The 70,779-nt window shown below is 47.7% G+C and overlaps 11 protein-coding genes across 11 annotated transcripts; 4 read left to right on the top strand and 7 right to left on the bottom strand.

The window, feature by feature from the left end:
- Nucleotides 1–11,948: 11,948 nt before the first annotated feature.
- On the top strand, nt 11,949–14,466 carry N7446_012012 (uncharacterized protein; the record flags this gene model as incomplete). The annotated part of the gene is made up of 4 exons (XM_058520754.1): nt 11,949–12,340; nt 12,396–12,507; nt 12,632–13,308; nt 13,374–14,466. 4 exons carry the CDS (start codon nt 11,949–11,951, stop codon nt 14,464–14,466), a joined length of 2,274 nt encoding a protein of 757 aa, XP_058367040.1.
- A 3,637-nt stretch (nt 14,467–18,103) lies between these two features.
- N7446_012011 (DUF2841 domain-containing protein) lies at nt 18,104–19,181 on the top strand (the record flags this gene model as incomplete). The annotated part of the gene is made up of 3 exons (XM_058520753.1): nt 18,104–18,274; nt 18,438–18,837; nt 18,940–19,181. Coding segments are annotated over 3 exons (813 nt in total), but the record flags the coding sequence as incomplete, so codon positions are not given.
- A 3,973-nt stretch (nt 19,182–23,154) lies between these two features.
- Nucleotides 23,155–23,943, bottom strand: N7446_012010 (uncharacterized protein; the record flags this gene model as incomplete). The annotated part of the gene is made up of 3 exons (XM_058520752.1): nt 23,155–23,284; nt 23,338–23,821; nt 23,868–23,943. 3 exons carry the CDS (start codon nt 23,941–23,943, stop codon nt 23,155–23,157), a joined length of 690 nt encoding a protein of 229 aa, XP_058367038.1.
- A 1,155-nt stretch (nt 23,944–25,098) lies between these two features.
- On the bottom strand, nt 25,099–26,055 carry N7446_012009 (uncharacterized protein; the record flags this gene model as incomplete). The annotated part of the gene is made up of 1 exon (XM_058520751.1): nt 25,099–26,055. One exon carries the CDS (start codon nt 26,053–26,055, stop codon nt 25,099–25,101), a length of 957 nt encoding a protein of 318 aa, XP_058367037.1.
- Nucleotides 26,056–36,332: 10,277 nt separating this feature from the next.
- Nucleotides 36,333–37,265, top strand: N7446_012008 (nucleic acid/nucleotide deaminase domain-containing protein; the record flags this gene model as incomplete). The annotated part of the gene is made up of 1 exon (XM_058520750.1): nt 36,333–37,265. The coding sequence occupies one exon, from the start codon at nt 36,333–36,335 to the stop codon at nt 37,263–37,265; it is 933 nt and encodes a 310-aa protein (XP_058367036.1).
- A 1,792-nt stretch (nt 37,266–39,057) lies between these two features.
- Nucleotides 39,058–39,698, bottom strand: N7446_012007 (uncharacterized protein; the record flags this gene model as incomplete). Its single annotated transcript, XM_058520749.1, has 2 exons — nt 39,058–39,460; nt 39,490–39,698. The coding sequence occupies 2 exons, from the start codon at nt 39,696–39,698 to the stop codon at nt 39,058–39,060; spliced, it is 612 nt and encodes a 203-aa protein (XP_058367035.1).
- An 87-nt stretch (nt 39,699–39,785) lies between these two features.
- On the bottom strand, nt 39,786–40,121 carry N7446_012006 (uncharacterized protein; the record flags this gene model as incomplete). The annotated part of the gene is made up of 1 exon (XM_058520748.1): nt 39,786–40,121. One exon carries the CDS (start codon nt 40,119–40,121, stop codon nt 39,786–39,788), a length of 336 nt encoding a protein of 111 aa, XP_058367034.1.
- A 628-nt stretch (nt 40,122–40,749) lies between these two features.
- Nucleotides 40,750–42,831, bottom strand: N7446_012005 (ATP-dependent helicase dcl2; the record flags this gene model as incomplete). Its single annotated transcript, XM_058520747.1, has 4 exons — nt 40,750–41,482; nt 41,522–41,967; nt 42,018–42,618; nt 42,671–42,831. 4 exons carry the CDS (start codon nt 42,829–42,831, stop codon nt 40,750–40,752), a joined length of 1,941 nt encoding a protein of 646 aa, XP_058367033.1.
- Nucleotides 42,832–42,840: 9 nt separating this feature from the next.
- On the bottom strand, nt 42,841–43,193 carry N7446_012004 (ATP-dependent helicase dcl2; the record flags this gene model as incomplete). Its single annotated transcript, XM_058520746.1, has 2 exons — nt 42,841–43,104; nt 43,161–43,193. The coding sequence occupies 2 exons, from the start codon at nt 43,191–43,193 to the stop codon at nt 42,841–42,843; spliced, it is 297 nt and encodes a 98-aa protein (XP_058367032.1).
- A 1,084-nt stretch (nt 43,194–44,277) lies between these two features.
- On the top strand, nt 44,278–44,481 carry N7446_012003 (uncharacterized protein; the record flags this gene model as incomplete). Its single annotated transcript, XM_058520745.1, has 1 exon — nt 44,278–44,481. The coding sequence occupies one exon, from the start codon at nt 44,278–44,280 to the stop codon at nt 44,479–44,481; it is 204 nt and encodes a 67-aa protein (XP_058367031.1).
- Nucleotides 44,482–49,468: 4,987 nt separating this feature from the next.
- Nucleotides 49,469–51,713, bottom strand: N7446_012002 (uncharacterized protein; the record flags this gene model as incomplete). Its single annotated transcript, XM_058520744.1, has 2 exons — nt 49,469–49,505; nt 49,996–51,713. 2 exons carry the CDS (start codon nt 51,711–51,713, stop codon nt 49,469–49,471), a joined length of 1,755 nt encoding a protein of 584 aa, XP_058367030.1.
- Between the last annotated feature and the right edge of the window lie 19,066 nt (nt 51,714–70,779).

The following is a 70,779-nucleotide window of genomic DNA, read 5'->3' as shown; positions in this document are numbered from 1 at the left end:
TTTTTATTCACGCGAATAAACGCATTATTCATATTCGCATTCATATTATTCATATTGTGAATTTTATCCGCATTAATACTTTGTCCGGTACAACGGTTCTTGTATTACCGAAATACGTTAGGGGTTAATTTCTGTCAGGATGAGGAATTAATGTACTGGCTAGTACTGCACATGTCCAATAGAATCTGATGATTGATTGAAGGTGTGTAGATCGGTTCAGCGATCTCTGGAGTCTACTGTCCGTGCTCTGGCGTGTTATGACACCGTATCCGAATTTAGTCCGAATACCATACAAATACTAGGGGAAATTGGGTGAACGATGAACAAGCCTATCCCAAAAGGCCATAGCGGTATTTGACCGCTCCTTTAGTTTGTCACACCCCCCAGCGTTCGCACAATTCCAACCTCTTCTTGTTAATCTAGCAGATTTCCAATATCCTCAATGCCCATCATTTGAACGAATTCTGCATGCTTCTGACGTGGCAATAGCTTGGTGAGTCCGTCCGCAGCCATACCCTTCGTCTCAGTCCATTTGATGAGAATCCTGCCTGCCTGGACCTCCTGACGAAGCCAGAGGTGGTGTATATCAACATGACGTAGCTTCGTCCGCAGCTGAGGAGCTTCCTTGGTGAGAAGCCGAATTGTCTGTTGATTATCACATCGGATAGCAAGCTCGTGCTTTGGATCAAAGCGAACAGCCTCAAAGAGGCGTTTCCACATGCTCATAGTCCTCGCAGCCTCAGAGATCGCTAGCAGCTCCGCTTCGGTTGTGCTAGTAGTCACCGTGCGCTGTTTGCCAGCTCTCCAGTCAACAGGTCCTCCAAAGATCTTGCAGATATATCCCTCCGAGCTCTTCCGGTCAGGGTTATCGGCGAACGAGGCATCACTAAAGAGAGTAACGGCTTCATCCTCCTCGGATTGGCGTGGGCGATAAGTGAGGGCGTGGAAGCGTGTGTGATAGAGGTATGATATCACGCGGTTGATGGCTTCTAGATGGTCCGGACCCGGATTCGTGAGGAATTGAGCTAATGTGGAGGTTGCTTTGGCTGCATCTGGCCGTGTGATGGTGGTTGCATATTGAGCGGAGCCGACCTTCTCCTGATACTCCTTAATCCGTTCACTTGTGGCTTGCCCAGTATACGGCTTTAATGTAGCTGGCGCAAGGGGTGTATCAAAGCGACGATGGGTGGTAAGGTGATATCTGCTTGCCATAGAGGAGATGTATGAGTCCTGACAGAGCCAGAGGGCCATCTGCTGTCTATCACGGACTATACGAATCCCAAGGAACCATGAAGCTTCACCCATGTGTCTCAATTCCCATGCGGTGTTAAGCTTTTCTCTGATCTCAGCCGCGCGCTGGCGCTGAGATGGGTGATTGACGACAATTATGTCGTCTACATAGAAGAACACAATGATACCGTCTGCTGCGAAGAGACAGAGGTCTTCTTGAACGACTTTGAGACCTAGTTGGGTCAAGATCCTTGAGGCCTCGCGCTGCCAGAGCCTCGGAGATTTCCGTAGGCCATAGAGAGCTCTCAGTAGCTTCCAGCAATAGCCAGACTGCCTAAAACCCTCGGGCATCTCTGTTATCACCGTTTCGTCTAGCAAGCTATTTAGGAAGGCGTTGACAGCATCAAATTGATGTGTATCAAGGTCAAACGCAGGGACCAAGGCGAGGACGGCGCGGGCCGTCCGTGCGGCGAGTGTAGCTGAATACTTCTCTTCTGTAGAGAGTTTCTGGAGGTCTCCTCGCACACAGATTCTCGCCTTTAATTTCACGAGATATCCGTCACTATCGAATTTATAGTTGAAGACCCACTTCAATGGGAGGACCTGCACGCCACGGTCGTTCGGACGCCGTATAACCTCAAAAGTGCCCTTCCGTTCGATGGTTTTGACCTCAAGTCCAGCAGCTGCTAGGAAGCCTTCGTTAAACGGGTGATTCAACATCTCTCTCCAAGATTGAGGCTCTGGGGGTAGATCATCGCGGTGTGTTCTCGTGTGTGAGTAGGATCCGTTGAGGCCAGTTGCGAAGGCAGCGAGTACACCCTCTTCGTCGTCGTCCACTGAGAAGGCTAGATTACTAGTGTCTCTGGAACTTCGCCTGCGTGAGCCAGACACAATGTTGCGAGATGAGATATCTCCCACGATGTCTCTAGGTGCCGTACGAGGCTCTGAGGCTTGCGCTGGCTGAACGGGAGGCGTGGGTGACGGTGACATCATTTGTTGAGTCTCCACTAGTTGCGAAGTAGCTTCTTTCTCCTGGGAAGGCGTATCCAAGCTCTGTGGCTCCGTCACCTGCGAGCCCGCGTTGACTGGTTGAGGAATATCCAGGTTTATTCCGGAGGCAAAGGTGCCGTGGTCGATATCCTCATTTTCTTCAACAACCCATGGCATAGACTCTAGGATGTCACTGATAGACTCCTTCTCTAGCTCTCGAGCGTTGAAGAACACATTTTCATCAAAGACAACATCTCGTACTGATCGTACGGATCCTCTACGTGGAAACCATACCCTCCAGATATTCGATGCTTCATAGCCGACGAGGTAGCCTATCTCGGCACGTGGCTCCATCTTCGCGGCGTTCGGAATACCTTGCTTCCGCACATACGCTCGGCAACCGAAGATCCTTAGATTCGCGAGATTCACACGCTGTTGTGGTTGATTAAGGAAAGCCTCTTGATAAGGGACTATCCACTGGCCGTTTGGTAGCTTTGTGGGCGATCTGTTGATGATCCATACAGCGGCTTTGACAGCTTCAGGCCAAAGACTCTTCGGGAGGCCTGCATCGGCTATAAGAGCGCGAGCCATGGTGATTATCACCCCCCAGATCGCTCTGCGAAGCCGTTCTGCTCTGGAGTGCCCACAACACTATGTTCAATGATGAATCCTTCATTCAACAGAAAGTCCTCTACTGTGCGACCAGCAGATCGTTCGTTATCATATCGGAATGCACGTATGGGAAGATTCCACTGCTTCTTAGCTAGTGCAACAAACTGACTAACCGCGTCTTGGCAGCCATTCTTCTTCTCATGTGTATAGGCCGCGTGGAGACGAACACCTTCAAGGTAAAAGTGCGTCAACCAGCGGTCTCCGTTGTAGCCTGGGTCGATTTGAACAAGGTCGAAGTGGATACGTCCGTATTTTCCATACGGCGTGCCTGTTGCCCGCCGAGAGATCTGACGCTTAGCCTTGGTCAATTGACAGACCTCGCATCTCTCAGGGTTATCGTGTTGATTATCCTCGCATATTCCGTCGATTTTGACCCCATCAACCATCTCCGGTAGCTTCTCTAACTTTTGATCAAAGGCGTGGCCCAACCGACGATGCCAGCGCCTCGCTGAAGCCACTGAGAGGTGAGGCTTCTCCGAATGCCGTCCGGCAAAAGCTGATTGGCGGTTCGGGCTGTAGATGACTGTGTAGAGGCCGTGATATCTCTCGACCTCAAGAACAGCTTCATTGCCTTTGAAGACTGCTTTTTCATCAGATTTGAAGCAGAAGCCCTTGTCCTCGATTACAGAGAGTGAGATCAAGTTTGTATGGAAGCCGGGTGAGTACCACACGTCATCTAGGATGACAGGCACCGCAGCACCTGTATGAGGGTGTCTTCCGGTGATTCTGACTTGCCCATAGCCTATCATCGGTGTCTCGGTTTTACCCGTCTTAACAGTGCTTTTTCGCGGCGCATATGTCAAGAATTGCTCGCGATCGTTGCAGATGTGAACAGTGGATCCAGAATCCAGAATCCAGCTATCTTTGAGAAGGTCTTCGTCCATCGCTGATGATGCGATAGCTTGAGTATCATTGGCGAAGAACACTAGGGGCTGACCCTCTTGTGGAGCCGTACCGGCTAGGTGAGCTGATTCGGCCTTCTTCTGCTGTATTTTCACGATTTTCTCTTGATCTTGAGGACTCATCTGCTTGATGTTTTCAGATATCCGTTCAATAGTGCCCTCTTTCGGTTTCCATCCTTCTGGTCGAATAGATTCATTAAGATAGAAGCACTTAGAGAAGTGATGTTGGGGATGAGTGTTACCACACGGACATTTCTTCCGGTAGGTCTTCTCCACAGGCTTAGCCTCAGGTTCACCGTTCAAAGAAGCAAGAGCTATCTTTGGCTGCTTCCGTCCGCTAGAGATCGCTAGATCCCCCGGCGGCTACGGTAGCTAGCAATAACCTCATGAAACGTGACAGATTTCTCTTGATCTGCGAGCCTTTCGCGCCAGGCTGTGCACCAAGTGTCATCAACTGATTGAATGGCGTCCAAGAAATCTCGAATCGCGAAGTGATCTCCGTTGGAGCAGTCGGGTATGCCTGCGATCTTGCCCTCTTCAAATAGGCTAACCCACTGAGTTAACCAGTGGTTAGTGTCGCCTTGAGGCTTCTGTCTAATCATTTCTCTCCAAGCTCGGCGAAGTTGTTGCTGGCGGCTTTGAGGCTTTGGTTTAAACGTTTCAGATAACTTTATTAGCTTCTTCCGCGGTGAGTCCTCTCCCACAACAAGATAGTGGTGTTCCGTAGCTAACGAGCGGGTGATGAGGTTATTCAACCGTGACATAGTCTTCAATAGCCTCTGCCGGCGCTGGTCGCGGCGATCATACGCTTGAACGGCGAACGTATATCTCTTGAGTTCGGCATCATCTAGCTCCATGATATCTCTCTCCCGTTGGCGGTTATCCCGTGGTATCGAGGGCTCTTCCTGAGCCTTAGGCACCTGCAGGACCTCGTCATCCGCCTTCTCCGGATCAAGGTAGTCCCATACATCTTCTGCAACAGCCGCTGACTTGATATGGCCTATCCAGACCCTCCACTGCGCTTCTGATTGAAGCTTTTGGTCAAGCGGGACCTGCATCAGATCTTCCCTCGTGATATCGGATATCTTCGCACAAGATGTAGCTCAGATACTCAGATTCTCCTCTTATGTCGATTCCAAAGGCGGCTTTTCTTTGGTGCGGATCTTCGTGCGCTGAACGTAAGAGCTCACAAGAGGTGACTGTCGTTCAGGGGTATCCGACCGAGCGCTTCAGGGGGTTCGTAGACTGCAAGATACAGTGCAAGGTCGTCTAATATCTCTCAGACAGTCTGGCAACCGGGCTCATAACTGTCAGGATGAGGAATTAATGTACTGGCTAGTACTGCACATGTCCAATAGAATCTGATGATTGATTGAAGGTGTGTAGATCGGTTCAGCGATCTCTGGAGTCTACTGTCCGTGCTCTGGCGTGTTATGACACCGTATCCGAATTTAGTCCGAATACCATACAAATACTAGGGGAAATTGGGTGAACGATGAACAAGCCTATCCCAAAAGGCCATAGCGGTATTTGACCGCTCCTTTAGTTTGTCAGGACATACCAACACCAATCAGTTGCGGGGCCGCAACTTACTGATGGGCCACCGAGAGCCAAACAATCTATCTAGACCTCGCCAAACGCGGGTTTGGGGCGGGTTGTCGCTTTCTCCTACCCGCCCACGGGTAACCCGCGCGGGTTTTGGCCTTCATGAACCCGCCCGTGGGTTCTTGGCGGGTACCCGTGGGTTACCCATATAACCCACCAAAATGCATAATAAGTGAACAAAAGTGTATTAGTCAGTAGTGGTAATATTGGTAATTTAATTTTGTCACAACTTTATATGGGAGATACCGTCTCATGAAATGTCTCACCACCTCAATAATATATATATTATATATGTACAGGCAATTGTCCAGCCAGAGCGCGCTCTCCGAACACTTTTGCATCCCAGCGTTGGCACTAAGAACATCCATCGACCCTTATTGATATCAAGCCTCTCGAGGACACTTTAAGCTATAATATCCAGAAAAATGATTGACCAGCCAGTGAAGAAGCATCCTCGCCATCGTTTTACTGTCGCACGAGTTTTGGGTACCCGTGGGTTTAGGGTACCCGCGGGTTGACGCGACCCACTATCTCATACAAAAAACCACCGCGACGCGTTGGGAAAAAAAATCACTCTGATCCCACGAAAATTCCAATTCTTGGAACTCCAACGAGCTTGAGCTATGAGCATCGAATCTCCAAAAGCCATGTCCTCGCGGTCAATTCATCGGTCTTTGAGCCCCTTGCTCTCCATTGAGCCATCATCAGATGTTTCCATGGACTCGGACTTCCAGTCCTCGGTACGATACTCTCAAAATCGCAGATTAATTCAACAACTCAGAGACGCAAGCACATACTAACCAGTTAGCCTTTCACTGGCTCCCGACGTAGCGTCGATAGTCCCGCTCAACAACCTCCAACGATACTTCGACGCGTCGGACCGGACCGCAGAAAGAACTGGATATTGTACGAGCCTGAACATTCCAGCAGTTTTTTGACTTGGTGGCAAAAAACAGAATATGGTCAAGTGCTGAATGGCGACGGACGGTCTAAAATAAAGTGGTCGATGGAGTCACATTACGCTGAAGTTTGGAAGCATTTCGACCAAGTTGCGGGCATTGAAACTGGCATTCCCAAAGTGATCTGTAGGGCTTGCTTGACCCTACTTGATCATCCACAGCACAAAAAGCACGGCACAAGCGCAATGGGAAAGCACCAGAGATCCAAGTCCTGTCGAAAGGGCCAGAAAAGAACATGCCATCAAGCTCTCGTGTCAAACTCAATCCAGAAAGCCTTCTTGGGAGTACCATCCGGTCCGAACAAGTTCACCACATCGCAGTTCGAGGAGCGGCTGCTGAGGACCATTGCTTGTCTTCGTCTGCCCTTCCAGACCGTTGAAAACCCTGAATTTCAAGCACTCCTCAAGTTCATCCACCTCGGACCGGGAGAGCTAGAAATGCCTTCAGCAAAAACCTTGCGACGACGCCTGCGTGACGCTGTAAGAGGACAACAGGAATCACAGTTGCGAGATCTACCCGAAGACGCCAAAGTTTCACTTGCATTAGATTGTTGGACTAGTCCCTTCCAGCAAGCATTCATGGCAATTACAGTCTACTTCATCGATAGAGATTGGAACTACCGCGAGCTGCTTCTTGGGTTTGAGCCTTTGCATGGACCTCACACAGGAGTCAATTTGAGCGACGTGCTCCTCCAGCTGCTCAGAGAAAGACAGCTATTGGGTCGTATCTTCAGCGTTACCACGGATAATGCAACAAATAATGAAACCCTCATCCGAGCGCTGCAAGAATCACTCATTTCTAGTGGCGCCATCGGCTCGAGAGAATCCATTGTCCGTGTTCCATGCATGGCCCATGTGATTCAGCTTTGCCTCAAGCAGCTGTTGGGGCATATCAGAGCTGCTCCCAAGAATAAAGAAGTGAGAAGTTTTTGGTCCAATTCACAAGCTCTTTGTCTCAGGGACTCAGTGGACCATGGTGAGGTGGCGCATACTCTAGCAAAGGCGAGTCCGTTGATTTCGGACCCGTCATATTTGGACATTGCTGACGGTGCCTCTTCCACAGATTCGGTCCTTTGCAGTTTTTGTCAACGCCAGCCCCCAGCGGCGAGATGCATTCCTGTGCCTCCAATCTGGTGGAATGCGACTTTTCCCGTTGCATGATGTTCAGACCCGCTGGAATTCCACCTTCTTGATGCTTCGACGAGCGCGCCGACTAAGGAATACCATCGACAAATACTGCCGAGACCATGACTATTCACAATTTAAAATCACTGACATTGAATGGCGGCAAATTGACTATCTTGTTCACTTGACGAAGCCGTTCTTTCAGTTCACCATGGCCCTGATGAAGACAAAAGACGTGACAATTCACAGCGTCTTCCTCGTGTACAGGAAGCTACTGGAACACATTGAACGCTCAAATCGAAAATTGAGAAAAAAGACGACCCCCTGGAAGAAGGACATGTATGGAGCGCTGCTTGTCGCGAAGCAGAAGCTGAGAGAATACTACGAAAAGACGTATCGTGATCACGGCTTCCTCTATGGCACGGGGACCCTACTTGCTCCTCAATACAAGCTTTGCGCTTTTGACGACGCAGAGTACTCGCAGTGCCACAGTGAAACTTCCAAAAAATACTGTGAATACCTCAGGACATGTTTCTCGCAATATCAGCAACGGAATCCTGAGATGCTCTTCCGTACCGTGCATCGCCCTTCCTTGCAAGCCTCGGAGTTAGATCGGCTTCTTGGGCCGTCACAAGACGCACAAGTCAACGAAGGGTTCGAGCATGACGAGGTCGATCGATATCTTCGCGAGGGTAAGTATTATCGGGCCGCTGAAGCTTGATGACAGACTAATTCCTCATAGCAACTGTCTCAATTCCTCCCCGCGCATATTGGAAGGAGAACGAGCGTAAATTTCCAGTCCTGTCGCGACTGGCTCGCGATTTGCTCTCGGTCCCTGCTACGGGCGCAGGAGTTGAAAGGCTATTCAACAGCGCACGGGATATCTGCCATTACCGCCGCGGATCCCTCAACGAGACAACCATTCAAGACTTGATGATGTACATGTGCTCGGAAAGATTCACTTTGGAGAGCCGGCAATTGAGTCTTCTGGAAAGTCCAGCGGTTGAGAGGGAGGGCCAGGAAGCCCTCGAAGAAGATGAGGCGTTAAAGGAGACTGAAGACGATATTGCTCCTATCAGCGATGTCGAGGAGAACGATCCCATTGAGGATTCCGAAACAGGTCTCGCCGTCGAAGGGGTAAGTGGAGTAGAAAGCACAGCCTCAGAGGAACTTCCAGCCCATGATCAAGTGCAAGATGCGGCGATGGCTGAAGTGGCCGAAGATGAGGACGACGATGGAGATTTGCTCCCACCTCCGGTCACACGCCTCGGCGATAGGTCTCACAAGAGATCATCCGGTAGGGTAACAGTACCTTCAAGCCGGCTGCAGGGTTACGAGCTGTATTAGTCTATGAATTAAGCTTAATCTGTTTTATTCCTCAAATTTATGTACTCCAAAACTTTAGACCATACTTATACCAGAGCCATACCTTGATATAAATCAAAGATACGGCATTATTTTATGCTAGCTGACAAATCACTCTTTTTTGGCTATCGCGGGTTATATGGGTACCCATTTGGGTCGCGGGTCGGGTTCTCAAAATGAAGACCCGCCCACGGGTCTGCTGACTAAGACCCGACCCAACCCGTGGGGCGGGTTTTCGTGGGCGGGTTTGGGTTGTGGGCGGGTTTTGGCGAGGTCTAAATCTATCTGTCATGGGATCACGTGATTTCAGCCTGAGCGCTCAGGGTGATCAATCAGTCAAGACAGGCGCCAGTTTCGGCTCCTCTTCTACCGTCGACCCAAGATTACACCACAACGCTAGGTGACGGTAAGGCCACTTCCGGCATGCGCCTCGCCATCTCATTGTATACCGAAGTACTGGTCTGGTCATAGTGTTGTCAAGTTATAACGTTAATCAAGGGTTACCAAGGTTTCTGAACAGTAGACACAAGTAACAATGTACGATTGAACACGAAGAACTAAACTAAGTACATGAATGGGTCTCCTTATATATCCTGAGTTCTTCCATAGTAGAACAGTAGAAGGCAGAAGAGTAGAACTGTTCTACTTGTCGACTGTCGACCTTTCTACTACCTGCATGATCACGTGGTTGCCATCTCATTGGTATTTGCGGTATAGATCCGTTCGGCGCTCTACATGGCATCGCTCCTCGATACCCTCAAAAGGACTTAGCCCGTATAAGGCCTGTTAGGCACCGGTACGGTTGAGAGACAGATCGTTGACGTTGGAAGCAGAGAAAGCATTAGGCAAGTATAACCCGGAACCTTCTAACTTAGCGACGACCCGATAGTCTTGCGTAACAGAGACCCACGTGCCCTCGTGAGAGCTCCTCCGTCACGAAGTCCCTGAACGATAGTCGTAGCGCTGTTCCTTCGGTTGGAAGTCTAGAGCCTGTCTGAAAGTGCTGTTCACCAGTAAGCACCTGACCATCAGATATCTTGCCCCAGAACGGACCGTACCTGTGCTTCTATCACTTCAGTCGCCCGAAACTCCTCCACACCATGTTGACATTTAACAGCTCGACATTCATTTCCACATCTACCATTGAAAGCGTCACTTCTGGTGGTTCTAGTGAACAGACTGGAAGTCAAATGTCTCGTTCATGAGACGTGACGTTAAAAATGTGCAGTTCTTTTAGCTCGTGCTGTGTACACCACCTCATAAATACCGCTATAAGGTTCAGCTAAAGACAAGGAAATTATCATGAGGCCCGAAAAGATCACGGTCACTACATTAATGGATAAGTTGACTCACCAAATGATCACTCAGTTTACAACCTTTAATTTGATGTTACGGGCCCTCAGTTCACCGGTTACTTTTGTTCTTGGATTTCAAAAGACAGTCTCTTTATGGAGGTCGCAAAATGTAGGCAGAGGTGGCATTGGGTGCGAGGCGAATGCCTAAGTTGCCTGGGTAACTCGCCTCCAAGTACTATTAACAAGATCAACACACACAAACAGAATACCAAGGTGTACTTGCTTATACGGAACAGTTCACAGCTTAGCAAAATCGGATCTAGTATTAAGCTAACTATACCACTGGAACGAGTTTGCTTTGCAATAATCTCCTTAAGGTATGTGAGGGACGGAGTGACCGCGCAACTACCTGGATCCTATATAGTAAAAAGAAAAGGTCGGGAAGTATTTCGACATTGATTATGTTTACAGGTACAAATAGCGGTTCTTGCGTCGTATTCTCATTTTGCGAGCTGCGCTTACTAATTATCATCCCCTAGGTAACTTATTTTACGAGGGGATTGGAAGAGTTAGTTCCGCCTAGGCCTTGACAAACCGCACTAAAAGAAGAGTTAGGTAATGAAAGTACCGAAATAGGTAAGGTCGCCGCACCACTACACCGGAACCAAAAGAAATTTAATGCAGCTCCACTTGCCAAGGCCTAGGTCTGCCTTGGCAAGTGATACCTCTGCCTAAGCAAGTGATATCAGATCTACTAGTGTTGTTCAACAACTTTCACATTGTGGGGCCTTGGCGGGAGCCACGTTGGGGAATGTAATTATAGCTCATTGGTCCGAGCCAATAGCCGGGACACTTCCGCCGGCGCATGGGCCGCGGTTGCATTCCCCGGCCAATAGCAATAATCTATATATTGATACAGCTCTCACCCTAAGCAGCAGTACGTATCAGGCAGGAGACTAGAACGATAGAGCATGAAAACAAAATAGGAGACTTAACAAATTAACGGCGTTCATCTCATCTCCGCGGACCCCAGCTTGAGTGCATATTGAAACTGCTGGTAGAATCCCAGTTCCGCTGTTAGATTTATTGGGAGGGTCAAGTTGGCCAGCCACTTGAGGAGTAAGGTGTCAGTAGGTAGTTCGAGAAAACCGGTCTTATTCGCTTTTGATTTCAGTCCCAAATGAGATGGGTTCTAGATGTAAGGTTTTCGCCTGTTGGTTGCACCTGTCTCCTAGATTCCACTGAACCGTTCTCGTGCAGCCTGGTTCCAGATGACGCTCAACATGGTGTCAGTCCTTAGAACGGGGACTGAAACGTTGCTGTTACGGCCCCTACAACCACACACTACCCTTGGGCAGTAACACACAACAGCGTAGCAATACCGTATCATCATCGGCGTGTAAGCGCGTTCTGCATTGCAAATCCCGACAAAGTCCCTTCCTGCATGGTATACTTTATTAAACGACAATGCTATGGGTCAGTGGGACTCTTTTCCCCGGTTGAATAGTCAAAGTGCTGAAATGCAAGGTGATGAACATCACTGGCGCGAACGGATGATGGGTTGGTGTGAAGTGTTGAAGAGATTGGTGTTATATTCTTTTAATTCTTGTATTTTGCATTTCTCAGATCATTTGTGGAATGAGAATTGTTTCATGCAAGGAATAGCTTGAAGGAGAGAATGGCAACTAAGGATCTGCAAATTTTCAAAAGTATAAAAAGGTCATCGAACGGACTGCTTTTCACATCTCCAAATAGCTCCAATTGGTCAAGTCTTCCAGCGAGGAAGCAGGATAAACAGAAGCTGGGATGTCTGGGTGCACTAACTCCCATCTAGTGCCGTTCCCCGAACGGCCTCCCTCATCCAAAGATTTCGTTCTACGTGACCACCAATTAGCAGAGCCTTTTCAGTCAATTGATCCTCCCGACCATCCTTTCTTGGACCACCCTTTCAGCAACCCTGAAGATTCATTAAGGAGAATCGTTCTCCGCTCTAGTCATGAGGGACCGAACCCCAAAGTTCCTATCCCTCGGACATCTACTCCAGTAAGCTGGAAAAAAGGGGCCCGAGTCAGTCAAGCATGCGAAGGTTGCCGTGGGCCGAAGATCAAATGCAGCGGTCATCGGCCAGCCTGTCATAGATGTGTGGAGATTGGTATCGCCTGCCACTACGACTATCGAAAGGGAGAGAAGATGGACAAGTGCGTGGAAAAAAGTACTTTGCGCAGCAAACCAACTGCTAACGGAGATTATTAGGCAGCTCAGCAATCTAAACGTACAGATTGGCATGTTAGAGGATCTGTTGCGTGATCTCTATCCAAGACTCGACGTCCAATCTGCCCAGCATGTTGACCGAACCTTGGGTAAAGTGAGCTCAGCCCCAGCAGCAGCCCCAAACACCCCCTCCTCCTTTTTCCCCCCAGGCCTAACGTGGCAAGCTAAATTAGCTCATCTTCAAAACGATTCTCTTCACATTGTCTGACGATGCCTAGATTTCGAGCCATGATCGGACCCCGCCGACTGCCCCTGGTCTACCAAAAACCCGCAATGCAACAGAATATCCATTAGTCACCGTTGACTACACGAAAGAAGATTTCAACAGCCTTGGAGAAATGCAGGCGCTGGGGTTTGTTGGTGAACACACAGAGATGGTATGGTTGTGCAGGCTCAAATACGCACTCGAACAAAGCTCTGTCACGCCATCCACATCCCAGGAGAACTTTATTCGACCGTCCGTCACGTCTATGAACTACTACAACAATGACTGGGACATGGGGATACGAGATGAAGTGGATCTGTTAGAACGGCCTTCGCAGGGCATGGCCGACCACCTTGTCGGCACGTATTTCCAAATCATTCATCCTTCATTCCCGATCATTGGGAAAATGACGTTTGAAGCTCAATACCGATCGTATTATTCGGATCCAACCGCACGACCCGGGAAGCGATGGTTGGCTGTGTTGAATTTCATGTTTGCCACTGCGGCAATGCACCTATCGCGCGTGAAGAAGCTAACTGAGTGCAATGAATATCCGCATTTATCGTACTTTTCACGGGCGTGGATACTTAGCATGGACAAGGCGTCTATGTGGAATCATCCTAATTTGCAGCAGGTGCAGGTCGAGGGCTTAGCAGCCTTTTACCTTCTTGAACGTGGCCAAGTCAACAGGTGCTAAATTCTTGCTCCCGTATTGACCTTCCCTACGAGATTTACTAATGGCGTTTCTGCTTTAGGTCATGGAAGTGTTGTGGTATTGCGATCCGCTCTGCTCTGATTATGGGGCTCCATCTCCGTAGTGAGAGTCAGAGTGTTTCCCCATTATCGAAAGAGATTAGATATCGGATGTGGTGGGCTTTATATATGTTGGATACTTCGCTTTCTCTGATGACTGGGCGTCCTCCGAGCATTAGTGGGGTATTCTGCACAACACCGCTTCCTATACCTTTTGAGGAGAGGAATCTTCAGAGCGACCATGTCTTGAGGTACATTATAGACAAAGGTGCTCGCGGCTGCCTTATGGCAACGTTGCTTTCCAATAGGGGTGGAAATATGTCGAAGGATAGCTTGACCGAAAGTGTACCGTTAAGTTATCCAGCATCAAGCAAGCGATCACTCAAGGGAAAGTCTGCACTAGTTGTAGCGGAGCCGCTACGACCAAACGACTCGTTGTGCTTTCTTTACGCTGCGAGACTCACGATCATAACGCGCGAGGCAATTGATATCCTTTACGCACCAAGTGCGGCCCATAAGTCATGGGTCGAGATAGAGGTCGCAATTTCCTCATTGAACGACCATGCGGATAATTGGCTTAGTTCGCTCCCAGCCCTTTACGATTTCAAAGTCATAAGCAAAGCTGGGCCCCTAAAGCGTCAATGTGCCAGCCTCGCTTTCCACTTCTATTCGACAAAACTTTTTATCACGCAAACCTCTCTTCGCCGGCTCATTTACAGATCACCAGGAATGTCGAACGTTCCTGTCGATGCCTCTGATTCCATGACGGCCATTTGCATTCAGGCTGCGGGTCAACTACTCGAACTACTACCTGATAAGCCAGACTTGACTTGGCTGTATGGTGTTTGTCCATGGTGGTGTGCTCTCCACTATTTCATGCAATCTATTACCATGATTTTTACAGAGTCCCTTATCCGTACCAGGTTAGGCACAATTGGCACAATCAGCGTCATGCCGAAGCTGGGAAAGGCTATAGCTTGGCTGAAGGAGATGTCCGAAAGAAATGTTTCTGCACGGAAAGCTTGGCTTGTTTGCTTGGATTTCATCTCACGTCATGGGTCGAAACTTGGTCTAGGTGTCGACGACAGTCTCTAGAAAGTACATCTGTCATGGGCTTCTTTGTTCCGTTAATCCTCGGGTTTGCGTTGACCATTGTATGTCCAGTCGATGAGAACTGGGCTTTTGTGGGGAACCAACCCCGGTTTAAACATTCAATATTAAGCGGCCTCCATTGGGTTCTGACAGCCATCCCAGTGATTGCTGATTGTTTAATGGGATAGAAATGGATGAATAAAGCCAATAGGGTGGTAAATATGTAAGAAATTATAGAGTATATCAAATAGCCGGGCGCATCTGAAAGGCCAGCTCTCCTAGGTTGCTTTTCTTGGCATTAGGGTTCGAGAGTAAATCGATGAATGTAGGGGTGACACCGGTTTCCGAAAGTTCTGAAAGAGGACCTCTTGCGTGGTTGAAGAACACACTGAGTTGCTCATATTGATCGAGATACAAACTTGTTGTGGTTGTATACCGAGGGAGAAGTAACGGGGAACCGATGATGGACCCACTACTGGGGGTTCCCGAGCCCCTCTTATAAAAACCCAAGGAACGGCAAACAGCATCTCGGTCGAAGATTTCCAGCCCGTAGCGCCTAGCAGCCTAACTCCTCTTCTGGAAAAAAGACCGCGGAATAGTGAGTCCTACATACCCGGAGAGGGCACTGGGCGAGTCACTAACCAGGAAAGTTCGACGACAAATCGACAACCTTAAGGATCCTATCACCCACCAAACCACGGTCGTCGAGTCCACCAAAGCGGAGCTCCTGGAGGTCAAACACGACCAGAAAGTGCACAAAGCCCAGAATGATGAGCTACGTGAAGAAGTACAAGGGCTCCGAGCGCAGATCGAAACCCTCTCGAGAACGTCTCCGACCATATCATATGCTGCGGTAGCAGCCAGCACGAGCAGTGGCCACAGAGATGAACGGAAGTGAAGTTGTAGCGAGCCGGAATTGTTGTCAGTCGGCGGTCGACCGGGTTAAGAATCTGAGCAATTTGAACGGAGTGTTGCATCGAGCATTGTCCTTTGTTCGTCCAGCAGTCGACCAGGCTCTGTGACCGAACCTGCAGCAACAGGGGCCAAGGAATCGAACTTGGAGGAAAGTCGTATGGAGCACAGTCAATTGTTTGTCCAGCAGTTGATCCGGTCAAGAGCACGAACAACTTGTACTGAGGGTCGCATCCAGCACGGTCCCATATTTGCCCAGCGATTGACCGCGTTCCGTGACCCAACCTGTAGCAACTGGGTCAAGAACTCGAACTACTCGAACGGAGTGTCCCATGGAGCACGGGCCCTTGTTTAGCCTAGATCTGGCTCTGTGACCTGACGTGCAGCAGCAGGGGTATCAACTCGAACAATTTGAACGGAGACGCATAGCGCGAACGGAAGCGAGTCGATCCCAGCGGGGGCCCTGTTTTGTCGTGGGGCCTCAGTTTGCCAGCCACTTTTGTTTATGGAATTTTAAAAGACAGTCTCTTTATTAAGGCTACAAAATGTAACAGATGCGGTATTGGTACGAGGCGAACGCCTAAGGTACCTGGGTAGCCCACTTCAAAGTTCTAATAGCACAACACACACGCGGAGAGAATACCCTGCCAATACGGAACAGTTCACAGCTTGTCAAAATCGGACCTAATATTTAGTTAACTATACCTCTGGAACGAGTTTGCTTTGCAATGAACTTGCACGCTTTCGGGTGCTCGATCATTGAACAGTTTGCCAATAGGAAGATCCAGGAGGACGGCCCCTATCAGATTGCTTTGTGTACGTTGCTAGTTCAGCTGCAAGATTCAGGACAGTGTGTACTTTTGCTTCAAAGCAGGACCATTCTGACCTAGGGTTACCACCGTAATTCGCCATCACTATCAGTGCGCCACATCACATGTCCTCGTGTCTTAACATGGCAGGTCCCATTGCCAATCGCGCGAACTTTTGATCGAGTGGTCCAAACCGATTGCTGGCGTGCGTGAGCCGTGCGCGCGGGCCGTCACCCTGCGCGCTACGAGCGCCCGCATTTATGTGGAGCCCCTGTAGCTGGTCGGTTCATCCTTGGAACTGTACCTTTTTGCCTTGTGCAGAAAGGCTTGCGCGTTGAAATTACCTAATTTAGAAGCAACTCCGGATTGGTTGCTCAATTTAGGGCGCCTTCTTATTGCCCGCGTACATACATATACGATAAGCCATAGGCGCCATCTGCGTGGTTGACATTTTCTGCCGACCAGAAATCCTTCAATGATAAGCCAAATGTCTCAACCAAATTAAGATTTTATCCCCCCGGCGAGATAGAGGGAGAGTATGTGCACAAGCGCAATCGCTTCCACGAAATAAGAGAACGTATTCCCCGTCTCTATCCGTAGGAGTCACGAGGAAACAGTCACTTGAGCGAGCCTCCTTAGACACTACGTGCCATCTATTCCAAATCGCTAGTGGCACATGGTCGACAGCCCGATCAACCTTGTTGGCCTTAATACTTTCTATGGGACTAGCCGGCCCATAGCACCGTGCTAAACCTAATATAGGAAGTTTAGCAGGAGGTTCTTGCCGGAAATCAAGGCCTTACCTAGTCAATCCAGAGACACACGGACCATTGGAGCCGTTTAATGTCAGTGTCGATCAGGACGTAAGGATCACTATCATCAGCCGTAAACAATTCCATGGAACCCTATTTTTTGGCGCAATTCTCGCCAAATCCTGAAATTTAGTTTCATGTATGCACATACAGGGGTGATTGACCCTGATCGACACTGATCGACACTTGGGAAGTTTTCCCGGCTAATGAGAGATGCGACCTTGACATTACCCCGGAAATATCCCGACCGCGGAAACTTGGACACATAGAGAGGTCCCAAACTTTATCTTGTGGCTGTCCTGAAAATTCTCTCAAGAACCCCTCGTGATATAATGTATTCCTAGACCAGAGACAAGAAGAGATGTAGCAGTCCGTTAAGGACAGCTCGAGCTAGATCTATTCTATGGGAAGGTCCCGGGCTCATCAGATTTCTTCTAGTAATGATCCACTGATTTCATCATCCTAGCAGTGTCAAGCACAGCATACGTGTAGCGTTCATCCCGTGTGTGGGTTGACGCTAGGAGGTTTGGTCTGCTACGAACGCCTACGAACGCCTTGCGGCTGATCCGCATTCTAGGTTTGTTACATCCGGCACTGTGGTAATTTTTCGTATGACAACATATACTTCTATGAAGGCAATCTTTCTGGTGACAGGCATGAAAGAGGCAATGATGTAGACAACCATTTCGGGCCCTATGCATACGTGGAGCGGTCTAGAGTAGCCAGTGCTTTGTAGATAGCTCCAAAATAACCAAGATATTGTAACCTATTAAAGAATTAAAGTTTGCCGCACTGTTCACACGTTTGACAGATTTTGCAGTGCCGGTTAGCTTGCCACACCTGGCAAGAACTGGTGACTGTCATTCAAGGTATAAATATTTAGGGGGGATCCCTAGCAGTAGATAGACTTACCTCCCTCGCAGCTGTTCAATAAGAATGGACTCTGACTGTGTGAGTTTTATGGTTAACTTCCACCCGGTCGAAGCATCTGACCGAGACAGCTATCCAACCAGTCCTTGATGTTAAAGATAAATCTATAGACCCGTGCTTCATGGTATATTATTTACTTAGTTGACAGCTGAGTCTAAATGAACTGACGGCAATCAGGCGCAGGCAACAATTCCGGCAGACACACGTCTTGACAAATTGACTTACACCTACTTTGTGCTCATATATATCGACGCAGATGGCATAGTTCGTCTACAAGTCTCAGAGTCAATCGCAAATAATTGGCCAGCGGTACAATCCGTTAGGTTGATTGATGAATTTCTGAGAGCCGTGAGTATGTCAAGCGAGGCCTGCATTTCGAAATATCAAGGTGAATATTACGTTGGCCCCAGAACTGTGTTGAATTGATGACCAATGTTAGTGAAACACGGCATGTTAGCGTCGCCCAAGCGAGCAATGACAAAGATTGCCAACCCTTTTTCACTCATTGCAGGTGGCTCAGGCACCCTGCACTGGGACGAATCTTGGGATTAAGGGCCGAAATCCGGTCGCAGTAGCCACTTCCTTTCAGCGTACAGTGTGGCCTATCTACAACCAGTCTAAATTCCGCTTGCCTACTGAACTTCCCTCACTTAACTTGAAGGATGATTGCAACAATAATTTTAATATGAATAACGACAAGAGAGCCGTGATATCCGTCAACAACCGAGATCACTTGACCTTGTATTATACAGAGGCCTTCGAGAGTCTACAACAGACAAATTGCCGAATCCTTGCGAAAGCCTATATCAAGCTTGTGGAGCCTCGCAAGCAGGTGAACTATCCATACAATGGACGAAAGATTGTTTCAGGGACTACAAGGCAGTGTGATCCCCAGGTACTAAACCACCGTGGTGGCCTTCTGGAGTAAGCTATCGGGAGCCAGATCACCTCCCCAAAGTTGGCAGGAGTCCTATTGTTTTGCAAATGTACAGCATGTTCCTGACCACAAATAGAACGCATCCGACTTCTGGTTCATATTCTTCGCGAGCTGCGCATCAGCCACGGGATTTCCGTCGCAAAACTTCAAGAAGCTGATCAGCCAATCCGCTCTCAGATTTTTCCACCCGAGCGATTACAGATCCTGGATGAGCTGTACCAAGTCAGGCAACAAGAAGAGCAGATCTTAATGGGAACAAACGGTAGGCGTTCCCACAGAAGGCTTGGTCGTTACGAGGCTTATATCCCTTTCCTGTAGATGAACAAACCATAGCTTGGAACTCTAGTGCAAATCTTCCGAAATCAGCAGGAACAGATGCTAGCACTACAGACGGCAGCGGAGATAGCAGCCCAATTAATCCAGCCACCATTCGAGAACCCAAGCCTTTTATAGGCTGCCCGAGATTCGCCTCTACTGTGGATGCACCCGACATAGAGTTCTCCACAGATTCATCGTTGAGCCATAATGCCCGCCCCAGTCAAATCGCAGATATCAAGCCCCAACACCAAATACTCGAGCATCAATCAAATTTTGACTCTCTGTGTGTCTCTCCATATGTTCTGAAGAGGAAACGTGACTTCTTTGAGACCTACCCGGTTAATACAAGACCTACCCGCCTTGCACATGATTCTCCACCTACTCCAAGTGCTAGTCAGCCAGTTTACGGCACTCCTTACTACCTTCAGTACCCAGAAGCCTTTCTAAGTGGGTCTTTATTCACGGATCTGTCGCCAGATAGCACAGTGAGAGGTTATGATTCTTTCGACCATTTTGGCTATTGTACGTGAGAGGCCAAGACTTTAGAGCCCTTTAATACTACGCCTCATTGTCTATAACCTCTCTAGCTTTATTTTATAGTCTAAGGATAATTCAGGTACATCCTCAACTGCAGAGAGTCAGGTTTTCCATGTATTATCTCACAACTATCCCGAACTGCTTTCCCACCAAAAATACCTTAACATTCCTTGAAACGGCATTAAGGAATCATTATCTAGCCGAAGTTGGAACAAGATTGTTTCACAAAGTAAAAGGAACTCTCAACATGGCTTCACGAAAAGAATGACTTCAAGGAGGAGCAAGAGAACATGTTCAAATGCGCGGATGACGGCTGCCATGCGAAGGTTGACACTTTTTTTGGTGGCATTAGGGTTCAGTAAAAGCAAAGTAATTTGGTATACCTATTTTCGGGAATATATCTTACGTTTCTAGGGATGCGGCTCCTCAATTTAGCGTGTATATCGGGGAAAGTCGCTTTATAGGCGACCCCTCATTACCAGTTCCTATTTGTTCCCCTCAAACCGTCAAGGGAAATGCTGTAATGGGCAACAAAGCGTCTGAATTATTCGGAAAATCACAAATGTTCTTCTTTATGCTGGGGCATTCGAGGATGGTTTGTAAAGAAGTGGCGCTAACGTGTGTGGTCCTGAAGGCAGCCTGAAGGCAGTTTCTCCCAGTTTGTGAATACCAATGAGGTATATAGTTGTATTAGTGATCGCATAGAAAGTGAGAATTGATAGAGTTAGGTAGGTAGGTAGGTAGGTAGGTAGGTAGGTAGGTAGGTAGGTAGGTAGGTAGGTAGGTAGGTAGGTAGGTAGGTAGGTAGGTAGGTAGGTAGGTAGGTAGGTAGGTATGTAGATTTCATTTACCCTGACCCCTCGGTGGTATCCCAGGCCAACAGACGCGGTGAAGATCCCCGTGATGTAGACCTTGACGTGCATCCATAGCTGTTTCCACACTAGCATCGGCAAGCCGTCTTCACCAGGTGCGGTATATCCTTTTGCAGCATTGAGAGATCGTTGAATCTCAAGCTCAGTCCCCCCGGGTGTAAGAGCCCGATGCCTCAGCTGCTGTGGTGACACCCAACCAGCGATCGTCAGTAGGGCTCCGAAAGGAATATGATTATTTGTGAATAATCATGAATATCTGCGAATATGAATTAAATGAATTGAATAATATGAATATGAATAAGCCGTCTATTCATATTCGCATTAATCATGAATAAATGAATAATTCATATTTATCCCAAATACGCAGATCCCATACATTACCATTCATTTCATTACATCCCAATACATCAATAGGGTTCATCATTTTGTTCTTACGCAGCGTAATAATGCGAGGCTTTGAACTTTGAATTACCAGAAATTTATGCTTGATACCGTTCTCTCAGTAGCATCAACCATCGCATAGTCTCTGCATTTAGGCAGTGTCTTCGGAGACCCAACATATCTCTGGCATTACTGAATTCACGTTCAATACCGACCTCTGCTGAGGGGATCGATAGGTAATCGCGAGCGGCTTTTGCCATTAGAGGGAAATTAAATTCGTTGGCCCTCCACCATTTCAGGACCCATTCTTCGTCCGCATCGCCGATCATATGGTGGGACCAGCTGACCGGTGGTGAGTCCAAATATTTATCGATATCAGATGAAAGTTTTCCTTGGGCAGGCTGAACTTTGCGCAGAGTTTTCCACATGGTTTCCGACATCCCTGGCGGACGTGAGTTCTCAGATTCATGCAAGGTAAAGGCCTCCGGAGGATATTCTTTCTTTAGAAACTCGCGCACTTGAGAAATGATGAGCCCTGCATCCTGGTCACTCATCTGCGATACAATCAAGGACGACTTGATACGCGGAACCAACACGGAAGCAACGTAGTAAAGAAGGTTGTCGTCCATTTTCATGGCAAACTTGTTCATCTTCCGAATCCCTCTTTCCACTGCATTTCGAATTTCAGTGTTCACATCTTCAAAGTCTCCCGCGGCATTCCGAACGTCGTTCAACAAGTCGTCCAAGCTCCAATAAATTGGTAGACTTTCCACAATTGTCGGGCGAGTCTTTGATACGGAGTTTGTGTGGTCCCAAACCGGCTTGAGAATCTTGGCTACTTGCTGAAGCGTCGACCATTCGTCATCGGTGAGCTGAAGGGCCTGGACTTCTGGATGTATCCGGACAAATTGCCCCAGCTCAGTCTGTAGCCGGAGGGCGTCTTGGATCATGACATATGTTGAGTTCCATCGGGTGTCAATATCATAGCTGATTTGCTTGCCTGGTGACACTTCTTTCCAATCTTGGCGGCGTTGTGGGCTGCGGGCGATCCATAGCGTCAAAAGCCGGATTTTCATGATTGCTCCTTTCGTGCTGTGAAGGGAGTTAAATGCTGAGCTAGTATTGACGGCCAAGTCGTCCAGCATCGCCTTCGCCTCTCGTGCCGAGCCGGCCCTCAAAGAAGCTAACACGTCCTTGCAAATCAGATTGAGGACGTGGGCAAGGCAAGGGATAAAGCTCTGTCGTCCACGGAACCGCATTAGCGGCCTGATGCGAAAGCGGTCATCATCGTTGTCGTACTTTTTGCAGAGCTCGTCATGCAGACTATCGCATAGAGTCCCGTTGTTGCCCGCATTGTCTCCTGTGATAGTCAGGAGTTTAGGCGCAATGTCCAGTTCCTCGAGCATCTTTAGCACAATCTCCGCAAGATTTTCTCCAGAATGTGGTCCATTGATATCCGTGAACTCGAGAAGCTCTTCTCGCTTTTCAAACTCGGGGAGATCCAATGACCCATGATACCCATTATCGCGATCTGATTCTCCGAAGTCCAAGCGTCAAGAGATAATGCGAGTGTTCGACTGCTTATAGCAAGCTTTTCTTTCACGCAAGCCCTATCTGAGTGGAATTCGTCCTTGATTCGATTGAAGAGAGTGTCAGCGGTCCTGATAGGCAACTTAACCCCCGTTGCTTCAATAAGTGCCCTGAACGCCGGATGCTCCACTACCGTGAAAGGCTGCCTTGTTTGAATGACCCATTGGACTAGCGTCTTTTCAACATCAGCCTTCTTCCCCGGCGACTCCAAGAATGGGTCGAGGTTCCCTTCGGCCGTGGGCAACAATATAGGGTGATTCCCGGATTTGATACGATGCTTGGTCTGGAGATGCACCAACAAATTCCAAGTGGAACCATAGCGCGCCGAATCCCTGGAGGACCAGCTACAGTGCTTGCAAACCAGCAATCGGTCTTTCTTCAAGGGGCCGCCCTGTCGACACCAAGAGTTGTCCAGTTCTGTGGTCCAAAAGTGCTCAGTGGTCCAACTAGAATAGGACTTGGTTTTTCGTCTCTTATGCGGATGCAAGCTACTCGTATTGCTCGTGCTCTCTGAAAACGCGGGATCAAGCGGGGAGGGGGAAGAACTAGGCATACAGTAGGACCGCTTAGATTGGCGTGTTTGCTCAGGGCCCCTAGACGGAGAGGGTTCCGGAGAGTAGGGGCGGAAGGTGGAGGGAGTTTTGGTGGCGTTCTGCTTCGTTTTTGTTTTTGAAGCGGTTGTTGCAGTAGGCGCATGCATACTGTTTTTCCATTTCGTGCGAGCTGATTTTGGAGTTAGTATACATGTTTGGGGGAGGGGGTTGGTGGGCTCTTACCGGAGGTCATCTGGGTTGTCGAATTTCTTGGGTTTCTTTGGACAACAATCGCAGATGAATAATCCGCCAAGTTTTGAAGTTGCGGGTTTTGAAACGTTCAGGATCGTCGTTGGCACGGACAATTTCCCGTTGGCATCCGTTGTAGGCGGTTCGAGGGAGGCTGGACCGGGGAGACCCCTTGCGATTGTTGGCTGGATCAGTGCTGCAGGGGAACTAGGGTTGAGGATCGATTTTTCGTGATAGGTATCGAGGTCGGAGCTCGGGGAAAGACCACCCGGTGATCGTTGATCGTACGGGGAAAGGCTAGTCATGCTGCTACCCCCAATGGAAAGCGTAGACGGGCGTCCTATTTCACAAATGGATTCCTCGGATTGCTCAGAAGGTGATGAAACCAGGCCATTGTGTAGAGCATTATAGTCCCGGCGTGGAAGACCCCGCGTCCTCCGCACGAATGGAGCAGGTGTAGATGCCATGCTAGTGTTTTCTGGGTCAGTATATCAAAGTGGTCTCAACAATGATCCATAACATACCTTGAGCTACTTGAATAATCAGGCAGAGCTGAGAGGGTGACTGGAGGGTGGGATGATTGTTGGCAATCTCGGTCATTTTCGCGCTTTATATGCCCTTTATGAAGTGGAAAATCGATAGGTCACTTCTCTATTTCTGCAGCGCGCTATTCATAACATTGAGCGTAAACAGAATGTAAACAAAATGCAGCCAGGGTCATTGGAGGCTCTAGATTGTGAGGCAAACGTGTTTCTACGTGCCATTCATCGTACACAGTGCATGGACGAAATTTGAAATGGATCACAATGAAACTACGGGAATTAGTGGGTATAATCAAATAGACCAAACAAGATGATATGAAGCTGGGTCATAGATATATATAATTTCAACCGCTCTTTTCTACTGGCCCTAAAGTCTCCATGATCAGACGCTTGTGGATGAGCATGGTACCTCAAAACAATCCACTGCAGCTTAGTAGATAAGCGGATCTTGAATTCTAGCATATATTTGGAATGACATTCTACGGTTCAACGCTGTCGATGAAGTGATGGCATTTTGAAATTAACCCCTAACGTATTTCGGTAATACGAGAACCGTTGTACCGGACAAAGTATTAATGCGGATAAAATTCACAATATGAATAATATGAATGCGAATATGAATAATGCGTTTATTCGCGTGAATAAAAATTCATATATTCATATTCCTGCAGTGCGAATATGAATATGCTGTATATTCGCATTCATTTATTCCTTTCGGAGCCCTAATCGCTAGGCACTTTCCTCCTAGCGAGAGCCCCTGAAGGTCTCGCTTCATGAGCACCATCCATGGCATCTTAAAACCCTCGGAATTCTTTTGGGAGTAAAGCCAGATTGCAAATCACCGTTTAGGGAACCGTGTAAGGTGCCAAATCTCCGTATAAACCGACTTAGGCCGAAAGAAATAAAGAGCACTCTTTAGTGCCGTAGTGCACCAACTGTACAGATAGGGATCCGAAAGGAATATGATTGTTCATAGATATTCACGGAGATTTGCGAATATGAATAAATCTCTTTGTTGAGAAGTGATACTTTGGTGTTCATGTTTGAGGTACTCGGGCCCTCTAATGCTTAGCTAAGCTAGTCGCTCCAGATTTGCTGGAACTGATATCATTGGTTATTGTTTCTTTGCTTATAGGCCAGATAGATTTCACGTTTCCCCAATACAATAAATTGTTCGTCCGCTGGGACCACTATTTTTCAACATATGGTTTCCTTACCCCTCAAGTAAAGCCTTCAAGATATCAGCAGGCGTACGCTGTGGAGCAGCAAGCTCCAGGATCTCCTTGCTGGTCGTAGAATTCGAGCATTTCCCTTCCCATGCTGTCTCGAGAGCCCGCTTGTTCGAGTAGATTATGTTCTTCGATTGCTTGGTTGCCGCATACTGGTACTCATATAGCATGTCGACGAACGAGACGTCTTTGTAGCTAACATCTTTGACCGGCGTACCAATGTGCTGCTCAATCATGTGGACAATCTGCTTTCCAGTGATATCCTCGGGTCCATTCAGAACGTATTTGGCCTTATTATGAACGAGAATGTCATCCTGAGGCAAGAGACGAGCTGCAATAACACCAATCTCGTTAGGATCGATAATGCCAATAGGTGCATCCGCTGACGCCATCAGCCGAAGTGTATCCTGCTCTCTAGTCTTGCGGTATTTCTTGATGAACTCTGCAGCAGGGGACATAATGAGTGGCGAGAAGACGTTCGGCTGAAGAGAGGTCCACTGCAAGTTGTTGAACTCGGGTGAGCTGAGGAGAGCCTCGATAGCCCAGTGCTGGCGTGCATAGTAGGCAGGGCAGTCCGAGCGGACATTTGCAGCCGTAGTTGAGATCCGCACGACATACTTGACGCCGGCGTTGAGAGCGTTAAGGTGGAAGTTCGACTCTTCGGCAAATTGATTGGGCCCATTATGTGATGCAATGAACGCCCTATCAACTTGGTGTTCGCGGAGCCAGTCGGTGGTGATCTCAACCCAGTTCTGTTCGATCACTTCAACTCCGGTCAGTTTGGCAAGCTCTTGTGCCACTGGGCTGTCCGAGGAGCGAGTGAGAGCAATGATGCGGTGCCCGGAAAAAGTGCTGCTGGATTGAAGCAACTTTGGCAGTGTTTGGGCGACAGCACGGCCGGTATTGCCGGTGGCGCCGACGATGAGGAGAGAAGGAGTCATAGTTCGGAGGTATAAAATATATAGTTCACACCGAGCTATCACATATCGGGGAGTTTACTAGATAGTTATACCCGGCTTTTGTCTTAGTAATTTATGAATAGTAATCAATAATTAGGAATTAATAAGGGGAGATTGGACTTCGAGAGTCGTGATTCGCAGAACTACTACCGGTCTCCCACTGGCTCCACCGGCCTCCCACCGGCCTCCCACCGCTTCATAAGCTTGGTGAGAAATCTGGGACACGCTTTACAATTTCACAAGATAGCTAGGGGATCTTTGAATCCACAAGCTTGCGCTGTAAATCCCAAGCCCCGATGTCTTTAGGTTTTTTGAAGAACCGTTTTTCAAACTGTGCATCCAGGGATGTTTAAGAAATTCTTCCCATTACTCTTTGATATACGATAGGTTCCATTTCTCGTCGATATCCATAAGAAAGTGTCAGAGTATAATATATTAGACTTTCTTACCACCGACTTTCCTTTTTGCTTTGATGCGGCATATATCTCTCAAACCCCTCATCCATGGCTCTTCAGTCTAGCTCTGCCTCTAAAGAGCAAATGCCTTCGTAAACTCTAGAACCAGGAGCTGCTTAAAGCAATAGGATATCGGATAGTTATTAATAGCGTAACTTGGGTGAAATACATTCACATGGGTAGACGAAAAACCAAATCCGGTAAGCTTCAGGTTATTAGGGTAGAAACTTCGCCCTAGTCCTCGGCTCTAAAGCTCCTTAACAAGAGGGTTTCGCGTCTTAGTTATGAAGCAGCATAGAATATCAGGGACTTTAGCTCTAGCTATATCGGCAAAAACATTATGTGCGTCATCGATGACATCCTAGTGATCTTTTCCCGCGACTGTCTTACCTAGAAAGGGTATTGCATCAAATACGCTGATATCGTTAAAGCCTAACTTAGCGTTGTTTATAGCAGAAAAAAGGTCCGACACTACATTAATAGTTCGGCAGTTACGTTTGCCTTCTACTAAGCCGTCCGAGTTTTTCTATTTCGAATGTGGCCGTTCTAGTACAATAAACACACCACCCTTCAATTCCGGTCGCGCTATTTCGAGTCCGAAGCTTAGGTGACATATCGGGTAGTCACTCTTGTCGACCTCGAGAGACGATCTAAAGCTATAGAGAAGCTGAAATGCTCAGAATTTTTCTTATCCCTTTTAATATGATATGTCTTACCTCACGAAACACTCGCCGCAGCCGAAGGTCAATAGGAACACCTAGGCACTCCATTGTGTTGCAGGTGATGTATCAGTGAGCTAAGTAAAAGGTATTCAACGAGTATTCTAATTCTCAAGGATAATTTTTGCGTACGGCAATGTTGAGCGTCGGTAGCACACTTCAGTCTCGTCAGCAGATGTGCGGGGTCTATCTAATCTGACAATAACATCGTCGGGCGCTATATGGCAATAAGCAATAGAGCGTCCTAGTAAGACGGCCCTAGAACAAAGATCGAAGCAATCACAAAGAGGACAACGTGCAGATGCATTGCATACATGCACGGCGAACCCTAAGCCCTGACACACCAGACTCGAAGAGGAAATGCAAGGGGCGAATCACGAGGGTGCGTGGCGGAACTGGAAGACGCGCGCTGCGCACGCTGTGGCCCTGAAACGAAAAGGGTTGACGAAGTGAACTGGATTTGAAGAGATAGTATGACAATGAACGCTTGCTTTTGATAGGGCGCGGATAATAATTATGCACGGATAAAAGTATGAGTCAAATATATGTATGCCAAGCCACGCAGTACGATGTGGGCAAAATGGGTGATTGGTTGAGCATGTGCGTAGAAATATATCCGTAAAGTTAAATTGAATTATTTATCACGGGATGGGGCCCCTTAGTATATATTGCTACGAGTGTTCGTCTACCAAAAGTTTGAGGTCTAAAACGAGTACCTTTACGTTGATTCATCGCAAGGACTATTCTGTTATGGTGGAGCACGGTCTCATTTATTTGAAGCTTCACGCCAAGCAGCAATCGTCTCCTTCTCGAGGTCCTGAAGTCTTTGCATTTCAGTTAGTAGTCGGGGATCAGGTCTGAATCGAAGATCTTGCATGTCGAGTTTCTGCAGGAGATGAAGGCCTTTAGAGGAACGCAGTCGGGATAGCTGCACATACATCGAGCAATACTTCCGGTGACGATCCTGTCCCCGGATCGTGGGGTCATCTTTAAGGTCGAGGACAGCAGCCACAAGGGTCGAGCCTTGCACTTTATAGTCAGTGAGGCATAAAGCTGGGCACATGGGAACTTGCTTCCTACGGACCGAATAGCCTTTCAGGGTGATAGATCGCTCTAATGGAAAGACTGGCAGGACTGAAGGTTCAAGGTCCTGAAATCCAGTGACTTTTGCTTTGTCCGGTTTGAATAAAATGCAGGCAGGTGGTTTGGTGCACATGATATAGAGGTCGTCAATCTCAAAGAATTCGGCTTATAGGGAGGTGTCAGAGGGTCAGGTTCGCGACTATCTACGTGAAGACAAACCCACCAGTAGGATCTACCACGATGCCTATAGCAGTCCCCGCTGCTCCATTGACAAGGCCGAGCAGGGTGCAGATGTTCGTCAGTATGGCGGCAGGCATATTCGGCGTGTACAAAAAGAGCCCGGGGAAAGGGATCTTGGTGCCTTGGTCCGGCTGTTGCAGCAAGTCGTCTGCACGGAGTCGCAGGTTTATTGGGCCAGTGGACCTGGTCCGCGTATGATGCGCAGGAAAGACATATACATTCTGACACCGGGTCCGCGCGAATTGCTCAATTCGAACGCGGTTTACCTGGTGACGCAGAGAGTTTAACTTCACGACAGTGGTGGCGTCTTCCAACAGCGGGCTGACCAGGGACGTGATGGTTTTGCTGTTAAGAAAGGCTCGATCGGCTTCTGTCAAAGTTCCAGCCCTCGCTCGTGAAAGGAGATCACGAAACGGAGCATCTTCTGATTGTCTCATTTGCTCATCCAAGATGATTACCTGTTTGAACTGATGCCAGAGGAGCCGACCGTTCTCATCCTCATCTCTTCCCCTTCTAGGCTCCTTCCATAGGGCCGGTCCCCGAACAGGTGGAAACTGGAAAAAGTCACCGATGAAGATGACGACAGGAAGCCCACCGAAAAGATCAGTGGAGGATCTATCGAGGGATTTGGCGATCTTGCAGTGATTATCGATGACTTTGATCATGGTCAGATCCATCATGCTTACTTCGTCCACGAACATGATGGTCTTGCGAGACCAGAGTCGTCTAACTCGAGATGTCATCGCAGTTCCCCGTGAGCGGTCGATAGAGATCCCTAAAGATGTGTGGTACGTATTCCCGCCGATGTTATCGGCCGCTGCACCCGTTGGGGCCATGAGGATTACCTCGTGTTTTCGTCCGATAAGGTTCATACCAGCATCAATTGCCTTGATGATCTGGCTCTTCCCCGTGCCCCCTTCACCTCCGACATACAGGAGGGTCTGTTTGCGTTGCGCTGAGTCATAAGGATGGTCCGCCCAGGCCAAAGCTTCAGATAGCACCCTCTCCACGACCATTAGCTGTTTCTGATTTAGGGGAATCACTTCAACGACCAGGGACGCCAGAGAGGCGCCAGTGGGACTCTGGTCAACCCGGGACTGGAGGTCATCCATAGCAGGGACCGTGTATGAGCCAACCAGTGTAGGTTCCAAGATGCCATCTTCAATCTGGATGTCGAAATCGTCGAGTGCGAAGTTAGAGCTGGTGGGATTACGATCTGTGCTTTGCCCATGATCAAGATTGGCGAAACTTTTCAGGTGAACCTCCCACGCTTGTAAAGTGGATGGTGGGAGGTACTTTAGGCCAGATGTTTCGTATGCAGGAGTATGAAAGATATCCAGCGGCCGGAGGTTCTGTAGTAGCAAGCTTCGCACTGGGGTTATGGCGCGGAGCAAGGGAGGAATCCGGCGTCCAGTGACCAGCGTCTCTCGATGCCATGCTTTCCTGATGGAGTGATAGGCGGCGATCAACGTCTCGGTGTTAAAAGTCTCATCCTGCAGTTGACAGCATTCATCGTTCTCGTCGCCATCAGAAGCAAAATTTGGCGGCTCAAATCCGTCAACGTCATGGTGAAATGAATCAGCTGCGCCATTCGCCGACTTCCACAAGCTTGCATCGGCTTGGCAGTCTTCCTTAGACTTCCGCAGCAACTCGATTTTTCTTGCAAATCCCCGATTGTGAAATGGGAGGGTTGGTTCAACGGCCGCCCATACTTGAACATGGGCGTCCCGCTTTGTCGCATGCCGGCGGAAGAGATCAACCAAGTGATCCCAGGGAACAAAGAGGCCCAGTAATATCTCAGCCATGTCATTTATAATCGCAGTCGTTTTCGGATGGCCTCCCGGAATCGCGTCTTCTGCGGCCTGGAACTCCGTTAGCTGTCCATTGAAAGTCACGGCGGCCACCTGGGACGTTGTGCGCGCCAAGTGCTGTACATGCGTGCCATATCTAGGATGGGTTGGTTCGAAGTCCACGTCATTCGCAACAGCGTCGCGTATATTCTTAGTCTTTACAAGCATGCAGTATTCAAATAATGAAAGAGGAGCCAGGTGCGGTCCACGCCACTTATAATTGTCAAAGATGCTTACGGGGCCGGTGTCGCCCGTTTCATACGTGCAAGGTTCTTCTGCCATGGGATCAGAAGAGGGGCCGCTTTCAAGGTTATCTGGCTGAATGATTGCCCGAATATAACGCCTTAGCCACCAGAGGTTGATACGGACGAAGTTGTAGCTGATCGTGTAATAGGTTGGTAGCTGAAGCAAGACGCTAGCGACCTGCACACCACTGATCTCTCGGTCATGAGAGAGGGCATTAAAGCAGCGTAGTGCAAAATTATTGACACCTTTTTCTCGAAGTCGGAGATCTGTCGCTGTTGGTGGCTCAGCAACCTTTGCATTCTCAATAGATTGCTTCAACAAAGCCGCCTTGGCAACCATCTGCCAGGGAGAGACGTCATCTTTCGTGGCGTAGTTGGTGATGTAATAGATCAGCGACAAAGTCTTGGAGACTGTCGGAATCCAGGAGATGTCTTGATTAGAACGAACACAACTAGCAATGGCGGGGTTCCACGGGTTTATCCAGGCATGGTTTCGAGCGAGGTGAATCAGTCCAAAATCATCTACCTTAGAGGCAGGGACCAGATCTCGAGGCATGCCAAATCGACAAGCATTCTTTCCGGGACCTGTTTGCCGGTACTTGAAGCATGTGGCGAGATGGTGTTTCGAATGGACTTGTGTTTTACGAGCGACACAATTGCTGTCATACGATAGTCGAAGATGGAAGTCGTCATCGGATTCAAAATCTTTGGCCGACGGTGGCATGCCGGGAAGGTTCACTTCAGGGTCTTGCAAAATACTCTCATCAACGCCTTGGGTAATGATTGACTCTAAGTAGCGAATCATGCGAGCCGCAAAGTCGCTATCCTGGAGGAGCCGATCTCGCAAAGTAGTGAAAGCCAGGTTTCCTCGCGCCCATGCTAATCCGTGGAGATGTAACATGCCTCGACCATTCGTCTCGACAACAGCGAAATGGTTCGAGAGATCGCCAAGGATACCGATCCGGTCAGTATTAGTAGCAAAAAGGCCGTCCAGAACGGCTTTACAGACTTGATGGAAAAACTCAGCGACTGCCACCGGATTAGAGGTAACGGCGGCCTCACGGATAGCGGCATTTGCCGCAGCCAAGTTGTTCCCAGAGTACTCTACGCCAGCCAGGATCAGGACCAAAGGATTACGTAGGTCAGAGGGGTTGATAGTGATCCAGAAAGCTGGCATACCGTACCGTGTAATCAGTCCTCGAATTTCAGAACGCATTCTTAGTTTCTGGGCGAAGGATCCCGGGACTTGCATCCCGACAGTCTCGATATTTCGCAGCAGTCGTCGGATGACCGGATCCTCAATCTTCTGGCCGCTTTCGATGGTCTTCGCTGCATTCTGGAGTTGGGTCACTGTTAGAGAGGCGATGTCGTCCACTGCCGACTGCCAGTTCTGCCGTTTAATGAGGAATGCATTCCCTAGCGAGGACTTTCGGAGTTGGATCACATCATACAGCAGGTACATGAACGTTTTGTGGCGTGCGAACCTACAGGAATAAGGAGAGACAAAGATCAGTATCTATAGAATTTTTTTTTCCCCCAAAGAAAGCCACGCACCTTCTACTGTGGTGACGCAAAGCCCACTCGGCAAACGCTCCAATTGACACCGGGACAGTTCGTTCATCGAGATGGCCCCCAATGCCTCTCGGAAACAAGGTTGGAAACGCGGCAGTAAAGTAACGAGGGTCCGTCCAGTGATTTACCAGGGTGGTTTGGCCACGGATTGTGTAAGAAATTAATGGTATCTTTCGATGATCAAGGGGCCGTGTGCCTCTTGTACGTTCTCTGGCTGAGGTACTCTCACTCGATGGGGCTGGTTGGTTCGTAAGGACGGTGAACAATGCGTCCAAAACGCGGCGATCCAGGTCTTGACGTTCTCCGTTTATGTCCGTGGCGACAGAGCCGGTATTGAAAGGGCTACCGCCACTCGCGTCGAATGCACTATCCTGGGCAGCCTGAAGATCGTTCTCGTAGTTCCCTGTCTGCAGATTTACCGTGTAACCTTCGCGCTCGTGGTGATCCGGCTCGTCGAGATAGATGATGGTATCCCGCAGGTCCGGCGGGATAAAGTCATCGCCCCAGTCATCGATCATGGGACGGTTAATTATGGTGTTACGGTAGAGGTGGTTATGTTGGACAAGGTACTCCAAGGCTGCCAGAACCTTCGCCTTCCGCACGAGTAGGAATTGAATCAGGTCCGAATCTACGGGAGGTCGACGACCCAACCAGAACACCTTGATCAGACTATGTAATGTCAACTCCGGGCTCGGTAGGATCTCGAGAAGTGGTTCTGGGTCCTGTGGGATGACAATGAAATGGCCACGGAGAGCACGGTAGTTGATTGGCGAGGAGCGGCCACCTGGTCGCAGTTTCAAAACGACACCGAGAGGATGGCACTTTGCAATGAGACATTCTTCTGTCAGAGTGAGGCCTTCCAGAGCAGACGGATAGTCCTGGCACCAAGTCACATTCACAAGGTTCTTCGCAGAGAACTTGGGGATCATATTTCGATTGAGCGAAGCATGGCACGACGAGCACAGATTCCAAGTGTTACCATGTCGGCCGCAGGGATCAAGACTCCCCAACAGTGACAGCAGCAAAGGATCCTCATTATGTGCGCGGTAGATATCTGTGTCGGAGACAAGTTCCCCGCACGAACAACAGACGCATCTCTTCGCAGCCGCAGAAATCTCATCCTCGTATCTGGCTACGGATGCTCGTATATGCGAACAGGAGATATCCGGGGGAAAAGCATCGGAGGCGACGGCACGAGCCTCTAGCTCAGCACGCAGGAAACCTACCGCTCGATTTAAATTGGCCAGCGACCTCTCCAAATCTACCGTTCTCTCCCTGTTGACCGTGGCCTGTAAAGGATTCGGACATCTTGTCTCTATATTGATGGGAGATGCCTGTGACATCCGTGGCGACTGTGGGGAGGACACCGGCAAAGGACCTGCAGGAAGTAGCACTCTCTGGGGTCCCGGCCCGGTTCTCGAATATAATGGCACAGGGACGGGCCGAAGCGCAGCGTTTAGAATATCGAAGGATGGAGGCGGAGCCAACGGCGCTTGCGGAACTGGTGCCAGAGGCCGCAAACGGGATCTCCTTTCTGGCAAGTATGCTACAGTATCATGTACAGAATTGTCATTAACAGGACTTGGTATGCGGAGAGCTGGTGCTAGAGGCCTCAAAGGAGATTCCCTTGCGGGCAAGGATGCTCTAGGATCACAAACAGGATGTGGCGTGTGTGGAACTGGGGCCAGAGGCCTTAGAGTAGAGCCTCCTGCAGGCAAAAACGTTCCAGGGTCTCGAACGGGCTGCAGTGTGTGCTGGACAGGGTCAACAATGCGGCAGATAAGAAGGACGGACCACTCCCAGTACCTGGTACGATGCTACCGCCCTCCGTGTAGCTGCCTGGCGGCAGCGATTACACGTCCTATGATACAACGACCGGCAGGGGCGTGCACATGTAGAGCACGAAAAATGTAGCATCGAAAAGGCAGGAACAGTAGGGGAAGTTAGAGGCGGAGGTGGCCCAGTTAAAATATTACTCGTGCCTACAGTAGCTGAAAGCTGTCGGGCTCTGACCGCCCGTTGAGAAACCCTCCTGCGGCAATTGTCGCAGGACCGAAACTGTGTAGAGCGCCATGGTCTGGCGCAACCAGAGCAGAAAGAACGTTGCGCAGGAAGAGATGTCATTAGAGAAGAGATGACTTGAAACCAGCAAACGGCATCCGTTCCGAGGCGCACTGGGAGAGGAGCGACAGGAAAAAGTTGGGACCAGCGAGAAAGATCCGTGTTGATCATTCACATAGTAGAAGTCGAACACGTCACCGTGCGCATGAGTGCATAATAGTACTATCTGCAGGATGCTCAGGAAAAATAAGGGTGGAATCATAATAGAAAGGCGAGAAGGCCGGAACCCCACCGACTCCAAGACTAGCGGGAACACCGGGATCCCTAGACACGGAGAAAAAGCAACAGAGGCCGAATACGAATTCGGGAAGCACAAAGCCTAAGGAGGAAGGAAAGGAAAGTAGGTGAGCAGCAATCAGAAGCGAGCGCGGAGAGACAGAGCAGCAATCGGAGGAGAGCCTGGAGAGTCGCAGCAGCAAACGAGAAGAGCGTATTGGCAGTCAATAGGAGCATTCCTTGGCACGAGAAAGCACCAATTAGCAACGAAAAAAACGAAGAGTTTGGCAGTGAGAGGCCAGCAAAGGTTGGCGGGCAGCTCGCGCAGGGTTGTAAACCCTTTCACTACGTTCCTTCGTTTCAGGGCAGGCCAGCAAAGGTTGGCGGGCAGCTCGCGCAGGGTTGTAAACCCTTTCACTACGTTCCTTCGTTTCAGGGCAAAAACGAAGAGTTTGGCAGTGAGAGGCCAGCAAAGGTTGGCGGGCAGCTCGCGCAGGGTTGTAAACCCTTTCACTACGTTCCTTCGTTTCAGGGCAACGAAAATTAGCAACGAAAAAAACGAAGAGTTTGGCAGTGAGAGGCCAGCAAAGGTTGGCGGGCAGCTCGCGCAGGGTTGTAAACCCTTTCACTACGTTCCTTCGTTTCAGGGCAGTGGGAAAAGCAGCAAAGGAACGCGAGCAGCTCGCGCAGGGTAGTAAAACCCCTCCACTTCGTTTCTCGTTTCAGGGCAAAGTTTTGACTACAAGGGTATCCCTGCGGGCGAAGGTAAACCCTTCCTCTCACTTCGTTCGTTTCAGGGCACTTGGGCCCCCGCATAGTATGCCTCCCACATTTCGAGCCTCCCGCATAGCATCTCTCCCGCATGACGGCCTCCTGCATGGCGGCCTAGAGTGTTTAGGCCGATTGGGAAGACTGCTGGCAGCCAATTACTCTTAGCATCATCTTTTGGATCGCATGCTGGAATGCCTAACTATAAATATATATGAAGTCCTTCGTGGCTCTTTCATGTGTTTTCGGCGGGCCAGTTCTGTTAATTACGAAATTGACTTGTATGCTCCATCGGGGAACACCGAATAGTAGAGGTATGGCCTTGGCAACACTGGGGCAAAATCTGGAAATTGATCCAAAACGTGTCGGTCGCCCCAGGCTTGACCCGTACCAGAGGCTTCTCGGTCGATTTTACGAGCAACTGTTTCTTTTGAAGACACTTGGACAGACACGTGGCGACCACACAACCTCACACGAGCTTGATGCCACCAGGGCGCAACGCCGACAATTTCTGCAAAATCTTTGTTATGTCTGTGACTTCCAAAAAGGAGGCAGCGCATGCACTGCAATTGGCCTCGAGGAGCTCGATACGTGCTACAACTTCTGTGTTGCATCAAATAAAAATACCGATAAAATCGCTGCGTTTCTTCAACACGTACTCTATATTTTGCGGGCCACAGTCCATCAAGCTGGCTCAAATGCCTGCAGAGAATCGACATTCTCTCAGCTATGCATTGGATTTGCTGCTGAGCGCATTAAAGAGGAAAGCAAATGTCTTCGCAGAGACGTAAAAGACTGTCTTTCCAAATTAAAGAAAGGAAACGCAGTTTCCGGTATGTCCCTCCCTTTCGCTCATTCATACAGATCTTATCGTAGTTTGTTAATCAATCCAAAGGTTCGCAGTTGGTTGGGTAGCTGCAAACAGCTATGGGCTTCAATGATCACTTCGAACTTTGCAGATTTGCATACGACCACCGTCATTCAAAGCATATGAATGAGATTTTGAGCCGGGGTTTGGAAGATGAGAGACATTCAGGCCCTACAAGCAAGCGCTCGTCGTTTATCCTCGTACATCATTACATCGGACGGCTTGCTCATCATATAAGGGCTACAAAAGAGCTGCACCGGGATACCAAGGATCTCAGTCACCTCCTTGATAGCTACGCTGTCTGTAAAATTCCAGCACCATCCGCCGTACCTCCGCCCATTCGCGACTCACACACTAACCTTCGTGGAATTCTGAATCGGATGTTTAAGCACGATGACCATGAGAGGGAAATGCTCGAGGATGGTCTTCTCCACTTGAATAAGGTGGCTGGGATATTTGAAAATTTTCTGCGTCAATATGACGGCTCCTTGCTCGAAGTTCATGCGGAGATCCGACTGTTGGAGTACTTTCACAAGTCGCAAAGATCATTCGCGGGTGAAGATCGTTTCATCGCTTGTAGTAAGCCAGCGTGCCTCTGCTGCGAAATGTACTTTAAATATCATCCGGCCCGTGTGATGGTGTCATCTTCTCACCGCAAAATTTGGACGAAGTGGAGTCCTCCACTTGTGCAACACTTCAACGACGAAAGCCCTGCCGCCAGACAACAAAAATATATCTTGAACAAGATGACGAAAGACCTTCGCGAGCAAGTGGCTATCCATATTCTACAACACTTACCATCAAAACGCTGGCATCCAGATTCAATCACAAACATCACGGATATCCGGCGCTTTGGCATTAGCTCTGACTTGCCTGAGGTATCCGGTATAGAAAGTCCGGAGACTCACCCAAGTACATGTACACAAGTTCATCAAAATAGGTTCAACAGTCCGCTCGAGGCCGAATTTTCGGATACTTTAGTGCAGAAACGGACTTTGATGAAGGTTTTTGTTCGGAAGATGGGGGGTTTCTCTTTTTGGCAATACTTGAAGTAACCCAAATACGTGCTTTATCTTATTTTATACATCTCGCGAATACTTATTTACATCAATGAGAAGAAATTTAGTCGCAAGAATGAATTGAAATTACATATACCATGAATTCATTCGCAGGCTTTATACTGCCAGTTGATTGGCGGCGACATTCCCCACAATTAGCCAGCGGAGCGGAGATGAATGTGATTGCTTGGTCTATTACCGTCTCCAAAGACGCACTAGTCACTATTTATTATCACTCTCCCTACGCTTGGTCTTTTGAAATAGATCTAGAATGAGGAAACTTCTTACCATTAATAATACTGTTGTATATTGATTATATACGCAATCTGCAAAATAGTACAACTGATCTACGCAAACTAGAATCTCTCTTATAAGTGGTCATCAACACTACGCTCTAAATTGTATTATAATTTATAACACCTCACAGGCTTGACACTCGGAGAAGATGAATAGGATACACAGAGAAATTTTTGATATAAGCACAATCAGCGCTCGCGAAGAATAGTGATGTCGTAGAGGCTGAAGGTGAATACGGACGTTCCCTGCAATCTTTTTCGACAATGTACCAATATAGCTTGCATACCCCATCTGCTGCCACGTAAACTTAAATATTACTCAACGGCTTGTATAACCCAAGAATCTCACATACATGGTCTTCTGCCGTGACAACGAATTTAAGTGATTATGAGCGTGGTGAGGGGTGGCATTCTGGTACATCGACATTTAGGATACATGACTGGTAGATTTGAGTGATTAAATATATATATTAAGGCAAATGAAAGTCCCAGGACAATGATTTATAGAGGACCTACCTGGCCTAAATATGTGATAGCCTCATGCTCCATTGAAAATACATTTTTACTAGGTAGCAGCGTTGCTCAAACTAGATTTCCCAAATATTAAACCCATGTACAGATTATGATATATTTTGAAAAATTTCAAATATGTAGATTCTTGTCTCTCACTACAGCCGACTTATCTCTCCTCACCTGCCAATTACCCTGTATCAAGCATGCTAAAGAGAGACACGGGAGAATATTAGAAATACCAAATGTCGCTCCGCAGTCGATCTCATCCCAAGCTATGAAATACTTGTATAATATAGAGATTGGAAAACGTACAGAACTCATAACCGGCATTATAGAAGAACGGCCGGCAAGGGCTGTACAAGTATTAGTTACAGGATTTCGACCATGGTACGGCCCATTTGATTGAAAGTATTTTGGCATCAACTCGAGTATAGTAGGGATTAGAGGATATGTTCCTTGCTTTTCAACTTGATACAGATACCAGCGAGTTATAGTAAATATTTCATGGATTTTTACAAGATGACTCGCCGATATTTCGGCACGGTTGTTTCGTTCGCCACGGCAAAGTTACATTATTAAGGGGCAATCCGATATTTGTACACGAATGGCTCGGATCGTTGGCTCTAGTGATTATGTAGGAGGCTGTGTGCCGCATCTATCTTGATTGTGTTGACTAGAGTCTTCTCAAGGCTGAAAAGGTTCTGACAAGGGGTTTCGCTTTCGTGCAGGCGACTCAACTTTGTCAAATTCACTTATTGCTTAGTTTGTTAGGGCACAGTAGCGACCCGTGTTTCAACGTATTCTTATTCAAAATGAGAATTTGAAGTTGAAATCTGCTATGCTAAGTGTAGGATGTCAACTACTAGCTGCTTCTAACCGCGCCGAGCCTTCTTAAGTCTTGTATACTGCAACCCAGACGAAAAAAAGAGAAAATATTTGTGTTGTCTTTTCCCGAATAAGGGAGATTACTATTTGTGCGGTCAGGTATGTGACAAAAATGCCATTGCCGCATCCGCACCTCGCACAACTGCCTCGTTCTTTGTCAAACAACCGTTGATAGATGCAATATTACCTCCCTCTAGCCAGACAGAGATGTTGTAAAGCCCATCATCCGTTCGTGCAAATTCAAAATATGATCTCCGGGTACCCAGAATGCGATCTAGTGCGTTCTTAGGGTGCCCTATAAGTATAGCCTGCCCCACAAAACGCTCAAGATAAGCTATCAGATGAATCCTTTCCAAAAACTGCTCACATGCATCTATACGACCCCCGCTGTCTATAAAAATTGCTCCGATAGTGCTCTCGATAAGATCGGAATAGAACTTGGGTGGTGCCAGTTGAGCGAGCGCGGCCCAGGGATATGAAACATCGTTTTCTACCCCCCTTTGATCTTAGAGCCGAGTATTCGATACCGCTCGCTGCGTGAAGCTTGACACTTAAGGATTTCTGGAGCATTGTGACGCATGAACATCCACAAGGAAGTACTTTTCGACAGAGTGTGCGGTTTGCAATCCTCTTTTATCGAATTTGGCTTGTAACAGCATGACTCTGTCAAGGTGAGCTCCATGCAAAGGAAAGCTAAGAAGTCGGCGTTGACCAAAGCAGCTCGGAGCTCCGTCATTCGACCTTCGGAAAGCTTGGGGCGCTGATTGTATAGATTCTTCGAAACAATAAAGTCAAGAATTGCATCGCCCAGAAATTCGAGCCGCTAATAAGACCCAGTTGTGTCGTCTCTTTGCCATGATGGGTGGGTGAGTGCTTCCCAAATCAGTGTCCGGTCCTGGAACTTGAAGGCAAGCAATAGGTCAATCTTCTCTTCTAAATGGTCCGGAAACTTGTGGTCTTGCTTTCGCGTGTGTTGTGCTTCGGCTGAAATGTTCGAAAGTTCCGGGAGAAATATGCCAAGAAGCTGCTGGGAGAGCGATATTCCACCACATTCGTAGGCAGCTGCTGTGAGCGCTTCGACCACGTCCGCAAAAACCTTTCTAGGTAGCTTTCTGTTCTGTATTTCGTTCACAGCAGGTGAAAATAAAGGATGCTTCATTGTGATAAAATCAGTACAGATAAACCTTTCCAGATGAGCACTTGCGGCTGCGCACGTCAGCCTCTCATTCGAGACGAGTAGGTCCCTGAACTTTGACAGATAACCTTCATGCCACAAAGGATATCTAGAAAATGCATATACGGTGACAACATATTTGAGGATAGAATCACCAAAAAATTCTAGTCGCTGGTAATTGTTGGGCCATTGAGAAGAAGGCGCTGTGATTGCCTCTTGGAGATAACTAGAACCGGTCATAGGTAGATATTTGAACATCTTGGTTTTTATTTCATATGCCATCAGGTGCTGATGCAGAAGTTGTATGATCGGTGGAATAGCGAGGCTGGCCAGGCTCAGCTCCCAAGGCAGGAAGTCCAGGATGCAGTTTGACGCCGCTACCCGGGTTATATTGGAGGCTGATTCGCGTGAAGTTCTGAGGCATAATGAAGCTCTCTCAAGCAGGTTTTTCCTCTTTCCAAATCTTCGGCTCAATAAAAAGCTCTTTGGGATCTGGCCCTCGAACCCATCTCACAAAAATATGCGGAGCAAAATGAAGGCCCGGGCTGCGGATAAAGCCGGAGGGAGCAAGAATCGGAACTTTATTTTGCCCTTCACGAATAGCGACGGATCCTTAGTTAACACTGAGCCAGTCTTCTAAATCTTGCAGAGGAAGGTCTGGGGTAAAAAAGGGCAGAAAATCTGGATACTGTTCTTGTACAGAACTTGCGCGTGTAGATTGGAATAGTAGGGTCGAGATCTCCCATATGAGGCGTCTGGTGGATGGTGAAATTGCAGTCTCCTTGTTGAAAGGCTGCAAGCTAACAGTGAATGATGTTCGGTTATCCCAGTAAAGATCCAGATCGTCCTTCACCGGTAATTTGACAGGCGTAAAGATCGCCATTGCAAGTTCTGGCCTATCTTTCCCGTTTGCGGAGAAACTGACGCGGCACTTATATAGCTTGCGTTCTGTCCAAGGTCCCGGAATGCCTTTCCAAAAGTTGATCAAATTTTCTGTTTGGGGGAGCTCTGCGACAATATCTCTTTCATAAATCTCACTGGTCCAGGGATTGTCCGAAAACAAAGGAAGAAGATGGTCATCTATGAGATTTTGACCATGCAAGGCACGAACAGCCTGAAAGGCGGCATCCTGTCGGGCCGACTGCTTTGCTCCCCACCAATGGTGACCATCCACAATTCGTAAGAAACGGTCAATGCCGCTCGGCAGATAAACCGTTGATCGTGCAAGACCTTCACCATTCCTTTGGTATGAGAACGTGGGATGGGTTTCGCCAAGTGTTTCCCTTTGCAAGGTTGTGCAGAAGTGAAATAGATGGGGTATAGCGTTCTCGCTAGTCAACAGGGCACTGCAAAGAAAGTTCTCTTACGTCAGCTAACATACAAACAGTTTTGGGAGGTGACGAGCAAACCCCGTGTGTAATCGTAGTTGGAGAAGGACATCGTCCGATTGGATGTTGCCCGCCTCTAGCGTCTGATGGCTTCGTTGATGGTCTAAGCATATGATCTGCATTTGCCTTTCAAGATCGCTATATTGTTTGGAAGACGCGGAAACGGATTCAACATCATTTGCTTCCATCACAGCAAATTCGGAAATGCCCTGTCGTGCTCGACCTCGGCGCTGGATGAAAGATGTAATATTGTCCGGAGAATCAAATGAAATGTCCAGGTGGCAAGCTGGGAGGTCAATACCTTCTTCTAGAACGCTAGTAGCAACAATCAAGTTTTTTAGGCCGCTGCGGAACTGCATAACAATATCCTCATTTTTCCCAAAAGACAAATCGTCCCCTTTGGTCCAAGAAGACTCAGATCGAACAGAGCTGCTCACACAGAGCTGCTCACACAGAGCTGCTCACACAGAGCTGCTCACACAGAGCTGCTCACACAGGGCGCGCATCGGAAGGCATTTTGAGTTAATGGGTGAGTATCAAGCAGCGCCGAAAGGACATATGCTGTTATCCTTTCTCGAATGAAAATGACACCCGAGGAATCTGGGTGACTTCTTTCTTTCAGAAATAATAGGAGTCGTTTCACTTTATTGGAAATATTGCCAGGCCACTGTAAGGGGACAACAGCTCCTTCCACAATACTGTTCAGTACGGTTCTCAAAGCCGTAAATCTGTGATCGTATGACTGAACAGAGGCGGTTGTCTCCTGTTTGGTAATGTGCTGGACAAGCTGTGGAACCCTTCGTGTCATAAAGTATTGTAGAGCCCATGCCCCTAAATGATGCCAAATATCCCGTGCTTTCGAGGGAACTTTCAAAAGTTCACTATGGATGCTATAACCTTCACTTTTGCTGTATTCACGTAACTCCATGACTGCCTCTTCCAGTGTATCCAAATAAGAAGGTGGGCTCACCGTATCGTAGCAACTTTGGGTGTAGGAGATTTTTGTGAGACACTGATGAGGAGCATACTCTGTCAATTCGTGGCGTTGAACTAACGGGGCGCGACAGGTTGCATCCAGGTTTCGTTCGAGCTCCCTTGAGAGTCATCAGTTACACTTGTGTTCAGCATGGCACAGATTTTACGAACGAAATTTTGTCTACATCAACTGAGGCTGTAAGCCCAAGGATGCTAGGAAGGGTCGAGCCTTCTAGTTTAGCCACATGGTAGAAATCGCGCATGATACGGTTTCCAGGATGTGATTTCATGCAATGATGAGCTTGTATATTGTCAGCCTGGGGAATAAGCATTTGGTCTTCTCAGTTCGCACCCTCATCAAACACTATTAAAGCCAGTCGGTGCAGGGACATGAACCCGTGCGTGAGTGCATCGGCAAGCACAGCATGGGTAGAGAAAATGACTTTCATGCCCTGAAGAGCTTTGTCCCAAATACTTTGATTACGCCAACAGTCAACTTCGTCATCTCCCGTTAGCATTCTCATGCTGACTGCAGGCATATATCGTGATAGATACTCCAACTGTTGGCTGCACAAGACCTTGGTCGGTACCAAGAACCACACCATCTAAAGATAAAAATGTCTAGTAATGTTTTATATTTAGCATTGGGGGTTTCGTCTACCTGATTTCCCTGGCAGCGTTCTAGTTCCGCCATAATTCGCATACTAGCTCTACTGAAACGTCATTCTCAGACCCTGAAATCATAAGTAATGCTATACGCACATATACGTTTTCCCGCTTCCCGTTGGCAACTATCAAACCAACCTCCGCTCACACTAACCTCAACAAAGCGGGGCTCGTCTTGACCAAGCCACTTACAACTATGAGATGCTACTTTTGTCAATTTTTAATAATCATTAATCCTTCCATGACTATCTATTTAATCTCCTCAGGCCAACCTCGGCTGCCACAAGACAGCGATGCCACTTACCCATTGGTGACGATACAAACTCATTTTAACCAATACAAAAGTGTTTAACGGAAGTTTAGAATTTCGAGCCCCCTCCTGGGCAAGTGTATTTACGTACGTACTCTGGACAGCCTGTGTAAAAGATGCGCGGAATAGTCTCGGACTGAATCCACCTGGCATCCCCACTTGTCATCCGCCAATTAATATTCTAAACGACCCCTTTCGAATTATTGAGCGAATTTGGCCGTAACATCAACACTCTGTTAGTTGTGCGAGGATAGGATGTAGAATACACCCTGATGCTTGTGTAAAAACTTTACCATCTTATCGTAGGCAAAAAGTATCGTAGGCTGGAGCTTTCCCGACCGCCGGCCATTTCACTAATAAACATTTCTCCCCTTGTTGCTTGAACAACATAGCTCATAAGGCGCTCTAGCCCAAACACCACTCGGATATGTATGTAGATATCCTTTCCAGCCGCCTTGCTCGCGACCATTGCCCAGCGAGCGAGATCTAAGGTAAACATCGTATTGGCCGGTTCTTCTCCTATTCGGAGTTTTCTGTATAAACAGGGAGAACAATAGTCTTTTCAATAGAATAATAATAAATCGTAATCTATATACGTTGGGACCTCACTGCGTAGTATTCTCAGCAGACGTGAATGAGAGTCTTGACTACTACCACTTAGCTGGGCAATAAAAGCAATACTGCACTTGACCTAGCGCCTTCCAGTTGGCGGTTGACAAAGAATTGACGCCTTATAATGCAGGCAGAAAGCGGGGCATGTGCTGGCGTTCCCTATTCGTTAGGAAGAAGAGGATATTCTCACATGACAAGCTCGGGCACAAACCCCAACGCAATTTGCTATCCGGACCGCCAACACAACCAGCGCGGCGATTTGAGAAATTGCCTCCAAGAGGGCCTCATAGATCCAGTGCCCGATCCGACCCGTACCAGCTACCCAGGTCTGGCGGTAGTCCTGCTCTTCGAAGAACAGCGCTTTGCCGCCGTGGAAGGTACCCTCGATGATTAATCCACTGGTTGAATATCCAGACTCTCTCAATCCCTCTGGAACGAGAACAGCCAATCGTCTTTTGAATTACATTGTTTATTCCGAAACTGTCGTAATTAGGGCTGTTGACGATATTGCCGATATACCGATATTGACGATACGATATCTACAGACGATACGATATCGGCTGCTTTTGAATTTGTCGATGCCGATTGCCGGTACGTTATCGGCGGGCTTCAAATTTGACGATATCACCACTCACGATATCGTCATATCGTATCGGCATCGGCACATTTTTCCTTTAGAATCATCTAGAGAGCGAACGGGCTTTCGCCGAACAGCAGTTTTATTTGACACTTTATGAATGCAGAACCGGAATATCGCGATGGCATAATTTAACCAAATCCCTTAACCGCTACCACTTATACCCATCGCGAATCAACATCAGCATTCTTAAGGTATCCCCTTTCAAAGAATATCTCCGGATGCCTAGCACATCCCTCGCTGTACTAAAGACTCTCTCAACAGCAACTTCAGAAGCAGGAATCGCTAGATAGTCCCTGGCTGCTGCTGCCATCCGCGGATACTCGCCCTTGTGCATCTTCCACCAATTACAGAGCCAGTTCTGGCCGGTTGTATCTGCGACGCTGATCGGAGGGGTGTCGAAGTACTTATCAATATCTGAGAGCGGTGGATCTCGCGCCTGCAACTTCTTCAGCATTCTAGACTCCACATCACTATGCTGCAGGGAAGATGATCTTGATGCAGCGGCATCATGCTCCGGGTTACTAGCCGCGTATACCTGATGTAGATTGGTGCGGATCGTTTCCAGAACCATTGTCCCTGCATTGCCACCTTGAAGTTCCCGTAAGACCATTTCACCTTTGACTCGGGGATCCAAGACGAGGGCAGTGTAGTAGGTATCGCAGTCATCCATAATGGAATAGTACTTTTCGTACTTCTTCATCCCTTCTTTCACTGCAGCTATGATATCTCGATCCAGTTTTGCGAAGTCACCATTGCCCTCCGTCACGTCATCAAGCGGTTCGTGTAGCTCATAGTAAATTGGGACTGCGAGGCTGATTTGTGGATTGCGTTTCGAAATGAACAAAGTAAGCTCATTGAACTTGTGGAGTACTGTGTGAATCTGTTCCAGCCGTGACCAATCTTGGAGAGTGAACGGCGATAGTTCCTCCTGAAGGTTTAGGAACTTGTTGACTTGTTGCCTTGACTTCAAGCCATCATCGACCATGCGAAATGTCGAGTTCCATCGTGTCGTAACATCGTACGCAACGAATTTGTCTGGAAGATTGTTGAGTCTGCAAATCTCCTTCCATTTCTGTCGGCGCTGAGGACTTCGGTTAATCCAAAGAGCGAGGACCCGTAATCTCCCTATAGCTGAGTGATCGGTGATCGAGTTACCAGTCTGTAAACAGTCACAGGCAACTTGCGCTTGTTCCATCGTCCCTGACCCCAGGTTACGGAGGATATCTTTCACAATCAGATTGAGGACGTGAGCCAGGCAGCGGATGTAGCTGTCAAGGCCTCGATAGAGTGGTGCTGGCATGGCGTCTTCTACCCTAGGTCGGTCGCAAAGCGAGAAGTATAACTCCGATGCCATGGCCTCATTGTTACTGGCGTTGTCGCCTGTAATGGAAATGAGCTTGTCCTCGAGACCCAACTCAATAAGCATATTATCCACTGTAATTGCTAGATTTTCTCTACTATGAATGCCTTGGAGTTCGGTGAGCTCGAGTAATCTCTCGCGGTACCCAAATTCGTCAGTCAGCCAATGTCCTATTATCCCTAAAATTGGAAGATGATTCTGGCTTGTCCAGATATCCAGTGATAAGGCAATGGTTTTGCAAGTCAAAGTCAGCTCATTCTTCAGATTGGTGCACTGTATGACGAACTCTTGCATGATTCGATCCCGCAAGGTGTGGCGAGAAGTGAATGGAGGCTCAATTCCAGGAATGTCTCGGAACATTTGCTGAAATTCTGGAGACTCGACAGTGGTGAAGACTCTCATATCAGCCACGATCCAGCGAATGACATTCCTTTCCAAGTCCTGTTGATGGGTGAGACTCTGGGCACCACCCATAAAACTCCGAATGTCTGGTCCGTTCTTCGCTGGCTGTATACTGGAGGTCGGGCAGTAAATGCCATGCTTTGCCAAGTGGGTTTTCATGTTGCTGGTTGTGTTTTGCCTTTGGGAATCTGACGTATGCCAGTCACAGCGTGTTCCCGTTTTTTCATCTACATGCATACAGCAAATCTCTCGGTCAAACAGCCGCCTCTTGTTGGTCCTCTTGATAGCCCATGGACAATCAACGGCTGTAGTCTCGAAGTATCCCCAGATCCACTCTGTAGCCGGCGCTGGCCGTTTGCACCATCGAGAGGATACGTGGCTTGTGATTGAAGTACCAGCATCTGTTGAGCTCTCCTGGGATACTAGCACTTGCGACACAGACTGGGAAGGTAGGAGCTCGCAATCTGGTATGTTGGCGAGGATCACCGCGTCTTTTTGATAGGTTGGGAGAGTACGTATGAGATTGCTCGGTGGCTCGCTTGATTCGCTTGATAGGTCGGTGTGATCCTCGGGCAAAGAGTCTCCATCGCTCTCGTCATTCAGAACACGGTAGTTGAGGCGTTTCTGTCGGGTACGCATTTTGTGTTGGATACACCGGGCCACTGGTGAAGTGTGAGTGAATACAACTTGCTGATCACAGCTCACTGTTGATATGGACCTAGTGGTTCAGTAGAACTAGGGTTGAAGAGTCATATGTGGAGTTGGTTAGTTTCTGGGAGAGCTGCACTGTCAACGAAGAAGAGGTAGGGGCACGCGTCCCAGTCTCTCAGACGCGTCGCGTCTAAATAGAGTTGAACCATAAAATGGGATTGAACCCTTATGGCCTCTGGATATTCTGCCATATAGCATAGCCGAAGAAGGAAGCCGTAGCCATAGAATAGAACAGGTAATACGATAGTATGTTGGCAGGAAAAAGCCAATGACGTAAATATATATATACGTATGCGCAGAGGAATGGAAGCAACTTAGAAAGGATTAAACATGTACTTTGCAATAGCAGAGTTAGTTGATAGGACAGGAGAGCAACATGAAATATATAAATATCAAGCCGCATAGTACGGCAACAACACAACGTAGGACTACACAACGGAAGCGGATTGCCCTAATTCACGAGTATCTAAGCTTACATTCTCTTTGCAGTAAAGTCTTCTATATCTAGGACCAGGAACTATTCTCTTATTGTCCAATTACCGGTGACGATTTATCGCCGACGATAATATCATTTGCTGATATCGTATCGACAGGTTCTTAAACTGACGATGTCGATTGCCGATACGATATCGGCAGACTTCGAAGTTGACAGCGCCGATTGACGATATGGGAAAACAGTGCCGATATCGTATCGTGAACAGCTCTAAGTCATATTGAGAGGTCGGCGATGATGCTTGAGTTTCCCTTCTACCAGAAACAAGAGATATCATGACTCCCGAGGAGTATGTCGCAATTTGTACTGTATCCAGCCAATTGGAGATATCACATGTTGCTTGTAGGGAAAGGGCAAAATATCCAGCAAATTAAAATTGCTACCTTGCAGTACCGAGCCTATCAATGTCAGTAATTACCTATTCTCGTCAAATCCCACTATTCTTGTTGTGTAATATCAGGGTGTTTTGTTCACTTTGTATCGGTATGCTACAAGTATTACTCGAAAACGACGCACAAGCCCTCGCATTGGGGCTTTCTTTTTTTTTCGTAACTGCCGTCTTTGCATTCCTTTCCAATGCTCTTCAACTCCGTAGTATCCAGCAAGCTTCAGGTGTGAAGACAGAGAATATAGGGCACGAGATTCAGTGGGCTGGCTTCGAAAGGGGTCCCAGACAGGAAGTACTATCTGGCTTTCTGCCAAGGTCTCCCATAACTTGGCACGTGGAGTACTCGTTTCGCTCCTGATGAGACTCATCCCAGATCGCACGTCCCCAGCAGATGTCCTGCAGTCACTTGGTGTCCAGGTTTGCCTTTAGATAGCTATTAAGCCGAGGGCTGCGAAAGCATCTTGCAAAGGAGGCTGTGCTAGTCACGATAGCAAGATTATTCTGGATGACGGGACTTTGGCGGTTGTGATCGCAATTCTTGGTAACGCTTTCGGATCACGCAGAATACCCTTATACATTTGTCGTTCGATTTTTTGTATATAATCCACCTGATGTTTTTTGAGATGTCCCAATGACTCCTCATCAGAGGTTTGATGGTCTTCGGTTCCTTCGGCCATATCCCAGTATAACTAGAACTCGAAATAATTATTATGTCTTCAAGCTTGACGTCGCAAACGCCGACTATTATGTCTATTTGACTGTTATAGCCTAAACAAAGACCTTCCAGACATCAGATGACCGGCTGATTCGTGCGTAATTTACCATTTTTGCATTCTCATCGGTATTCACGAATGTTGTAGTAAGCCAACACTCAATGAAGCCGGCATTTGTCATATTGGGCCAAAGCACTTCGGCAAACCCCGACACACTTTTAGAGAGGATGGAATAGGGAATTTTTGGACTCGGTCGGGCAGTTGACTAGCTTTTAAAGGGCTCCTAGTGGTAATAATAAGATAAAAGAAGGTCGCTACTATCTCTAGCATTAGATAAGGGAATGCCATAGTGACGTGGAAACACAAATGTGAGAGCGAAGTGAGGAGAAAAAATCAGCAAAAAAACAGGCAAAAAGCCTTCTACCTAATGTAAACCCTGATATGGTAGATCAACTAAAGAAAATGTATCCGAAAGTATATCTAGTACGCATCTTTTATGGACGAAACCTATCCCCAATAATTCTGCAGAATTCATTCTTCAAGTCCATCGACAAATTTTCCTTAGTATCTTGACCACGCTCGCAATAGTAAGTTATAGACTCTCAAGATATAATCTTACATAGGAGACTATACAAAGTGTGCATAGTCAAATATAAAAGCTTAAATACGCGGCTTCAGGTGGAGATTGATGCGGCGTCTGGCATGAGATGCCTGATGGGTCAGGCATTAATCCCGACGCCTCAGGAATGGGAAGTTATAACATGTTCAGAGAAAATTACACTCTCTGGAACTGACAGTTTGAATACTCCTTTCATCCAGACATCGTAGGTTTCAATAAAAAAAATAAAATGAATGTACAATGAAAATCGGTACTCAATACACATAGTCAAATACATTGAGATCCGTTAAACGGTTTATACCAGATACTATCTGGCAAGAACCAGCAAGCGTTGATCCTTCCATGAAGAGTTCAGATCAGGAGAGGTTTCTCTCTCTCATTTTTATAGGGTCTCTCTCGCCTTGAGAGTGAGGCCAGACCTAAACAATCTCAGCGTTCCTGAAATATATGCTTCCTCAGCATCATCGTACCCCCTGGTTGCAATATGATCTACCCAGTGAGAAGCTATCAACGACACGTCGGCGCTTCGGCGGTCGGTGGGTCAGGAGAGATCCCTGAATTTGCCGCAGATGAGTAACGAACAAGTGAAACTCATCAAAGACCTTTAAGCTTTGTATTGCTTCTGAACGAAGTTCTTCGAGCACCCGTTCCGACAGATGCTTCCGGCGGTCGTGCGCTGCACCTAAATCATCCGGAGCCCACCGGAGTAGCTCGAGCGCGAAGATATCCACAGGCTGATTTTCTCTTTGAGTTATTCCCCAATACCTTTTCTTTGAGCCTTTTGAGGGAATTTGTTCCACCAGAAAGACGCAGAATGCGAACCAGTTGATTTCTTTCAGATCGGCGGCACGCTTATCCCATCCTTCGCGCAATAAACGCGATAGACGCTTCCTGCCGACATCAATCATAAGTGCTTCTTCGTCTGAGCTTCTGCGCTGCTCAAAACAACTTTGTAACCGAGATATGAATTGTTTGTATTCCTCCCAGTCGCGTGCGAAGTAGACCGGCACCACTTGACTGTCGCCATTTAAAACAATGTCCTTCTTTCGTGATGAGATAACTCTCGCTCGGGCCGGAATTGCGTTTTCAATCCCTTGCAGATATGAAACCAACGTATTATAATCCCGAGGTACTGTGTAAAACTTTTCCACCTGGCATCTAATCTCGGGTAACGCCCCTTCTAGCAAGAATTCCCCGAAATCCCGAGCGCTGTATTTAGGAGTGAAAGGTGCCCATTGGATTAGCCATAAGGCAAAATGGGTCACGGGTTGGGCTCGTTTCTGGCGAGCGCCTCGAATATATCCAATGGTTTGTCCAATTCTTGCGTTTCGCGGGAGTTCTTGGGCTAATAGGGTACAAAACGACAGCCACGTCATGCTCTCGGGATGGTTGGTCTGACCTGGCAACTCACCCATTAGCTTGCGCGAGATGTATTGTGCCCCAAGCTCCACTTTTCGAGCCTCTGTATAATATCCAGGATGCTGAGCGAAGTGGGCATCTAGTGTGTTGATGTAATGGATGTATTCAGTCCATCCCGTCCCCTGATAGATGCCAACTTGAAGGCCCGCCGAGTTTGGCGGAGTGGCCGGGATACGATAAGGAGGTGTAGCTTGGAGTTGCGTCCGTAGAGAAGCGGGCTGGGGATCAGTCTGAGGTTGAGAAGGACTTGCGTTTCTAGTTCTCTCAATTCCGAAACCACTTTCGGAGAAAAATTTCCTCATTCCTGTCTTGTGTCCCTCCTCTCCGAGTGGCAATTTGCGGAGAGTGGACCTAGGTAGGTCAAGCGTAGCGGCAGCTTCGTCAGCCCGTATTCTCTTTGCTGATGGTTCTTGCCCAATATGGCCGATGTTTATTTGCACTGGTTCAGGTGCATAGGATGCGGGGTCTGTTGCCGGGGTGTAAGGCTCTTGGAGCGCTGGAGGACTAGCCACTGATCGTACCCGCTTACAAGTCACCGGTGTAGGGCCACTAGTAGCTATGTTGTTGTTTTCAAACTGGTCGCTGTGGGTTGGTGTCGCTATCACAACACTTGAATCCCGAAAAGGTCGTATGAAGTCATCCAGAGCAGCAGAGAAGTCAGACGCCATTGAGGGCTGGCGACTGATCGAACCAAAAGCATCGGGGCCCACACCATTTTGAGCTTTGTCGAGGCGTGCCTGCTCTTCTTGTAGCTTATTTTGCTCCTCCGCTAACTGTGCCTTAAGCTTTACAAGCTCTCGGAGGTCGCGCATCGCTTGTAAATCTTGACGAAGCTTATGAATTTCCTCTTCAACATGGCCTTTATCGTCGGTGTCGCCCATCTTGTACGTTGATTGGGATGCGCCCGGCGGGATGGTGTGCCCAATAGGAGGACGTGGTTGGGTTGGGTTTGTAGTTGTGATGTGGCAGTGGTTTTGTCGGAATTTTTTCTGTCGTGTGTGCGACTGTAGATAGAAAGTCAGTGAGCAACCCCCGAGACATAGGTTGCAAGACGGCGGTTGCAGGAAGGCGCGCGGTTCAAAATGGTCAGGCGTAAGCGACAGCATCACCGATCGGGTTAGGTCGTTTCACTAAAGTCGTAGCGAAAGAACCACATGACCTAATTTACTACCGAGTGGATCACACCGCCGAGTGGATTAGCTTCCTCTACCTACTAGATTTAAATGTATTCATCTCGACCAAAACGCATTATACACAAAATACTAAACTGAATTCTATTTGGACAGGCATTCATCGGCCACCCTTTGGATAGTTCACAGCGACCCCCTGCCTGAGATCCAGGCCAACATATTTTGTCAAGCATTGCACTTACGGATACTGGATGAATCCCGGTCTATAGATGATCCGTCGGCATATCTTATGTAACTCGAATGGACCCATAACTTAGTTAAATAGCGAGAAATAGGGGTAATGGAAATACAGAGTCATTGATATCTGTCAAGAAAAGCGGTCCTTACAGTACTAGCTTACTCGAGTTTTAGCTTACCTCAGTTACCTCAGCCGCCCCCAAAAAGGCGGTGAATTTGGCCATCCACCGCCTGCTGTTTCCAGCGATGCTGACACACCTTTTTTGGGGAACGTCTGAGCTGGGAATTTGGTGGTACCATACAAGTTTCCGGGGTTTTTGCCCGTGTTTATATGGCGAAGTTTCCAGGCGCGTCTTTCAATATTTCCAAGTTTCTCGCGCACCCACGCGAATATTAAGAATCGGGCGACGATGTCTTCTGCATCTTTCTGAGCTGAACCCATTGACACCAAAATTGTATGTATAACTGGAAAGGTGGGTGAGAAATATGTCCTTAAAATACCCGAAGGAACCCTTTCTTAAGCTGTCAAAGCCATTATATGCCCCAAGTATTCCGCCAAAACCTCCATGAAGCATATATTGACATATTTTAATGTATAGTGGCTACATCTGATCCACAATATTAACTCTATCGCGTGAGAATTGACTCCAAACCCGCCTCACGATGCCAGATCGACGCCCATCACGACGGAAGCCTCCTCGGAAATATAACGCGAAACTGAACGACCCCGGAAATGGACAGACACAGTTGGATAACTGGTTGGCCTCTGAGAATAATCGACCTTCTTCAAAGGCTGGAGAGCCTATTGAATTGGGAGTGGAGTACGAGAATGAGGGCGCAACTGTCTTGCTGGAGAAACAACAAGTTGAGAAGAATTCAGTTCTTCAAGCGCAGAAACTGATTCGCGATGCGTCTGAGAAGCGTAAGGATGAACAGGACCAAGCCATCAGACAAGCAATTCGAGAGCTGTATCCCTATTATCCACGTGCGGGTCAGTTGCAAGCATTGAGACAATTGATCTACCTGAGAAAGGACCTTATCCTGATTGCGAAGACGTCATTTGGGAAGAGTATGATATTGCAAGCAGTGTCACTCTTGCTTGATAAGTCTATCACCCTTGTTGTGCTTCCATTGAATCAAATTGGCGTTGAGCAGACCAATTACATCGAGAACATTGGAGGGCGACCTTGTTTCCTAAACAGGGAAACATTCTCATCCGAACTTCTTGACAGGGTACAAGCGGGCAAGTTCACACATGTCCTCGTGAGTCCAGAGCTTGCAATCAGTGACAAGTTCCGTTCAACTGCTATGCATCCAGGTTTCCGAGACCGGCTGGCTCTGGTTGTTGTAGACGAAGCTCATCTTGTGGCTCAATGGGGCAAAGATTTTCGAACGGACTATGCGCGATTGCATCAATTGCGAAGTCTATTCGGCAGTGGCGTCCCCTGGTTTGCATGCTCTGCTACGCTTGATATGAATACATTGCGCGTTGTTATTGAGGGACTTGGGTTTCCAAAGGATGTTGAAATCTTGCGGACATCCGTCAATCGTCCAGAGTTGCTCATTCAAACAGCTTGGATCCCACAAGGCGCGCATAAGAAGGCAACGGCCTTGCGTTTCCTGTTTGACAATGGTCCTTGTCAGCCCATTTTACGACCGTCACGAATCCCAAAGACATTGGTATTCTTTGACTCGAAGAATGATGCATATACTGCCATGGAAAATTGTCGGTATTGGCTGCAGCATAACAAGCAACCAGATGGGGCAAGTGTTCAACATTGCAACTATACCCTCAAAGAGGCAATGGATACGGTGAAGGTCTACCATAGCGACACCGCAAAGGGAGACAAGGAAGCAATGATCAAAGAGCTTCAGAAACCCGGACCGCAATCCAAGCTTCGTGTCCTCATGACCACCGAGGCACTAGCGCTCGGAGTGGACCTCCAGGATATTGATCAAGTTGTCATGTATCGGTTCCCCAAAAACCTACAACCAGCAACGCTCTGGCAACGCGGTGGTCGGGCATCTCGCCTTGGACAGGATGGAAAGATCGTTATTCTCGTTGATCAGTGGATACGGGGGCGTATCAAGAAACGTGCCGTGAAACGCAAGATTCATACAGAAAATGATGATCTAGCGGAAGACAACCCACTGGCCGATTCAGATGATGAAGTCAAAGAAGCAAACCCTGAGAGACCACAGAAAGGTGGACGCTTAAGTCATGAAGAGCGACGTGCTGTGTTGCCTGAATTTTGGTATCTCCTTGCCAATGAGCCTACAGAATGCCTCCGGAAACGGTTCCTGGACTACTTCAATGAACCTGAAGAGTTCAGATGTAATCCTCGGCGTGACCGGTGCTGCAGCAACTGCAATCCTGAGTATCAGCTCAATGATCCAACTCGTTATCTGTATACTGAGCACGGTCCGAGGTCAGGACAGATGGACGAGATAATCATCAACCAGTTAAAATATTGGTCCAAGGAGGTCCTTTCAAGCGCTTTGAACGGAGTGAAGTTCATACCTGATTGCTCAAGCATACTGGCAGAAGAACAATATGTCCATCTTGCGATATATATTGAAAATGCCACCTATTCGGAGCGGGAATATTTCCAGGCAAAGGATCTTCAGACAATATTGGGAATATGGGCTTTGTCGAATCAGCTTGCTGAGGGTCTTGTGGATGTCTTGAAGAATGCATATCAAGCAGCCTTTATGGCCACTATTCAAACCCCTGCAAAGAGGAAGCGTGTGTCGAATGACTCTAGTCAAATGAGTGAATGCAGCAACCTCACATGGTCTTCTGCAGTCACGCCAGAAAGCACCAGTCAACCAACTCCATCTCGGAATATCTCTCCGTGGGTTGATATTAACACGCCATCCCAAGCTTTTATGGACATGCCTCCTCCTTCGGCAACTCCAGTTCCCAAACGCAAGGCCCTCGGTGTGGTATCAGGAAATGGGCGTCGCGTGATGAAGGGTGGAGAAGACCTAGGTTCTAAGGTCTGGTAGAGAATGATGAACAATCCATCTGATGCATTCCATCAATGTGTGTCAGTCACCTTATAATATAGCGTGGGAGTATTATCAATGGAATGAAGAGAAGTATAGCTAAAGCTGTCCCGGCAGCAACCTGCTATTCAGTGTCATGTGTCATTCTCTTCAATCTCATCTAGAACAGCAATAGGAGTCGATGTCATCTTGCTAAAATCAACTTCTTGTGCCCACTGTCCGTTGACGACGAGGCTATTGAAGTTCTGTACGGCTTTGAAGAGCTTTTCGCCAATTGTTTCTGTGAGTATATCACATGGTTGAAAGCCTCTTGTCCGACCATTTGGTTGCTTTTGGATGCACTTCGAGATCTGATAAGCTAGATGACGAACATCCTGGCTAGCATCCTTATTTTGGTGTCGCCCATTGCTATATTCTCCAAAGGTAGCCTCCAGAAGCTCCTTTAGATCAGTACAGTAGCTGGCTGTGAGAGCAGTTCGACGGAACATGGTAGTGATGTCCAGATTTGAGGTCCGTCGAGTCGACATGAGTGTCTTCATATGAAGATTGAAGAACTCATTCAGTCGATCAATTTCGAACCAACCGTCCTCCGCACCCCGTAGATTCACAAGTCCGTTGGCAAGAATGGCAGTCTGCAGCTCGGGATCAGCTGCTTTGGTTTGAGTGAGCCATGTCATATACAAGGAGAGGAAAGAATATCGGGTTTTCTTTGTGCCAGGGAAGAGGAGACAACATTGTGCAAAGATCCGCTGGATAATTCCAATGTCACCAAGTTTGATGGCAAGCTTCAAGGACTTGTAAGTCTCCATCTGCTGAAGGAATTTCGCATGTGCTGAGAACTCATAGTCGACTGGTTCTCCTTCTCGTTCACGAACCTTAGACTGCTGCTCTTTAAAATGGAACAGAGACTGGCGTATCTGATCCACAACGTCCAGGAATTGACCCCTTCCGAGGCTTTGAATCCAATCATCCACATCTTTAGCATCCGCGAAATTGACTGTTAATGGGACAAACTGATAGAACATGGCCGTGACGCGAGCGTCAAATGAGCGAGTAGCCACCTCTTCTTTATGGTGGAATGGACTTTTGTGTCCCTGTACGCAACCGAGACAGACCTTATTATGATGGATCGTCGATTCAACGGTAGGGTGGTCTGTCCCAGCATAGAGCTCAAAGATCATATCCAAGTAGTTCATACGCCAGTGGAACAGTCCGGGGATTGGCAATATCCAGCTGAAACGATCGAAAAGACGAGAAGCCTCCGCACGTTCTTTTTTGACGGCACGAAGGAGTGACACTGTTTTCTGATCTCCATAAACCAGTTGTAAAAGCCCATCAAGGTCTGTATCATCATCATCCCCCAGTTGCTCCAGAAAGACATTCTGAATGACCTTGTATGTCCCCTCTGTCGTGCCTTCGTTGTATAACATTGGCCCAAGGCTGTAGTGAATTGTCTTCTGCGCTTGCAGTCGTTTAACTGCTGGGAATTCAGGCCAGTCAATAAGATGGGCTCGCGGTTTCATCTGGCCTGGTTTGACGCACGCTTCCGCAGTAAATAGTTTCTCTACTGCCTCCCGATGAGTATAGCGAATGGCCTCTGCAATCCAATGGCGCTGACATTGATGGAAGATCTCATCATCCTGATTGCCTGGTGCCATGTAGATATCATGAGGACTCAGTGCAACCTCTGGATGGAACATAGATCGGAGAAGCCCTCCTGCAGGGATGGACTGACCGATACAAAGCTTGCCAGTGGTGGCGGAGATATGCTCTGATGGATCACGAATAGTTTGATGTCGAACAGTCTGGCTGTAGTCAAAGTTATCCCATGCCACAATGAGATTCCTGCGAGAAGCCTGGGCATTCTGTTTCAATTGTTTCTGTACACATCTTGGGGTAAGAAGTCAGCCAGAACATGTTATTCTCCGGTAAATGCGGTTATAGTACCTGTCCTAGTTCTGCAAGTTCCTTCCGTCTGTCCATGATAGTCTGGTATGCTGAGTTTATCCCCAGGCCAGCCAGAAAGCTAATCACACGTCGCTTGACACCCATTGCATGTAAATACAAGCCGATCAACATCGGGAAGTTGTTGCTTTTCCGTGGTGCAAAAGCGCAAGCCAGAATTGAACAGACCATCACAATGCTGCCCTGGTGGATCTTGGGTGTATCGCGATGGTTTCCTGGAGGTGTCATGATGCTAACGAGCAGTCCACAGAGCTCTGGAGCTTTCCTCTGCATCTGCGTAGCCAAGCTAGAGATGTCCATATCTTTAGGGTCCACATTGGACTGGAACTCGCCGAGTATATCTCCGTTAATCAGCCCTCGAATCTCGGTCTGTATCCGAGACACGAGATCGGATGCACCAGTGGCATATATGTCTTTTGAGACACTACCTAGCCGCTCAATAATTTCAGGTTGCCCATATATAGCGTCAGACAATTTCTGTGCTCGATACGATGTCGAATATCCATTTTTTTTGACTGGTTGTGCATGCACCATGTGGTAAAGAAGATCCTTGATTGTCCACCGGTGCTTATCATTAAGCTCAGCCAGTACCATATCGACACGTTCGCGTGGCTGCAATCCTGAGATATAACGAGATCGCTGAGTAGACGCAGGTGGTTCTTGTAATGGTGAACTGGAAGAAGGCCACTCGAGGGAGGATTGTCGAGCACGCTTTCGCGATCTAGAGATCATATTGGGCAAATCCGGTGATGCCATTCTTTCTAACAATGTCAGAAATACTCTCAGAGAGCTTGAGAAAACACACCTTGACCAAATGGTGGGGTTGCTGGCGAGAACCGGAAACTTGTATGTACGGAAGGGGTTCCCGGCTCAGACCACGGGCTGATGAAGCAACCCAATCGGGTTAGCGTGGCAGAATCGGCAGAATTCTGTCTCATCATTGGCTGTGGTCTGAGGGAACTGAGGTAAGTTTTAGCAGCACCCATTTTTGCTTACTCATTTGCTACAGTATAAATGGCTACTTCGCCAAGCCATTCACCGCTTCATGAGCATTGGTTAAATAGCGCAGCATCAGCTTGTCCTAGAATTTACACTCATTCTATGATATCAAGGCCGACCAATGGTCTGTTGTAGAACTAGCGCGTACCGTATCTCTTGGAATCGACAGTTATGAGCCCGGTTAGCAAGCGTATCATTGAATAAATCAGTATTCGAGATCGCAAACCTCGAAGCCTTCCGAGCAAGCCTTCGAGCCCCTGAGCAAGTCGCTTCCAGCAAAGTCGCTTCCGAGCAAGCACGCTGAAGCCATCACAAACTCCCTCCGAATTCAAACAAGAGAACACGCCGAGATGTCACTCCCATACGACGAGCTCTACAGACATGAGCCCGCCGACGCTCAACGCTTCGGCCTAGTCCGAGCGAGCATTGTGCTACACTCCTCCGCCCAGTGGAGGACTTGGTACAGCCAAATCCAGACAGTTGCTAAGGGCAATGACGTCTGGGAATACCTCGATCCCGAGGACCAACACCCACCGGCCCTACCGACGAAGCCAGTGAGACCGAGCAAATTCGACTACGAAAGAGAGTCAGAAACAAGCGATAAGCTCACGAAGGAGGGTCGCCGGGAATACCAAGAAGACAGAAAGGAGTATGATACCGACCTAGCCGAGTACAACACTATCAAGCGAGCCATAGACCGAGTCACCGAGCGAATTCGAAACTCACTTGCGCCAGAGCTCCAGCAACTTACCGTTGACGTATTCGACGTACATACCCTCCTTATCGCACTTCGAGACCGTTTCTCACTTGCTGAAAGAGAAAGGAAGCAAGAGCTACGCACCCAGTGGAATGCTCTAGCTTCAACACCAGTCAAAGACTCTGGACTTGACGCAATGATCATGAGATGGGAAAACCTATACCAGGAATGCAAGGCTGCAGAGGTCTCATTCACGAAGGATGCTGATGATGCTATCTACGACTTCCTTACTGCTATCAAGCAAGTGGATCCTCAGTTCTCCTACACTTGGTATCAGAAGACTTTCAGGGAGGAAGGCAACGTAAGCTTCACGAGCATGCTAAATGCGTTCCGAACGGAGAGGACCGTTTTTCGGCCGAAAAAGGGTCTCAAGGCAACTCACGCTTCATTCGCTACGCTAAATGGCCAGGAAGAAGCCGGAAAGCCGCAACCTCAGCGCAAAGCTGGTAGCGGAAATGACCGAAAGAAACTGCCTAGCAATCCTACTTGCGTCTGCGAGGATAAGCATCTCTACCAAGCTTGCCCATATCTCGTCAAAGCTGTCCGACCATCAGGATGGAAGCCTGATCCTAGCATCAAGAAGAAGATCAGCCAAAACACGGAAAAGTTATCTTCAGCAGCTCAAAGAAAAGTCAAAGACCTCACTGCCAAGCTAGCTGAAAGCACCGCAAGCGATACACAAGCGCACTTCGCTGAATTTCGAGAGGACGAATCTCCCTTTAGCTTCCTAACATGGGATGATAAGCCGATAACAGCATTCCCTACCACACAGCAAGCATCAATCAAAGACAGATGGCTAATTGATACGGCTTCTACAAGGCATATCTCAAACAAACGAAGCCTATTCACTGATTTTAAGGAATCAAACGGCACTATCAAGGTCGGAGACACCTACTGCACCCTTCAAGGAAGTGGAAAAGTCAGCATCAAGGCACTTAGTCCTACCACAGGGAAGCCAGTGACTATTACGCTTGACGACGTCCAGTACTCGCCAGGTTTCCATACAAACCTAATCTCACTCGGAATCATCAAGAAACGAGGTTTTATAGCGGACTTTGACAACTTAACGATCGTTAGCAAGCAATCCGGCAAGTGCATTGCAAAGATAGAGGAAATTGGTAACCTCTTCGCACTCTCAGAGGTAGACATACTGTTTCCTGCCTCATTCGCAACAACTGCATTTGCTTCAACCACTAAGCGTTCCACCGTACCGCTTGTGTCAAAAGCAACCGCCGAAACATGGCACCGCCGACTCGGTCACATGCATGATCAAAGAGTTGAGAAGCTTGCAGAAATGGTAGATGGCATTGAAGTCACAAAACCTACAGGTCAAGCACAACAAGACAATCCTGAGCACTGCGAAGTGTGTCAGTTGACAAAAGCGCATCGCCAAGTGTCTCGAAGAGTTCAAGGAGCCACATTCGGACCGCTTGGTCGAATTCACTTCGATCTAATTCCGATCCAAGAAGCCTATAACGGCGACAGGTGGATAACTCATTTCTATATTGATGGCATCCGCTACCATTGGGCTGCAACGCACCCACAAAAGAACGGCTGTCAGGAAGCAGTCACTAGCTTCGTGTCACAAATGAAGACTTGGTTCAACTTGCCGATCCGTGCCTTTCATTATGATAATGAGAGATCAGCAGGCAGAGCTGTCGAGGATTTCCTCACTCACTGCGGTATCGTCATCCAACACAGCATCCCCGGCACTCCTGAAATGAATTCATTTGCCGAGCGATCTGGGGGGTGATAATAGCAAGGATGAGATCACTTCTCGAAGACTCTAAGCTCCCTAAGAATCTCTGGCCGGAAGCAGCGCAAGCAGCTATCTATATACTAAACAGATCGCCCACCAAGCTCAATGATGGCCGCTGGATCATCCCACAACAGGAGTTTCACCAGCAAGGAACTAGCACATGGGTTCCGATCAACCTATCAAATCTTCGAGTATACGGTTGTCGCACCTACGTCAGAATTCAGGGGATCCCTCAATCCGATAAAATGCATCGCCGAGCTGAAATTGGCTACTTGGTCGGATATAAAACAGGCAACATCTGGAAAATCTGGTTTCCTAGGTCTAATACCAGCAAGTACGTCCGAGACGCAGTGTTCGATGAGAATATGAACTATTCACACCAGCCGAAAGAAGCTCCAATCATCAGCCAGATACCCTACACAGAGGTTTTCGATCAGGAAGAGCTTGAAGCAGAGCTTGAGCAGGCCCTACGCCGACTTGCTACATCACCAATCATACAAAATGAGCCACAAGATCCGCAAGAAGCAATTGAGACCCGATCTCAACAAATGCCAATTGAACAAGCCGAAGCATCACAACAAGTGTCAAAACTTCAACAATCCACTTCGCCACAATAGCAACAAGTGACCCCGTCACTCACTCCACGAATGACTCCGCTGCCAGCGAGTCTTCCGCCAAGTCCGATACCAAGCGAGGTGCCGCTGCCGACCAGCGTACCAAACTCGCCATTACCGGCACCACTCACGGCCATTCCATATGAGCCTGTTACACCGGATCAAGCGCTTCGTCCAGCTTATCCGCAAGCACCAGAACGAACAGCATTCCAGCAAGTGGACGTAGTTCCAGTACGACCAATTGTCTACCCTCCGTCAAGTCCAGCACCGGCCTCCTCTCCAGATCAGCAAGTTCCGGGAAGCTTCCCCACAGCTTCACAAGGTCACCAAGCCATTCGAGATATTAACGGAGACGTCTCTACAGACAACGTTATCCAAGGCACTCGAAGAAGGACAGTGAGAAAGGACCCATACCTTGCGAGTTACTTCACGTACGATGACCAAGATGACCATGAAGGCGTACTAGCTGCATTTGCTTCCGCGCTCTCATCCACTCGCCCAGAACCTCGCTACCATCGCGATGATCTTACTCCTGAACCCCAAAGCTGGAAGGAAATGATTAATCATCCGTTTCGGGACGGTTTCATGGCCGCAGCAGGCCTCGAAGTGGAATCTATCAAGCTCCGTCAAACATTCAAAGTTGAACCACGCCCTCAGGACCGCAGCATTCAGGTCCTACCACTCAAGTGGGTTTTCAACTATAAGTATGACAGCAATGGTTTCCTCACCAAGCTTAAAGCACGAATCTGTGTTCGAGGCGACCTACAAACCATTAGCTCAGACGACAAGCGAGCCGCCACGCTTGCTGCCCGTACAGCCCGTGCAATATTCGCACTCGTTGCTGCATTTGACCTAGGAACCTTCCAACTCGACGCTGTTAACGCATTTCTCAATAGTGATCTCGACGAAGAGGTGTATACGTATATGCCTGAAGGTTTCCACGATTCAACAAGCGTCTGGAAGCTCCTTAAAGCACTTTATGGCTTACGCAAGTCTCCGAAACTATGGCAGCAAGAAGCCACACGCGTTCTTAGAAAGCTTGGATTTCAGCACGTACCAGAGGATATATGCCTATTCACGAGAAATGGAGTCATTGTGTTCTTTTATGTGGACGATATAATTATCGTCTACCACCGAGCGAGATACCAGGAAGCTTTAACGCTGCGCCAACAGCTTAAAGAGCACTGGGAACTTCGGGACATAGGAGAAGCAAGCTGGTTTCTCGGCATTCGCATCCTCCGGGATACTAAGCAGCATAAGCTATGGCTTTGCCAGGATTCCTATATCGCATCAATGGCCGCCAAGTATGGTCTTACCAACGGACGAAAGGTTACAACACCTCTACCAGTCAATCGCATGACTCGGTATACGGGACAAGCAACTAAGGAGCAGATTCACGAATACCAGCAGAAGGTAGGATCAGTCATCTATCCAACAGTCATCACACGTCCAGATGCTGCCAAAGCAGCAAATCACTTGGCCGAGTTCCTCACGAACCCCGGACCCGAACACCGAGAAGCAGCAAACCGCCTTATCCAGTATCTCTACCAAACAAGGTTCCTTGCTCTCGAGTATCATCCAACTCTCACGGAGTCTGCACTCCACTTCTTTAGCGATGCATCATTCGGAGATCACGTTGATCGGAAAAGCTCAGAAGGCTTCCTCTGTAAGCTCTTTGGAGCAGCAGTCGACTGGAAAGCCAGCAAGCAACGAACCGTCACAACGTCGACAACTGAAGCCGAGCTGCTAGCTATATCTGAGGCTGGCAAGTCAGCTATGTGGTGGAAAAGGCTACTTCACGCAGTCAATCTCGACTATCAATCAGGACTAGACATCCACTGCGACAATCAGCAAACCGTCGATCTTCTCACTAAGGAGCAACCTCAGCTTCGCACCAAGCTTCGCCACGTCGATATCCACAATAACTGGCTTCGTCAAGAAGTTGAAGCCGGCACTATCTCAATCAAATGGGTTCCCACAGCCGAAATGGCCGCCGATGGACTCACTAAGCTGCTTCCATCACAGTCCCATGCGCAATTCATTCAGACACTAGGATTGGTCGACATTAAGCACTTGGTGGAGGACAAAGTGGCATGAAAGAGAAGCAGAATGGCTGCTGAGGGGGTGTGTCAAGAAAAGCGGTCCTTACAGTACTAGCTTACTCGAGTTTTAGCAGCACCCATTTTGCTTACTCATTTGCTACAGTATAAATGGCTACTTCGCCAAGCCATACACCGCTTCATGAGCATTGGTTAAATAGCGCAGCATCAGCTTGTCCTAGAATTTACACTCATTCTATGATATCAAGGCCGACCAATGGTCTGTTGTAGAACTAGCGCGTACCGTATCTCTTGGAATCGACATATATATTATTAGATTAGTAATCCGGCAAACTTTATTATTTATGTGGTTCCATTTTTGGATTTGCTCTGCGAATAGCATGCAACTGATTAAGACCCTGTAGTTCTCAGTCATCCTGTTCCATTTCTAGGCCAAAAAGGACACACTGGCCAGCGAACATTGGTCTGGATCGATGGTGCTATAATGGTATATGGGCCAACAAAAAGGTGTTGATGAACTGACCTCGCCTATCCCTATATTAGCGGAACATAATATTCACACGCTTTTGTATATAAGAGTACACGCGATAATATATAGGCATATTCGCACTGCGGAGATAGACGTGATATGTGGAGCATTTGTTTATTTTCTCTTTTCCCTATTCTCCTATTTTTTTCTTTCTTTTCTTCTGTTCGCCTTTCTAAAAAAAACCACTTTGGCCAAACAGTCAGCAGTTATGTGCCACCCAACAAAAGATTAAGCTTCATGACTCTTTATTTTTCCCTTCTCAACCTGCGCCGAACTCCACTATCTGGCGCGCGGGCCCCATAGGTGGGTCGGGTCGTTTTTCTTTATTTGTTCTGTGGCTTTTTGCCCTTGTTTTAGTTGTTATTTATATTCCGGGATCTCAATTGGTTGATCCTACGTTTTTAATTCTTGCCATTTTTACTCCCTTTTTTTTTTTTTTTTTTACGTTTATTTGTCCTCGTACTAGTGTCAGTAGAGTAAACACGGATGAGATCGAACTTTTTACCCTTGATCGCCTTGATATCTGCAGATACTTCCTCCTTACCTTTACACCACCCAGTTTGAGTTTACTGGGTGTACGACATACCTTATTGACCCTTGCCAGTAATACTTAACGGATTTGCGTTGGTACTCGTTGCTTGGGAGCTACGAACGGCGGTAATGCCGGCCGCTATCTGGGATGTATTGTTGAAAGTTTGCCCTAGTAGAATAATCAGCAGAGTTTTGACAAGCAACCTCTATCGCCTCTTATGCGTATACTCTCCGTCTCCCGGGCGTGAGGCAATGGAGCGACACTTGGCATTTCAGACCTCGCTCGCAGCGTTCCGAAAGACTGCAGTGGTGTGTCCCTTACGCCCCGTGTCTCTAGAGTGCCGGGGTTCAAGTGCGACCTGTGGTGATGAGTATAATGGCTATCCCCGGCCGCTGCCGGGGTTGAACCTAGAAAACAACGGCACATAGACTTGGCTTCATAGGGTCCTGCAATAAAAACTGTCTCTGTATTCCGTTCTTAAGAGCTCGCAGATTATATACTGCCAGTGAACTATATCCCGCGACTGTAATCCAGGCTGTCAAAGTTTTAGTACGGAAATAGCACACCTAGAGCGCTGCTACCAAAGCCTGCGGCTCCCGAAATAGTCCATGTCGCAAAATGTGTGGTCTACTTTTGATGTATATAAACAAACCCGATCTGCATAATAACTACCGCCAGTTTACCACAGCGGTTTCTTCGTTTTAGTCGAGAAGCAATATCCTGTCAACATGGAACCAAAGAAGGGCCTCCTCGATCTGCCCATGGAATTGTTATCAGGGTTGGCGGATTTTCTAACGGAAAGCGACGTCAATTCATTATCCCAAGGAAGTCGGCAACTTTATGATAGCCTGAATCGCTCTTTATATTGGAATAATGCTCGATATTTTGGATCCTCGGCATTAATACGGGCTTCTGTGAGTGGGAATTCAGCTACAGCCAAAAGGTTTTTCGAAACAGTGACGAGAGAGGGAACTATTTTGATAACGAACAATGATATAACGAATGCATGGTTCGAAGCTTTACAGTATGGACATAAAGGGGTGGCGGAGATTATACTCGAGAAAGTATGCATTGATGTGAACGCGAAAATACATAACGGTCGGACGCCATTATATATCGCCGCAGAGTTTGGCCACACAGCTCTGGTGCGGCTGCTCCTGAACACTGGGAAGGTGGATATAGACGCGGAGTTCTCTATATTTGGGACACCGCTATCGGCAGCTGCGAGGCATGGGCATGTGGAAGTAGCGAAGCTATTACTCGACACTGGGCGTGTGGATACAGAGGCTATTAATCTGATGGGTGAGACACCACTTTACTCGGCAGCAAAGAATGGGCAAGTGGCAGTGGTACAATTATTCCTTGACAGGGGCGTGGACCTGGGAGCGATACTCGACGGGGGCCTGACACTAGGTCAGGCTCTGGTAGATATAGCAAGACGTGGCGGGCATGAAGAAGTCGTGAAGCTAATATTAAAGTCGTGAAGGTAGACAAAAACGGCCTTAGAATAGCAGCGAGGGGTGTAAAGACCTCAGTCTAACATTTAGAATGAAAAGTATCTTCGGAGAATCCAAATGCAGATCCTTTCGGCCGCATGCAATGCATGTAAATCATTATGTAATATCGCTGGCAGATGAGTGTTAGGTTGCTAAGGGAATGTAATAAATATGACACACTAAGTTATATTTCGAGGAACATGTTTCTGATTAGTCTGTGTCTTGGCTGAAAATGGTCAGGTAAACCTAAGATATGTCCTTTGAAGCGCCCGGTGCGTTGCATGTCTGCTAAAGCATTCATGATATCAAGCCACTAATGTATTACTACTTCGCCACTACAATAATTACCATTTTCGACCCTCCATTTTAAAAGCTCCATTACTCAACCGATCCGTGCTTAATTTCATTGATTTTTATTGGAAAATTTATGGTAATAGCCCTTTTCTACCCGTGCAGTAGCAATGCGACGCGGTATTGAATGAAATCTGCTGTCTTACAGTTGATCCTTTGCAAAAGTCTACCCTGGGCACTAATCAATCCTAAAGCTTTGCCGTTTGCTCACATCATCAGCTTGCGTGTTGTTCCAGTTGGGGACCGTATCCCAAGATTGGACTTTTGGTCAAATTACGAACAATGAAGTGATCGCAACTTTCCCATTACCCTTCAATTTATCATTTAAGCCACCGTAGGCGACTTAACCTTGTGAAAGGCTCTTATCATGTTCGAATTTAGAGGGCCATTGGCCATATGCGAGACATATTTGTCCCATAGCTTCGCCATTCCGCAAGATTAAAGCTAACTTATTTGGCACTTGCATCGAAGTCTCGATGATCGATTACCTCTATCACACGAGCGACATGATAAGGACACGCAAAAACGACCACGACGATACCCTCGCACAACCTCTCGAAAGATCGGTTCTGTAGCCCACCCAGGTGCCTCGTCCGCAAAAAATAACGTCAAGAAGGGGTTGGCTGTCCAGAAGCCTCTCTAAATATGACTTATAGCCTTTACCTAACTGTGCAACCACAGAGCCGATGTCAACGTCGGTGACGATAACGTTGGAATGCCACTCCAAGCCGCGGCAGCAAAAGGCCACACTGAAATCGTCAAGCTTCTATTGAATAACGGGGCAGATATCAATGAAAAAAGCAACCCCTACTGTTGGTATCACCAGCTAGGTACTGTGTACAGTGGTTATGCTTCCAAGGCAAGACTCAATTTGATTCGTGTAAAATAGATGTTTCTCCTAGGTCAAGGCCCAATACCCCTGAATCCATACGGCGGGAGCCGTTGCTTAGCAAGATTACGTACAACGTGTCTTTGCTTATTCTGACGGGAGTATATGTCCCGACACCTACCGAACCGCCATCACTGCGGCCTCCTGGCACAACCACATTGAGAACATCTTGCTACCGAGCTCGATATTCGGCATGGTTGCGAGAGCTTTCTGATGGAGTACGATTTCATCTTCCACTTCTGGTTAACGGAAGAATAATAGAAATAATAGAAATAATAGAAATAAATAGAATAAATAGAATAAATAGAATAAATAGAATAAATAGAATAAATAGAATAAATAGAATAAATAGAATAAATAGAATAAATAGAATAAATATTGAACTGATCTAGTGCTCCTCATTTCTTCACGTAAGCAGTAAGTTCCCGATGGTATAAAAGATTGGTTCCCCCATGATTCCATAAAAACCAACATCATGGAAAAATCAAAAATATGTTCTATTTTGAACAAGCTTTGTGGCAACGTATTAGATAATACGTCACAATCGTCAAAAGTTATGACAGCAACTCACGATGTTGGGCAGCGAAGCCTGGCGGATGCACAGGAATTGTCCGGGTTCCGGGCAAAGGTTAATCGTGGGGAGCACTCACGAATAATTGACTTCGCGTGGATACCGCCAGTGGAAGACAGAATCGTTCTTAATAGGTGGCAGAGACTTATAGTTGAGAAAACTGGTGCACAAAGTGTTTTTTTTGACAATAGTAACACCAGTTTACGACAGTGGCAGTCAGTTTTGATGAAGCTGAGCTGGCACCGCGAATTGTTGAAGTGTTGGAGAACTGGATCCGTGTTTGGCACGATAAGTACACCGCGCAGCGACCAGCGAGTGATACTACCGCAGCGTTTACCCTTATCCCGACTGGTAAGCGTGTCAAAATTGACATGGGCAAGAGCAGTTGATTATGTCATGACTTGACATGTCATGTTATTCCATGCAGTGTAGGGCGAAACGCTTATTAAGTTGAAAGTTGACAAACTAAAGGAGCGGTCAAATACCGCTATGGCCTTTTGGGATAGGCTTGTTCATCGTTCACCCAATTTCCCCTAGTATTTGTATGGTATTCGGACTAAATTCGGATACGGTGTCATAACACGCCAGAGCACGGACAGTAGACTCCAGAGATCGCTGAACCGATCTACACACCTTCAATCAATCATCAGATTCTATTGGACATGTGCAGTACTAGCCAGTACATTAATTCCTCATCCTGACAAAAGTATCTCGGGTGAACCTTAATACTGACTCTCGGCTTTGCCGCTCCCGCCTTGCCTGTCGGTAACACACTGTATCATTAACCTAAATTAGATGGTGTCGAACGTGAGAAGCAGGGGATAATCCAAGCTGCCTTGCCTACAATTATTTTCAATTATGCTGAAGGTATCTATGTGATGTTTCGGCACACCGCCTTATTTTGGCACCTCATATACGTTAGAATAAATAGAACACACTATATATAGAGATATACGTTTGATCGGTCTGCGTCTTGGCTCAAAATGGTCTGGTAAACCCATGGTATCTCTTTTGAAGCGCCCGTTGCGCTGCATGTCTGCTAGCATTTATGTTACCAAGACACTATAATAATTACCATTTTCAACCCACCATTTTAAAAGCTCAATTACTCAACCGATCCGTGCTCAATTTGATTGACTTTTATTGCAAAGTGCACCGTAATAGCCCTTTGCCGCCAGCACAGTAGGCGCGGTATTGAGTGAAACCTGTTGTCCTACAGTTGATCCTTTGCAAAAATCTACCCTAGCCACTCACCTATCCTAAAGCTTTTCTTAGACAAACAACTTGCCGTGTGCTCACATCATCAGCTTGCGCGTTCTTTTCCTTGGCAACCGTATCCCAAGGTTAGACTTTCGGCCAAATCACTGACAATAAAGTGATCGCAACTTTCCCATTACTCTTTAGTTTATCATTTAAGCCACCGTAGGTGACTTAACCTTGTGAATAGGCTCTTACCACGTTCGACCACTGGCTATGTGTGACGCATCTTTGTCCTATAGCTTCGCCATTCAGCAAGACTAAAGAAAACTCAGTTGACCCTTGCATCCAAGTCTCGATGATCGATTACCTCTATCACACGAGCGACATGATAAGGACACGCAAAGACGACCACGACGATACCCTCGCTTAACCTCTCGAAAGATAGCTTCTGTAGCCCATGCAGGCCCCTCGTCCGCAAAAATAGCGTCAAGAAGGGGTTGGCTGTCCAGAAGCCTGTCCAATTATGACTTGTAGCCTTTACCTAACTGTACAGCCACAGTGATTGCTTCATACAACTCGCTCCAATCAACATTAGTATTGATGACTCTTTTAAAAAGCGTGCGGAGGATAGGCTCCCTAAGATCCGTCCTACTCATACATGCAAGCCATATAGCGCTGTCATGAGTATGTTTTTCCACATAATCATTCGCTTTTTTTGCCAGTAGCAACTGGACAACTTGCAAGTTTCCTCTTTCTGCGGCGGCGGCGAGCGGACTCCGGAAATCGTCACTTACTCCGTATCGGAAGTTCACGCTGGCTGAATTAGCTAGAAGCAATTCCACAATGTCAATGTGGTTGTGCCAGGAGGCCGCAGTGAGGGCGGTTCCGTAGGGGTCACTTGTTTCGTTAATATCTGCCCTGTTATCCAATAGCAGCTGGACGATTTCAGTGTGGCCTTTTGCTGCCGCGGCTTGGAGTGGCATTCCAACGTTATCATCACCGACGTTGACATCGGCTCTGTTATTGAGAAGAAGAGTAACTATGTCTCGAAACCCAAGCCATGAAGCGGTTACCAGAGGGCTATACCCATGGGCTGGATGTACGTTGGCCTTGTTCTCTAGCAGTAGGTTTACCAAGGTCTGGTTGCCTAACAGTATCGCAATCTGCAGCGGTGTAATACCAATCCCAAACTGAGGACAGAATGGGTCATCACCCAAATCGTCTTTACTATTTGGCCCCGGATAAGTGCTGTCGTTGGGTGACGAAGAATCGGTTTGGAAAGCTTTGTGGTGAAGATACCAGCCAATTTCCTCGTTTCACGTGTCGACAGTGTCGACATCGGCTCCTGCCGAGTAGTTTGCGTGCGGTATCCTGATATTTGCTTGGAATGGGATCTAGCAACTTAGCGTTTAATAACTCAGCGTCGAGACGTTTTGAGATCGTATGTCTCTTGATACACCTCATTATCGGTGAAGGGTGCTTTGAATAAATATGTCTCGGCTTGTGGTCCTATCGTTTTATGTTAGCGGTTGTTGGAACGATCGTGACTAATTAAGCGAGAAAACAATTTTTGGTCAAGGCACAAATGGTACCCCGACCGAGCCGGACGGAATTTAACCCAGTTTTTGATATGCCCGTAATTAAGCACAGAATTTTCGTATAAAATTAGTTGGTGTTAAAAATAGGGTGTAGCTGTTTCGGTCAGATGCCCGAAAGAAAACAAAACGGAAAACAAAGAAAGAAGTCCGAAAGAAACATACGGTAATATGACTATGGTTAAATGACTACAGCCGAATGACTAAGGCGGTTATAACTATGACTACCTTAGTAATATTACCCTGGTTATATA

The sequence above is a fragment of the Penicillium canescens genome (genome assembly GCF_028828765.1).
Source record: "Penicillium canescens strain IBT 15451 chromosome Unknown utg000009l_segment0_segment0, whole genome shotgun sequence".
NCBI lineage: Eukaryota > Fungi > Ascomycota > Eurotiomycetes > Eurotiales > Aspergillaceae > Penicillium > Penicillium canescens.
This window is presented reverse-complemented; position numbering and strand designations above follow the sequence as displayed.